This window comes from Hippopotamus amphibius, chromosome 6, assembly GCF_030028045.1.
Source record: "Hippopotamus amphibius kiboko isolate mHipAmp2 chromosome 6, mHipAmp2.hap2, whole genome shotgun sequence".
Classification (NCBI taxonomy): Eukaryota; Metazoa; Chordata; class Mammalia; order Artiodactyla; family Hippopotamidae; genus Hippopotamus; species Hippopotamus amphibius.
Window position 1 is genome coordinate 170,683,541 of NC_080191.1, and position 53,436 is coordinate 170,736,976.

A 53,436-nucleotide genomic window follows, 5' to 3' on the forward strand; every position below is an offset into this window, starting at 1 on the left:
CAAACCCAATCAAAAAATGGGCAGAAGACCTAAATAGACATTTCTCCAAAGAGGACATACAGATGGTCAAAAGGCACACAAAAAGATGCTTGACACTAATTATTAGAGAAATGCAAATCAGAACTACGAGGTATCACTTCACACCAGTCAGAATGGCCATCATCAAAAAGTCTACAAACAATAAATAAATGCTGGAGAAGGTGTGGAGAAAAGGGAACCCTCCTACACGGTTGGTAGCAATGTAAACTGGTGCAGCCACTATGGAGAACAGTATGGAGGTTCCTTAACAAACTAAAAATAGAACTACTGTATGATCCAGCAATTCTTCTCCTGGGCATATATCCAGAGAAAACCATAATCCAAAATGATACATGCACCCCAATGTTCACTGCAGCACTATTTACAACAACCAGGACAGGGAACCTAAATGTCCATCGATAGATGAATGGATAAAGAAGTGATACATATATACAATGGAGTATTACTCAGCCATAAAAAAGAATGAAATAATGCCATTTGCAGCAACCTAAACAGACCTGGAGATGATCATACTAAGTAAAGTAAGTCAGACAGAGAAAGACAAATGCCATAGGATATCACTTATATGTGGAATCTAAAATATGTGATACAAATGAACTTATTTACCAAACAGAAACAGAATCATAGGTGTAGAAAACCAACTCATGGTTACCAAAGGGGAAAGGTGAGGGGGAGGGGTAAATCAGGAGTTTGGAACTGACAGATAGAAACTACTATACATAAAATAGATAAACCACAAGGACCTACTGTATAGCACGGAGAACTATATTCAATATCTTGTAATAAACTATAATGGAAAAGAATGTGAAAAATACACACGTGTATAAGTGAATCACTTTGCTATACACCAGAAACACAGCAGTATAAATCAACTATACTTCAATTTAAAGAAATAAATTATAAACTTTCTGAGGCAAAAACAACAACTAAAAATCCCAAACGAACTGATAAAGAAGCTGGGATGTATGCACACACACCACAGGAATACTTCATAAGAACAAAAAAATCTTGCCACGTGCAGCGCCCTGGGTGGACTCGGAGGGCTTTATACTAAGTGACATGGCAGACAGAGAAAGACGAATGCTGTGTGATATCACATATGTGGAATCTAGAAAATACAACAACCAGCGAATAGAACAAAAAAAAGCAGAGCTGCAGATTCAGAGAAGAAACTAATGACTGGGGGGGCGGGGTGCAGGGGTGGGAGAGCGGGAGGTCCACACGGTGGGCGCACGGCGGGTTGAAGGATGTACTGCACAACACGGGGAGTACGGCCAACGTGCTGTACCAGCTGGAAATGGAAAGTCACCTTTCAAACCTGTATAAAAAGTTTTAAAGAAATACCCACCCCCCAAAAAAATAAATAAATATTAAAAAAAAAAAAAAAAAAGAAATACCCAAGGGTGCCTGCACGCAGGCAGCCGTTCGCTGGTTCCCAGCGTCAGCCCCGGGGGCGGCCAGCAGGCGGCGCCGCGCGCAGGAGCGCCTTCGGGACCCCTCCCCTCCCCCCTCCCTTCCTCCCCTCCCCCTCCCCCCTCCCCCGAAGGGGCGCGGCCGCCGCCGAGCCGTCTCCTCCCCGCGCCGTGCGGTCGCGGGCCCGGAGCCCGGCGCTGACCCGCTGACCCCTCGACCCCGCAGGCCGCGCGCTCGCCGAGCCGCCTTCCGAGGCCGCGCCCCGCCGCGGAGCGTCGGCTGCCTGTGCCGGGGCCCCGCGGCGGGGCTTTCGGAGGCCGGCCCCGGAGGCGCAGGTCCCTGATGGCCCCCGGGGGAGGCCTTGAAAGCCAGGCTGAGCGAGGGGCTCGTGGAGCGCACGGTCAGCTCGTGGACGCGCTGCTGGCCGGCTGGTGGTGCGGCGACAGGGCATCAACATCACCCGCCTCCTGGTCCCAAGTGGTCTGAGCTCAGCGTGCTTGTGGGCCGCATGAGGTTAACTTCTCCCACCTGCTGGGGGTTTCAGTCTCTGCCAGACAGCTCACAGGATGTGGCGCAGGGTACTACTACCTGTAGCCCTTGAGCAGGAACGAAAGGTCCTTGCCTTTAATGGCTAAACTATCATCTTCTCTTGCTCAGCTGTTTTCCTTTCTTTCCGCATTGTCTTACTTCTTTGATTAAATTTACTCTTTGGAACTTGGGGAAGGACTAGGAGGCTAAAGGTTTTCGACAAAGAGGCAGGCAGAGGACACGGGGTGGGGGGTGGGGTCTGTCCTGGGAAGGCCCGGGAGGGTCCTGCTCGGTTATACTGTGATGCACTCTTATCCATGCAATAGATCCTGCCGGCACCCACTGTGTACTCGGCATTGTTCTAGGTGCCTGTGCCACTCTGTTCCCAGACAAAAGTTCCTGTTATTGTGGAGTTTATGTTGGGGTGGGGGAAGCCGGGAAGGGTTGTCAGAAAGTTAAAAATAAATCATGAATATGAAGGACGTGCTCAAAGATTAATATAATAAAGTTACTTTTAAAACTTACATTTGGGGGGACGTCCAGATCCTGATTATTGTGTTCCTTGATCTCAGTGCTGGGTATATTTGCTTTGTAAAATGCCCAAGTATTTGCACTTCTCTGGATGCATGTTATACGTCAATGAAAAGTTCAAAAAATTATATTCTGATATTTTCTATTATTGTCCTCTTTCATTAAAAAAAAAGCCACTTAAAACTCACTAAATTCAGCTCACCTCCTACTAATAGGCTGCAACAGTAGTTTGAAAACTATTGCTCTATTTTTAAAAACAAAACAGAACCAAAAAAACCTTCAGCGCACTCCCTCTGCAGCATCCACCCCTCTTGGCTGAGCACCTGCTTACAGGTAGGATCCGGGCTGCTTTCACTACCCGCAGCGGCCTTCCTTGCCCTCCCGCGTGGCCCACGCCTGCAACCGGCTCACAGTGGAGATTCTTCGGGGCACTGTCACAAGCCTCCTTTGAGCAGCTTGCGCTGCCTCTGCTTAGAACTAGACCTGACAAGCCTTTCTCCCTGCAGAGCCACTCTGCTGTGGGCAGCTCTCTTCAGATGCCAGATCTGGGAGGAGACTGGCACAGGCATGTTGGAGGGTTGGGGTCATCCCCACAGCCTCCTGAATCTCCTCAGCCTTGTGCTTCTAGTCTGTGTCTCCTTTCCTCCACTATGCTATCAGTCCTCTTGCGGGAGTTCTCCCCGGCTACCAGTACCAGAGTCACACACAATGCAGAGAAGGAGACATCCTCCCAGACAACTTGCATCACAGCCCCAGTGCTCAGTGTGGTGGTGGGGACAGGCCAGGTGTTGGGACTAGGCAGGATGGGGGAAGGGAGCAGGAGACCTCTTTTCTGTGAGCCTGAAGTCCAGATAACCCTGCACTAGGCATATCAGCGACATGGGTCTGGCTCTTGAGAGCAACTGGAGGGGAGATGAGAGAATGGGAAGCTGGGCTCCCCTAAGAGAATCACCCAGCAGGACCAACCAGCATGCAGGTGCTGTGACCCCTTGCCTTGTTTGATTTAGAGCTTGATTTACCAGCAGACAAACTTGCTCCAAATCAGTTGTTTGCATCTATTGATTGGGGGCAAATCTAGTCAGACTGATGCCAAAATCCTTGACTCTCTGTGCATCAATGCCAAAAAGAAATATGGTGACAAGAGTTTTGTAGGAAGGAGAAAAACGGCTTTAATCTCTGCCTGGCAAAGGGGAAAACACAGCAGGCTAGCACCTCAAGAACTGTGCCCCCCTCTTCCCGGGGAATTAGAGATTTTATAGGTGGGGCTCGCAGTGGGGGGGGGGTATATGATAAGGATCAAAGTCGTGCAGGTCTTGCATTATTTCAGAACAGTCACAGCTGGCCCAGTAATTGGGCCCATTTGCCTCTGGTTTATTGGCCTAGGACCTTCTTTCTGAAATGCAAAAAGCTTTTTCATCAAGGGGTGATGTGTTACAAGGGAGTGCAGGGAGCATAAACACCAGGTGCAGGATGTAATTTACATAGAATTAGGGGGTGACAGGTGCAGGATGAAACTCACAAGGCGTCAGGGAGTGACAAGTTAGCTTTGTGAAGCACAAATCTAGTTATAGAGGCTATAGATGAGTAACAGTTAAAATAAAGCTAGGCGTGATTAACCCTTTCAGGCTCCTTTAAGTTTCTTCTCTAGCCTGTTCACTATTCCCTTCACTTTCCTTGCTCTCAGGAAAGGAAAAGCTTCATTTCTATTTTTGCTGCAACAAATTCCCCACTGCTAGTTCACTCCCTCCACATCAATGGAAGAAGGGAGATGGGCATCGTTCTTGTCTGCCTGAGGACAAACATTCAGTTTTGCTCCGCCTGCCCATCACCAGCTGTCTGGCCCAGGGCCCCATCTGTCTCTTTTAAGAGCGGATGCTTCCCAAAGCTCCTGGGTTTGCTACTGCTTTGTTGTGCCTTAGTGGTTCAGAGCAAACCTGGGAGTCAGAGCACTGGATCTGAATCCTGGCTTCACCACTACCGGCTGTCACGTACCTGTGTAGAGCCTCAGTTCTATCACCTGTGCAGTCCTGCCTGCCCTAGACCCTGTCTCGGCCCAGGTGGGATGCTTCCAGCTTCCTGCTCAGCGGCCCTGGCTCCATGGTGAAGGGCAACCCTTACACACACTGATCGAATGCCTTAGGAGAAAGCTGCCCTGCTCACCTCACGGGGCAAGACGCTGTGACTGAAATCCACCCAGTTCAGCGCCCCCACAGCTGTCTAGAACCCACGCCCTTCTCTTGCCCTGCTGTCCTCAGGCCAGAGGCCTTCGGCCCAGTGCTGGAGAGCAGGAGCGCAGGAGTCACCCTTACACGGTTCTCTGAGGCCTGGTCCTTGGGGCAGTTCTGTCTGGGGTTGTTACATTATTCTAAACTTTACAGATGAAGTAGTCAGAAACAGGGCCAGCTTGCCAGAAGCCTTTGGGTTCCAAGCTTCGTGGCCCAAGGCTGCCTCCAGCTGTGCTAGGATCTGGGTCTGCAGGCTTCATTATCGCCGGGAGAAGGAGCTCTGAGTTTTCTCCTCTTTTCGGGGTACAGGCCCAAGAGGGCCCGGTGCAGGAGGGGGGAAGGCTCCCTTTGCCTGGGGTTCTCTCTGCTGGCATTCCCAACAGGAAGCGTGCCAGGCCTGAGCCCGGCTTTCCCTTGGCCCCAGGGAAAGGGTGGAGGCAGGCCAGGTTCGCAGGGGTCTGGGCTGCTGCCGAGCGATTAGGACTAGAGTCCCTCTCGGCGGTCAGACGCTCACTGCATCGGGACCTTGGAGACCTTCCGACCCACGCTCTTCATTTCAGAAGCGAAGCAACGGAGGCCAGAGGCAAGCGACTTTCTGACACTCACGTGGTAAGTCAGGAGCAGCCGAACCGCTCCTCAGACCTCGAGGCTCCTCCTTCAGTGCTCCTTCACTGGGCCCCGCGGACGACACCGCCTCGGGTGACCTCCCTGCCTTCTGCTCCGCCTCTTCCCCCTTCGGCTCCACAGGCAAGCGCAAGGAGGGCCTCGGGTGCGATGGAGAAGCGGGAGCGCCGGGGCCCTGCGGGAAGGAGGGGAGGGAGGCGTAAGCGCGGCCTGGCCCCTTAAGGGGGCGGGGCAACGCCGTCGGGCTCCGCCCCCCGGGCGGCGCAGGCGCAGGCTCGGGCGGGCTCCAGGAACTCCAGCGGGCCGGCCGGCCGGCGGGCGCTCCGGGCTCTCGGGGCCGCGGCAGCTGCGGGGACCGGCGCGGGCGCGGCGCCCGGCGGGCGGACGTCGGCGGCCGGGAGCGAGGGCGGGGAGCCGGGCGCCGGCCGTCGGGGCGGAGCGGGGGAGGGGCGCGACCCCGCCGCGCTCGCCGCGCGCCGGGCGGAAGGCGCGGGGGGCGGGGGCGCGCGCGCGCGCAGGCGGCACCATCTGGAGGGGCGGGAGCGCGCGGCCGCTGGGGGGCGGGGGCGGGGCGGAGCCGCCGGGGGGCCCCGCGTGGGGGGCGCGCGAGGGGCGCGGCCGGCCGGGCCCCGCGCCGCCCGAGCCGCGGCCGCCACGCGTGGGCGCGTTCCGCCGGGGCCCGCAGGCGCTGCGCGGGCTGCCGCTCGGCGTGGAGGAGCGCGGCGGCGTGGGTGCGGCGGTGCAGGAGCGCGGCGGGCTGGGCGCGGGCGTGCAGGAGCGCGGCGGCCGCGAGCCGGGGCGGGGGCCGGGGGGCGCGCCGCCGTGGACGGGCCCCGCGGGCGGGCCGGTGGCGCAGGAGCAGGGCCTGGGGCCGCGGCAGGAGCGCGGCGGCGGCGGCCGGGCCGTGCAGGAGCGCGGGGAGGCCCGCGCCGGCGTGCAGGAGCGGGCGGGGCGCGGCCCCCGCGGGCGGCGGCGGCCCGAGGGGCCCGGGGAGCGGTCCTGGGAGAGCTGCGGGCGCCGCGGGCGGGAGGCGGCGGTCCTGGGCGGGAGCCCGGCGCGGCGCGGGAGCCCGGAGCTGGGGGGCCGGGCGCGGCCGGTGGGGCCCCGGGGGCCCGAGGGCGAGGGCCGCCTGGGGGTGCAGGAGGCGAATTGGCTGCCCGGGGTGCAGGAGGGCCAGGCGGTGCGGGCGGTGCAGGAGACGTGCCTGGACGGGAAGGCGTCCCGGGAGGGAGAGGGGCCCCCCGAGGGCCGCAGGGCCCGGAGGCGGCGGCGGCGGCGGCGGCGGTGGTGACCCCCGGGCCGGCGGCTCAGCGCTGCGGGCCCGCGGGGGGCGGCGGGCGGCGGGCTGCGCCCCGCCGGGCCCTGCGTGGCCGCCGCGGCCGGGACGTCGCGGGAGCCGTGTCTGCGGAGAGCCCGCGGGAGGCAGCAGGTGAGGACGCCCCGCTCCGCCGGCGGCCGCGGCTGTGTTTGGGGGGCGGGGGCCGCAGGCCGCCTCTCCCGCTCGCTCGCGCTTACACCCGCACGGGCGGGAAGGGCGCCGTGTCCGCAGCCAGGCGCGACCCCTGCCGCAGCGCGGCGTGTGCCGACCGCAGCCACGGGCCGTCTGCTTAGCGTCTGGACCCGCGCGGAGGCTGCCTGGGTGGCGGCCGGGCCCGGGCAGGAGCAGGAGAGGGGCGGCCCCAGGCCGGGGTGGCGGAGGAAGTGCGCAGCGCTGCGCCCGTCCGCCGGCGGAGGCGGGGTGCCTCCGTGCCGCAGCGCGGGTGCTGCAGTCAGCGCAGGCTGCTCACGTCCTCGAGCACTTTCCAAAAGAGGGAAGGGGCAGCCTTGCGTGAACAGGTCCGTATCTTGTCACCCTCTTGCTCACGTGAGCTGAGACGTGAGTGTGGCAGCCAGGAACCTGGGCACGAGCCTGGCCGGCTCCCGCCACACCTTCTTGTCACGTTTGATTGGTACTGAGGGCCCAGAGCCAAGGATGAATAGTGGGCAGAAGGGTGGAGAGGTACTGCTGAGGGTTCTGTCTCCGTGTGGGCTCTCAGGACCCCAGCCTGAAAGTGGGGGAGAGGAGAGGGTCTCTGCACTGCTGGACTCTGGGCCTCCTCCGTGGCCCAGACCTCAGCCCCACCCCGTGGAGGTGGACGGATGGGCCGCATCTGGGTTCTGGGTGGCATCGTGGGTTCTGTACCAGCCAGGGCCAGTTCCCAGCCCAGCTAGGAGGTGGGGCTTGCAGAGGTGGGGGTGGATCTGACTTCCTTTTGACTCCCTCGTGGCCAGGAGGCCAAGCCTATTCATTCCTGCCCCATAGGGGCTTGGTTGGCCGCTTGTTGGCCTCATCCTGCTAGGGATGTTCATCTCTTACCTGGCACTGTTTGGGTTCTTGCTTCTCTAGCCTGTGGGGATGGGTGCAGAGTTGCTGCCTGTCTCAGGGCCTTAGCCAAGACCCATCTCTGCCTCAGCCCAAGGAGTGGCTCTGAGTCAGACGGCCCCCAGACCCCTGTCCCAACCGGACTGGGTGGAGATAGTGCTTTCCTGTCGGGGCGCAGGGAGTGGTGGTTGCGTCCTAGGCAGGCAGCTGCGGGGACTCTGCTGGGGGAGCCGGTTAGCCTGCTCCCCGTGCAAACCCAGACCTGACTGTCAGCTTCGTCCCACGCCTGCCTGTCATCCTGCCACTCCAGACACTCAGGCACCGGAAGTTCAGCTGCTGCGTCCAAGGTGTCTGGTTCTTCTGGGATGGCCAGGCTGGTGTTTGCTCTCTGGCTTCAATGGAGAGAATTGTTCTAAACACATGCACATAAGCACATGCCTTTGCCCTGTTTCAGGTGGATTACTGAATTTGTGGTCGATGAAGAGAGGAAGAACTCTGGCAGATCTGGGTTTCAGCTGCTTACTAGCTGTGTCACTTCCGGAGGCAACAAGATAACATCTCTGGGCTTCAGTTTCCTCATCTGTGAGGTGGGCCCTGGTTTTCCCCACGTGTCCTGAGTGCAGAGGGCTCAGACCCTTCTTTGCCAGCCTAGGGTTCACCTTTCCAGGAGTCGTGGCCAGTGGACGTTAGGGAGGAGGGGTCAGTGCTCCCAGACCTTTTCTTCTGGGCGCTAAGCCCACTGTTGTCCGCCTACCCTGTGCTTTATCCTGGAAGATGAAGTGTTTTTTTAAATAACAGCTTTATTGAAGTATAATGACGTATGGTACATGGGACATATTTAAAACATAATTTAATACGTTTTAACATACGTACATACCTGTGAAACCACCACCGCAGCGAAGATAAGGAACACAGCCATTATTCCCAAGCCCCCCGAAAGTTCTCTGTGCCGCTTCGTAATCCCTCTATCCCACCCCTCCTTTGCCATCCCGCTTCCCCAGGTAGCAATGGTCTGCTTTCTGTCACTATACATTAGTTTGCATTACCTAAAATTCACGTAAATGGGGTCATACAGTATGTGCTCCTTTTTTTTGCCTGTGGTTTTTCACGCAACATAATTATTTTGAGATTGATCTATGTTTTTGTGTGTGACAATGGCTTATTCCTTTTCATTGCTGAGTAGTATTCCATTGTATACCACAGTCTGTTTATCCATTCACCTCCTGATGGGCTGTTTTCAGTTTTTGGTTATTACAAGTAAAACTACTGTGAACATGTGTGTAAGTCTTTGTATGGACATAGGCTTTTATTTCTCTTGGGTAAATCCTTAGGACTGAAATAGTTGGGTCATGTGATAGGTGTACGTTTAATTTTTAACAAACTGCCAGGCTGTTTTCCATAGTGGTTGCATCATTTTATGTACCCACCAGCTGTGTATAAATGTTCTAGTTTGTTCACTACGTTGTCAGCACTTGGTGTGATCAGTCTCTTTAAATTTAGACATACTGATAGGTCTGTGATGGTATCTCATTTTGGTTTTAGTTTGCATTTCTCTAATGACTAATGTTGAGCATCTTTTCATGTGCTTATTTGCCATCTGTGTATCTTTGTTGATGTATCTGTTCAGATTGTTTACCCATTTTTTAATTGTGTTGGGTTTTTTTTCATACTAAGTTTTGGGAGTTCTTTTATATTCTGGATACAAGCCTTTTATGGGATATGTGATTTGCAGATATTTTCTTCCAGGTCTCTGGCTTGCATTTGATTCTCCTAACACTGTCTTTTGAAGAGCAGAAGTTTTAAATTTTAATGAACTCCAGTTTACCAACTTGTTATTTTATGTCTTATGTTTTTGGTGTTTAAGAATGTTCTGCCCAACCCAAAGCGTGATGGTTTTCTCCTATAACTTTTATACTTAGGGTGTTATATTTAGGCCTACAATCTATTTTGGGTTAATTCTCAGGTTAGTATAAGGTGCAAGCCATGACTGGAAGTTCAGTTTTTTTGCATCTGGAGATCCAGTTGTTCAGCAGAATTTTCTGAACAGTTGTTCAAACATTGTTCTCCATTGTTTCTCCATGGAGTTGCATTTGTACCTTTATTGAAAATCAGTTGTTTGTATATGTGTAGATCTAATTGTGGACTTTGTTTTCTTCCATTGATCTAACTTGTCTGTCTTTATCCCAGGACCACATTATCTTGATCACTGTAGATTTTATTTTTTTACTTATTGGCTGAGTTGGGTCTTCATTGCTGCACAAAGGCTTTCTGTAGTTGCGGCAAGCGGACGCTACTCTTTGTTGCAGTGCACAGGCTTCTCATTGCAGTGACTTCTCTTGTTGCGGAGCATGGGCTCTAGGTATGTGGGCTTCAGTAGTTGTGGCGCACGGGCTCAGTTGCTCTGCAGCATGTGGGATCTTCCCAGCCCAGGGCTGAAACCCGTGTCCCCTGCATTGGCAGGTGGATTCTTAACCGCTGCGCCATCAGGGAAGCCCAATCACTGTCAGTTTTATAGTAAGCCTTGAAACCAAGGAAAGATCTTGAAGTTTCTTCTTCCTTTTCAAAATTACTTTAGTTATCCTAGGTTTGTTGCACTTCCATATGCATTTTAGAACAATTTGTTAATTTCTACAAAATAGCCTGCTGGGATTACATTGAATTTACAGATCAGTTTGGGGAGAACTGATATTTTAGCTGTATTGAATCTGACCCATGAACAATGTATATCTCTGTATTTATTTAGATTTTTAAGAATTTCACCAATGTTTTGTAGTTTACAATGTACAGATCTTTTAAATCTTTTGTCAGATATATCCTTAAGAGTTGCGTATTTTTGATGCTATTGTAAATGGTATTTTTAATGGAATTCAGTTTTCTTCTTAAAAAAAGTTTTGCTTACCATAATTGTGGTTAAAATATACACAACAAAAAATTTACCATTTTAACCATTTTCAAGTGTGTAGTTCAGTAGAGTCAGGTATATCCACGTTATTGCACAACCATCACTATCATTCATCTCCAGGACTTTTTTTATCTTGCAAAACTGAAACTGTACTTATTAAACAGTCTCTGTATTCCCCCTCCTACCGCCGCCCCTGGCAATCACATGCTCCTTTCTGTCCCTGTGAATATGACTGCTCTACCTCAGGGGCGTAGAGTCATACAGTGTTTGTCCTTTTGTGACTGGCTTTTTTCTCTTACTGTAATGTAGTCAAGGCTCATCCATGTTGTAGCATGTGTCACAATTTCCTTCTTTTTTCTGAGGCTGAATAGTATCCATTGTATGAATATACCACATTTTGTTTATTCATCCATTGATGGTTGCTGCTACCTTTTTGTTGTTGCCAATAATGTTGCTATAAGATGGTGTTGTTTCTTAAATTTCAATTTCCAATTGTTTGTTTTTAGTATACATAAGTAAAATTGACTTCTGTATGTTATCCTTCCACCTTGCTAAACAGACGTGTTCCAGTAGCTTTTTTTGTAGCTTCCTTTGGATTTTATACATAGACTGTCATGTCATCTGCTAATATAGACAATTTTACTTATTCCTTTCTGATCTTTATGTCTGTTATTTCTTTTTCTTGCCTGATTGCAGTGGCTTATCCTCTGGTATAATGTTGAATAGAAGATTAGATATCTGGTTCCTGATCTTCAGGGGAAACCATTCAGTATTTCAGCATTATGCATGATTTAGCTGTAAGTTTTTCATATATGATCTTTATCAGGTTGAAGAAGCTCCCTTCTGTTCGTATTTTACTGAGATTTTTAATGGAAATGGATGTTGGATTTTGTCAGGTTTTTTTCTGTGTTTATCAAAATGATGATGGGGTTTTCTTTTTTCGTTAATGTGTTGAATTACATTGGTTTCAAATGCTAAATCAACCTCACATTCCTGAGACAAGCTCCATTGGCTCACGATTATTATTCTTTATATACATTGTTGGATTCTGTTTGCTAAAGAATTTGTTAAGAATTTTTGCATCTGTGTTTATGAGGATATTTTTCTTGTAAGGTCTACAGGATTCATGATATACATCTTTAATTTATCGTAGTCTGCCTTCCAGTGGTGGAAGAACCTGAAGATAGTATATTTTTATTTTTCCCTTCCTTTATGCAATTATTATCAAAATTGTACGTTATATACCCAACACTGCATTGGTACAATTTTTATTTAAACAGTCAGTATCTTTTAAAGTAAGAAATATTTGTTAACTCCCCATGTGGATGCCATTTCCAGTGCTGTTCATGTCTTTGCATAGATCCATATTTCTATATGCTATTATTTTTCTTTTGTCTGAAGGACTTCCTTTAAGATTTATTATAATGCAGGTCTGCTGGTGTTGATTTCTTTCAGCTTTTGTATATTTAAAAAGTTTATTTAGCCTTTACTTTTATTTTAAGCTCTTTATTGGAATATAATTGCTTTACACTCTTGTACCAGCTCATGAGGTACACCAAAGTCAATCAGCTGTATTTCTACACATATCCCCATGTCCCCTCCCTCCCGGGACTCCCCCCCACCCTCCCCGTCCCAGCCCTCTAAGGTATCAACCATCATCGAGTTGATCTCCCTTTGTTATACAGCAACTTCCCACTGGTTATCTGTTTTACAGTTGGTAGTATATATATGTCTATGCTACTCTCTCACTTCGTCCCAGCTTCCCCTTCGCCCCCCGCCCCCCCAACCCTGTGTCCTCCAGTCCATTCTCTGCATCCTTATTCTTGTCCTATCACTGGGTTCATCAGTACCCTTTTTTTTTTTTTTGAATAGATTCCGTGTATATGAGTTAGCGTACAATATTTGTTTTTCTCTTTCTGGCTTACTTCACTCTGTATGACAGATTCAAGTTCTATCCATCTCATTACATATAGCTCCATTTCGTTCCTTTTTATAGCTGAGTAATATTCCATTGTATATATGTGCCACATCTTCTTTATCCATTCATCGGTTGATGGGCATTTAGGTTGCTTCCATGTCCTGTTGTAAATAGTGCTGCAATGAACATTATGGTATGTGTTTCTTTTTGGATGATGGTTTTCTCTGGATATATGCCCAGTAGTGGGATTGCTGGATCATATGGTAGTTCTATTTTTAGTTTTGTAAGGAACCTCCAAACTGTTTTCCGTAGTGGCTGTACCCATTTACATTCCCACCAACAGTGCAGGAGAGCTCCCTTTTCTCCACACCCTCTCCAGCATTTGTTGTTTCCAGATTTTTTGATGATGGCCATTCTGACCGGTGTGAGGTGATACCTCATTGTGGCTTTGACCTGCATTTCTCTGATGATGAGTGATGTTGAGCATCTTTTCATGTGTTTGTTGGTCATCTGTATGTTTTCTTTGGAGAGATGTCTATTTAGGTCTTCCGCCCATTTGTGGATTGGGTTATTTGCTTTTTTGGTATGAAGCTTCATGAGCTGTTTGTATATTTTGGAGGTTAATCCTTTGTCCATTGCTTCGTTGGCAAGTATTTTCTCCCATTCTGAGGGTTGTCTTCTTGTCTTGTTTATGGTTTCTTTCTCTGTGCAAAAGCCTTTAAGTTTCATTAGGTCCCATTTGTTTATTCTTGATTTTATTTCCATTATCCTAGGAGGTGGGTCAAAAAGGATCTTGCTTTGATGTATGTCATAGAGTGTTCTGCCTATGTTTCCCTCTAGGAGTTTTATAGTGTCTGGCCTTACATGTAGGTCTTTAATCCATTTTGAGTTTATTTTTATGTGTGGTGTTAGGAATTGTTCTAATTTCATTTTTTTACATGTTGCTGTCCAATTTTCCCAGCACCACTTATTGAAGAGGCTGTCTTTTTTCCATTGTATATTCATGCCTCCTTTGTCAAAGATAAGGTGCCCATATGTGCTTGGGCTTACCTCTGAGTTCTCTGTTCTGTTCCATTGATCTTCCTTTCTATTTTTGTGCCAGTACCATCCTGTCTTGATCACTATGGCCTTGTAGTATAGTTTGAAGTCAGGAAGCCTAATTCCACCAACGCCATCTTTCCTTCTCAAGATTGCTTTGGCTATTCAGGGTCTTTTGCGTTTCCATACAAATCGTAAGATTTCTTGTTCTAGTTCTGTGAAAAATGCCATTGGTAATTTGATCGGGATTGCATTGAATCTGTAAATTGCTTTGGGTAGTACAGTCATTTTCACTATGTTGATTCTTCCAATCCAGGAACATGGTATGTCCCTCCATCTGTTTGTGTCGTCTGTGATTTCTTTCATCAGTGTCTTAAAGTTTTCTGCAAACAGATCTTTTGCCTCCTTAGGCAGGTTTTTTCCTAGGTATTTTATTCTTTTTGTTGCAATGGTGAATGGGAGAGTTTCCTTAATTTCTCTTTCTGCTCTTCCATTGTTAGTGTATAGGAATGCAAGAGATTTCTGTGCATTAATTTTGTATCCTGCTACTTTACTGAACTCATCAATTAGTGCTAGCAGTTTTCTGGTAGAGTCTTTAGGGTTTTCTATGTATAATATCATGTCATCTGCAGAGAGTGACAATTTTAGTTCTTCTTCTTCAATTTGGATTCCTTTTATTTCTTTTTCTTCCCTGATTGCTGTGGCTAAAACTTCCAAAACTACGTTGAATAATAATGGTGAGAGCAGACACCCTTGTCTTGTTCCTGTCCTTAGAGGTAATTCTTTCAGTTTTTCACCATTTAGAACGATGCTGGCTTTTGGTTTGTCATATATGGCTTTTATTATGTTGAGGTAATTTCCTTCTGTGCCTATTTTCTGGAGAGTTTATCATAAATGGATGTTGAATTTTGTCAGAAGCTTTTTCTGCATCTATTGAGGTTATCATATGGCTTTTATCCTTCAATTTGTTAGTATGATATATCACATTGATTGTTTTGTGTATATTGAAGAATCCTTGCATCCCAGGGATACACCCCACTTGATCATGGTGTATGATCTTTTTAATGTGCTGTTGGAATCTGTTAGCGAGTATTTTGTTGAGGATTTTTGCATCTATATTCATCAGTGATATTGGCCTGTAATTTTCTTTTTTTGTGACATTTTTGCCTGGTTTTGGTATCTGGGTGATGGTGACCTCGTAGAATGAGTTTGGGAGTGTTCCTCCTTCTGCTATATTTTGGAAGAGTTTGAGAAGGATAGGTGTTAGCTCTTCTCGAAATGTTTGATAGAATTCGCCCATGAAGCCATCTGGCCCTGGGCTTTTGTTTTTTGGGAGATTTTTAATCACAGTCTCAATTTCCGTACTTGTGATTGGTCTGTTCGTATTTTCTATTTCTTCCTGGTTCAGTCTTGGAAGATTGTATTTTTCTAAGAATGTATCCATTTCTTCCAGGTTATCCCATTTATTGGCATATAGTTGCTTGTAGTAGTCTGTCATGATCTTTTGTATTTCTGTGGTGTCAGTGGTTACTTCTCCTTTTTCATTTCTAATTCTGTTGATTTGTGTCTTCTCCCTTTTTTTCCTCATGAGTCTGGCTAATGGTTTATCAATTTTGTTTATCTTCTCAAAGAACCAGCTTTTAGTTTCAATGATCTTTGCTATTGTTTCCTTCCTTTCTTTTTCATTTATTTCTGATCTGATCTTTATGATTTCTTTCCTTCTGCTCACTTTGGGGTTTCTTTGTTCTTCTTTCTCTCCTTGTTTTAGGTGTAAGGTTAGGTTGTTTATTTGATATTTTTCTTGTTTCTTAAGGTAGGACTGTATTGCTGTAAACTTCCCTCTTAGAGCTGCTTTTGCTGCGTCCCATAGGTTTTGGGTTGTAGTGTTTTCATTGTCATTTGTTTCTAGATATTTTTTGATTTCCTCTTTGATTTCTTTAATGAGTTCTTGGTTGTTTAATAGCGTATTGTTTAGCCTCCATGTGTTTGTATTTTTTACAGTTTTTTTCCTGTAATTGATATCTAGTCTCATGGCATTGTGGTCTGAGAAGATGCTTGATATGATTTCAGTTTTCTTGAATTTATCGAGGCTTGATTTGTGACCCAAGATGTGATCTATCCTGGAAAATGTTCTTTGTGCACTTGAGAAAGAAGTATATTCTGTAGTTTTTGGATGGAATGTCCTATAAATATCAATTAAGTCGAGATGGTCTAATGTGTCATTTAAAGCTTGTGTTTCCTTATTTATTTTCTTTTTGGATGATCTGTCCATTGATGTAAGTGGGGTGTTAAAGTCTCCTACTATTATTGTGTTACTGTCGATGTCCCCTTTTATGGCTGTTAGCGTTTGCCTTATGTATTGAGGTGCTCCTATGTTGGGTACATAGATGTTTACAATCGTTATATCTTCTTCTTGGATGGATCCCTTGATCATTATGTAGTGACCTTCCTTGTCTCTTGTAATAGTCTTAAAGTCTAATTTGTGTGATATGAGTATTGCTACTCCAGCTTTCTTTTGACTTCCATTTGCATGGAATATCTTTTTCCATCCCTTTACTTTCAGTCTACATGTATCCCTTGGTCTGAAGTGGGTTTCTTGTAGGCAGCATATGTAAGGGTCTTGCTTTTGTATCCATTAAACCAGTCTGTGTCTTTTGGTTGGAGCATTTAATCCATTTACATTTAAGGTGATTATTGACATGTATGTTCCTGTTACCATTTTCTTAATTGTTTTGCTTTTGTTTTTGTAGGGCTTTTCCTTCTCTTGTGTTTCCTACTTAGAAAAGTTCCTTTAGCAATATGTTGTAAGGCTGGTTTGGTGGTGCTGAATTCTCTTAACTTTTGCTTGTCTGTAAAGCTTTTGATTTCTCCATTGAATCTGAATGAGATTCTTGCTGGGTAGAATATTCTTGGCTGTAGGTTTTTCTCTTTCAGGGCTTTCAGTATATCCTGCCACTCCCTTCTGGCCTGCAGAGTTTCTGCAGAAAGATCAGCTGTTATCCTTATGGGTTTTCCCTTATATGTTATTTGTTGCTTTTCTTTTGCTGCTTTTAATATTTTTTCTTTGTGTTTCATTTTCATTAGTTTGATTAATATGTGCCTTGGTGTATTTCTCCTTGGGTTTATTCTGTATGGGACTCTGTGCTTCTTGGACTTGGTTAATTATTTCCTTTCTCATGTTGGGGAAGTTTTCCACTATAACCTCTTGAAATATTTTCTCAGATGCTTTCTTTTTTTCTTCTTCTTCTGGGATGCGTATGATTCGAATGTTGCTTCGCTTAATGTTGTCACCAAGTTCTCTGAGACTGTCTTCCATTCTTTTTATTCTTTTTTCTGTTTTGTGGCAGTTATTTTCCCCATTCTATCTTACAACTCACTTATTCGTCCTTCTGCCTCAGTTATTCTGCTGTTTATACTATCTAGAGTATTTTTCATTTCAGTTATTTTGTTGTCTGTTACTGTTTGTTTGTTCTTTAGTTTTTCTGAGTCCTTATTAACTGTTTCTTGTATTTTCTGTATTTTGTTATCAAGATTTTGTATCATCTTTACTATTAGTACTCTGAATTCTTTTTCAGGCAATTTTCCTATTTCCTCTTCATTTATTTGGCCTTGGGGTTTTTTTTCCTGCTCCTTTGCCTGCATGGTGTTTCTTTGTTTTCTCATAGTAGTCCAAACTTCAGAGGCTGCTTGTCCCAGTTATGTCGGAATCTTTGCAGTCCTTTCTGGTGTCCGAGGTTGTTTGCTGGTGTTCCGCTGGTTCTCTGTGGGCGTTGCTGTGTCTTTTGGTGTGTTCCTGATGCATCTGTGGCGAGGGATGCACTCCACGTCCTTCTATTTCGCCACCATCTTTCGCCTCCTAGCCTTTATTTTAAAAAGGCATTTCCATTGGAATAGAATTCTAAGTCATCAGTTTTAATGATTTTGTGCCACCGTCCTCTCGTTTCCATTGTTTCTGCAAGAGATCTGTTGTCATCTTTGTACCCTGTATGTAACATGTCTCCCTTGCCCTCCCCAGCTACTTTTTGAGATGTTATCACTGGTTTTGAGCAATTTGATTGTGATGTGCGATGTTGTAGTTTTCTTCACGTGTCTTGTGTTTGGATTCATTGAGCTTCTTGAATCTGTGGGCTTTTAGTTTTTGTCAAATTTGGGAAAATTTCAGTCATTATTTCTTCATATGTTTTTTCTGTTCCCAACTCCTTTACTTAGGAACTCTAATTACACATATGTTAGGCCACTTGAAATTGTCCTACTGCACACTGATGCTTTGTTCATTTAAATAGGAATCTTTTTTCCTCTGTGTTTCATTTTGGATAGTCTAATATTTCTATAGTAATAGAGCGGTTACTGTGTCTTCAGTTTCACCCTCTTTTTATTCTGTACTCTCTAATCGGACTTAAATTCCATTCAGTTTATTTTTTTCATTTCACAGTGTAGTTTTTATTCTAAAAGTTCATCAATAGTCTTTTAAAAACACAGTTTTAATAATTGTTTTAGTGTCTTTGTCTACTAATTCTAACGTCTGTGTTAGTTCTGGGTTGGTTTTGAGTGATTGCTTTTTTTCCTCATTATGGATCATAGTTTCTTGCTTTTTACCTTTTTTTTTTTTTTTTTTCCATGCCTAGTAATTTTTTATTGGATGCCAGACCAACCCATTTTTTACTTTGTTGGTTGCTGGGTATTTTTGTATTCCTGTAAATATTCTTGAGCTTTGTTCTGAAATGCAGCTAAGTGACTTGGAAATAGTTTGATCCTTTTGAATTCCGTTTTTAAGATTTGTTAGGGGAGAGCAGAGCTGTGCTCAGTCTGGGGCTAATCATTCTTCATTGCTGAGGCAAGGACCCGCCTGTGTGTTCTGCCCAGTGCCCAGCGTTCCCAGTCTGGCTGGCGGGAACAGGCACGTCTCCCAGCTGCGCGAGCACCAGTCACTGTGGCGTCTAACCCCTCTGGGTGGTTCGTTTCCCCAGCCGAGGCTAGTTTCCCCCATTCACGGGATGAGCAGTATTCAGCTGACCTTTTACAGACTTCTGTGCTGACTTCTCTGCTCTGATGCTCTGTTCTGTGAATTCTGCCACCTGAGTTTCCCCAAAGTCTCAGCTCCATCTCTTCAACTCAGAGAGTCTTTTGGGATGCAGCTGGTTCCCTTCCCTGTTCTGTAGCCTGGAAACTCAACCATGGGGCTGACCTCTTTTATTTCCTGTCTCCTAGGTATCACTGGCCTTTGTGTCTTGATGTCTGGTGTCTTCAAAACCGTTTAGTATATTTTGTCCATATTTCTGTTTCAGTCCAGGAGGGTAGGTCTGATCTGGGCTATTCCATCTTGGCCAGAGATGAGGATTTTACTTTATTTCCCACATTCCGGCCCTTCTCCTCCTCCCGTCTTCCAGTCCATCCACTCTGGATGTATCTCATTTTTTTCTTCAGTCTACTGTTTGTTGTTTACATTGTTATGGTGTAGTAAACTGTGACTTTTCCTTTCCTGCGCACTTTTCTGTGCTTCCTGGAGTTGCTTTTTTTGTTTGCTTAGTTTTCTGTGTACCTTTCAATTAGTCACACTCTCCATTAGCTGTCTAAAATTCTCAGGATGTCAGTTCCATAGGCATGCTATCAAACTCACCTTTCTGAAGAAGCCTTTCTGAGAGCCTTGCGCCCTCACACGGTGTGGACTAGTTGCTCTCTGTCACTGGTGCTTAGCTATCCTCCTGGGATCTCCATTTCACCATCCTGGGCATTTCCTTCACTGCCTTTCTGTGTTGCACCTCTGCTTCCTGCCTTCCCCTTTGTTGGTTTATGCTCTGGTTTGGTAGAGCACATCCTTTAGTAGCTTCCTGAGAGAGGAGGGTGAAAGAGTGGTAGAGTATTTTGAGGCCTTGCCAGTCTGATCCTCAGTCACTTAATTAGCTGAACATAGAGAGCTAGGCTGGAAATTGCTCTCCTTCAGAATCTTAAGGATATTGCTCTTAACAATCAGAGTTAATGTTGATGTCTAAAATCATTCCCAATCCTTTGTGTGGAACTTGTACCCTTGTCCAGGAGTTTGTAGCATTTTTTCTTTGTCTCCAGTATTCCTTTTTTTTCCTCATAAATTTATTTATTTTATTTTTGGCTGTGTTGGGTCTTTGTTGCTGCTCCAGTATTCTTTAATGATGTAGCTTGGTGTGGGCTTTTGCTCTCCATTATGGAAGATTCCCTGTACTTTACCCTCCATCTCTTTTGTGATTTTAGCAATGTTAATAGCAGTAAACGTATGCTGATATTATTTTATCCTGTGGCATGGATGAGGTAGACACAGAACTACTAAGTTTAACTTAAGTTTTAACAGAAACATTGGAAGAATGGATTCGGATGTTTGGCTAGGGAAATACCCACATTTCACTTTTAAAAAATCCTTTGCTAAATCCTTTGGTAAAATCCTTGCTGAAGTTTTAAGGTCCAGATTTTTTTTTTTTTTTAATGAGAAAAATTAAGATACGTGTGTGACTGTGGTAAGGAAAAAATTCTCAGAATGTATGTCTTGGAACTTCAGTGGGACGCGTCCTCCATCTGCTGATGTGAGTGGGGCTGCGCCCTGGAAGTCATCAGCTGTGCAGTACACGGTCCCGCACGCCGGTGCCCGTGGCCGAGGTGGGGAGGGCCTTCTGAAAGGGGGGCCCGTGTCAGCAGCGGGAGAGAGTGTTGAAGACAGGCCTGTTCGGCCGCGACCAGCGGTTGGCACAAGCACAGCTTCCTCCAGGGCAGCAGCCCTCAGCCCCCGTCTGGATTCGTCCGCGGAGACGTCGCGATCTGATGCCGGAGTGTCACCGGGCCAAGCGGGGTAGCATCTCGGTGGGTGGGGCCCGCACACGGACGCGTGCCCGCCTCCCGGGTGGTTTCCGTGCACGGCCGCTGCGACGGTGAGCTGCGACGGTGAGCGGAGACCACGGCTTCTCAGAGTGTGGTCTCAGGGCCAGCACATGTGTCACCGGGAGCGTGTTAGAAATGTAGCACGCAGGCCCTGGCCCGTATCTGTGGGATCTGAACATGCGTTTTAACAAGATTCCCCCGGGTGGTCTGTGTGCGTTAAAGCTCGGGACACGCTGCCTGGTTCACCCACTCAGCAGGTGTTTATGAGCCCCGCAGTGCGCCAGGCTTTGCTGGTGGCGGGGGGACGGGCCTGCTGAATTTTCTTCTGTCTCCTGTCATGTGTGTCATTTTTTATTCCCCTTATTAAAAATAATAGTATTCTCTTCTTGTTTTGTAAATACAACATCTTGTCTCTCTCAGGATATTAATGAGCATTTTCTGTCGGGAATTTTCTTCTCCTGCATGGTCTGTTTTTTCTCAGTTGCTTTCTTCTAAGTGTTTTATTCTCTTTCTTCCATGTTAGAGGCTTTCCTTGAGTGTCCAGTAATTTTTTGTCACCTGCACTTGTCTGCAAGCCCTGGGTGGCCTTGTTGACCGAGCTTCTTTGTATGGTGAGCTGGCCGTGCGGGTTAGTGGAGAACTCCCAGTGTTGGTCTTTTTGTGTCTTTCCTGGCCGGATCACAGTCCCCAGAAAGGACATGCTTGTCTCTTGCAGGAGGTGGAGGCCTGGCTGCATGTTCCCGGAGGGAGTTGAGGAGGGGACTGGGGTCTCCACGTCTGCGCTTTCCTTGTTGGGTCCATGGCACCCGTTGTCAGCCAGGCCTGCTGCGCCGGTGCCGAGACCTGCACTTTACCCCTGAAGGGAGTCCCAGTTTTGCCGGGTGGTACTGGGGAGGGAGTCCAGAGGGGTCTTACAGCTTCTTAAACAGCTCTTAACTAATGCTCTGTATTTTTAGCACTTCCCTCTGTCACCTGTTTTTCTTCTAGAGGTTTCTGGGGCTGCTAGTTCCCAGGCTTTTGAGGATTCTGTGGGGTCAGTCAGGTACTTTTCATCTTGGGATTGGGATTTTCTCAGGTCTGCTCTCTGTAGTCACTAGCCCATCTGCTTTCCAGCTTCCAAAGCTTTCTTGTGGTTTTCTCCTCTACTCTTCTCCCCGTCCTTAGGGACTTGTGCCATTCAGAAAATTTCTCTTTTGATAATTGTAGCTTTGGTGGGGTTTTGGGCAGGAGTGAGATTACGTGCATGTGTGTAATCTATCTTTTCCTGGAACCTCTGTTCCCTCTTTAAACTTCCTCTCAGAATCCATGAATCCTTTCAGTATCTAGGGTGTATTTAACAAATAAGACTCCAGCTCTGCCCTGCATGAGCCCAGATCCTTGAACTAAGCAGTTTCATGTCCAGTTGTATATTGACTGAGTTCTGGTTCGCTTGTTACTCTCTAGGTGACCCTGGTCACCTCTCCAGAGCCTCAGTTTCCTCATCTGTAAAACGGGGATAATGTGGGGTAGTGGTGGAGGGTTCATCAGGCAGCGAAAGGTAGAGCTTCTAGTAAAGAACTTGCACACTGTCTTTCTGAGGACCTGAGTCGTGACTTCTTCTCCTTCATGTTCCCCAAATCTAGCACAGGGTGAGCACAGGGTTGGTACGCGGTGAGTGACTGAAGGGGGGTGGGGCAAAAGGTTTGGCCTGGGCCCTCCTTCAGCAGCTGTAGGTCCTGGGAGCCAAGGGCTCTGCTGGCTGTGAGCATGCTGGGTCCTGCCTGTCCCTGCGGAGGCGAGTTCTCCTCTCGGGCCCCTGAGCTGTACTGGTCCCTGACCTTGGCGGGGCCGCCCCTCTGTGGCCACAAGGGAGTCACCGTTGCTCTGAACCGTTCACCTCCCCACTGCTAGGGACCCTTTCCCTGTGACAGCTTCTTAGGTGCCTCAGACCGGGCATGTCCCGCCCGGTCAGGGTCTCAGTGTCTTTGCCGCTAAAATGTGTGGATTTCAGGTATCTTACGTATCCTTCAGTCCCTGCCAGCTCTCTCGCTCCCAGGCCCAGACCCGTGCTCCCCCTGGCCGAACAGCCACCCTGCGCTGGGGGTTCCCCGCTGCTGGGGTTCTGGGGTGCACGCGGTCCCCAGGGCACGAGCAGCCCCTCCCGCAGAGTAAATGCTCTGCAGTGCGCAGCTCTGGCTTCCTTCCCCACCTCCAGGGCCCAACAATAGGCCCCTTCAGCTCCAGGCTCTTGCCGAGGGGTGGGGCTGGGGCGAGGGTGACCCGCTGGGCGGCCTCTGCCCAGCCCTGGAAGAGCTCTGGGAGTGGCTGGCTGCCGGGAGCCAGACCGCGTCCTTTCTCTCTTCCCGGGAGCCTCTGCTGCTGGCCGTGGGGCCGTGACGATGTTTGGTCCAGAGGACGGTGCGAGGCAGCTCTCTGCAGAGCCGTGCATCCCAGCCCTGGCCCTCGGGCATGGGCGCTGTGCGTGTGCAGGGGACTCTTGGACGGCTGCAGGAGCTGCCCCGCTGTCGCACGCGAGCGGTGTCTGTGTGCAGGGGAGGGGTGCTCCAGGAGCTGGAGCGTGAGACAGCTGCAGGATACTTGCAAGACCAAGTTGGTACATACAGGGAGCTGTTGGGTTCAGCGAGAGTCTGCACTGTGGTGCTTCGTCAGGTTCTTTCCTCTCCTCTCTGGAAGTGACACCTCCTTCTCTGTTGAAGGGGAAGGCGCTGAGGCGTAGGAGGGGCCCTGTGTCTGGTGTGTCTGCCCCTGCTTCTGCTCCCTGCCTTCGCACCCTCTCGCTCCCCTGCTCCCCCGCGAGGCTGGGATGCCTGACAGACCAGACCTCCCGCCCATCCACCAGCCCTGTGGTTTCCTGTACCCCAGCTCTCCCTCCACAGTCTGACGAGAAGGCAGCCTTCAGTCAGAGCTCTCCCTCTACCTTGAGGGACTGCTGTGTTGTCCCCGGGGCTGAAATAGCTTTGTGGGAACAAAGGATCTTGGTGGTTCTGGGACGGGCGTAGCGGTAATGAGACTGGCCGGCCCTCCTCCCGTGAAGGTGCTCGCTTCTCTGGATTAGAAATAATGGGGGGAAGCAAAGCCAGGGCCGCGAAGGCAGCCAGGCTCATTCCTGCCGTTCGCTGGACGTGAGGAGGCACGAGCTCACTGGGACAGAGACAGCCCCCCTTTCCCCAGTGTCCGTCACAAAGGCTTGAAGCCCCTTTCAGCAAACTCTCTTGACCAAATGCCTTGCCAGATTCTTCTTTCAAGGTGACAGATATAAACAGATGGTTATTTTACAGTGTACAAAGCACTCGCGAGGTGTGTACGTAGGGTTCCGTCAATAGAATTATGTAGTAACATAGAGTGCTACAGAAATAGTGACCCTTTAAGGATCAGAGCATGATGGATAATTAAGTGTTTTCATTCTTTTGGCTATTTTCCACATGTAGTGTTATGTGTTTATACCACTCTTATTTTCAAACATGTGTTAACAAGGTAACATGGGAAGCATGGCAAAAAGAACCATTTGGGGATAGGAAATGGGAATTTACGGAGATGACATTCTGTTTGGGTCTTGAGGGGTGTGTAGGAGTTCATGTAGACAAAGAGAAAGTATCCCAAAGAATAGCTCAAAGATGTTAAAGTTAACGGAGATGGTGTGTCTAGGGAAGGGCGAGTATTTGACTTGGTTGGTATGTGGAGACGTGTGAAGGAAGTGAGAACAGGTGGAGTTGGACAGATAGGCAAGGGGTGGGGTGGGTCCTGAGGGCCTTGTGTTTGGCTCAGTGAGGAGTTACAGAAGGATGTCACAGGAGAGGAACTTCGGATCTGTGTTCAGGTGACAGTGTAACACTAGGGAGCCAGGTGCCAGATGCTGTGCTAAGTGTGCTGTTATCCGTGACCTCATTGCATTTGCACTTGCTGAAGGAGGTGCTGTTTATTCCCATCTTGCAGATAAGGAAATTGAGGCATAGAGGTTGTCATTTGCCCAAAAGTCATCTGACTAGAGAGTGATGCTGCCGAGATTTCAGCCCAGGTCTGTCTGGCTCTTGCCCTGACGGTGTGGATGGGAGGAATGATGAAGAGGCAGAAATAACAAGCTTTTGTGGCCTGCCTAGTGGGGAAAGTAGGGAGTCGTGGTCGGGGAGCCCAGGGTGAGATGTCTAGCCTAGGTGGCTGGTGTTGGCTGGTGAGGTTTCCAGTCAGGATACAGGAGCACACGTGAGCAGGTGTGAGCTGGGGGATGAGGAGCTCAGTGTGGACATGCGGAACGTACGTACCTGGGCGTCCTCCTGGTGGAGCTGGCTGTAAGTGTCTGGAAACATGGGGCTAGCTCCCGGAGCTCGGGAGTGGAGACAGACAGCATGTGGTGGTGACTGGAGCCCTGGGCGGAAAAGAGGCGACCCCCAGGGAGGGGAGAGAAGGAAGGGCAAGTTCCAAAGTCTTAGGGAGTGTCAGAAGTTAAGGAGAAGGGTGATGAGCCTTCAGGGTTAGACTCGGGGCCGGTGGGCTCAGCACTGCTGGTAGGTATGCCCCAGCCTTGACTGTCCTCAGGACCTCAGCGGCCAGGCTCCCCTGGCAGGCAGTGGGCCGCTGTGTCCTGGAGATGGAGAGGGTGTGGACAGCCACGGTGTGTGTCTGAATCACCCTTCTCTCCCTTGGCTGTGGCCAGCCTCCTCCGATGACCCGAAGGTGTGGGCTTGCCTGGGGCAGTTCTTGCTGGGACGAGGTCCCGAGGGGAACCAGCCTGGCTCTGGCCCAGAAGCGTGGGCCCCGCACACAGAGGGGTGAGTTGAGGTTGACTGGGCTTGGCAGGGCTGGCGTGTGGAGGCAAGATAACCCCCTGCTTGGGAGAGGAGCCACAAGCCCCCGTCCGTCCGCCTCCTCCCCGATGTGTGGTTTTCCCTCCGGGGCCTGGGGAAGAGGGAGGGCGGAGGTGGGAGAGGGCTGGCCTGGAGCGGGGGTTGGCGTGTATTCCCAAGAATACAGTAGATTGTTTTGGAAAAATCCTCTTGGCCGGAAATGACATGTCACGCCTGCTCCTCAGTGTGGATTTGTCGCTTCACTGATGCTGTTGCAGAGCCTGGGGGACGGGCGTGGCCAGCGGGGCAGGCCGGTTCCTGGGCCACTACCCGCTCCCTTTAGAGAGAAGGGGGCAGGTGGCAGACCAGAGGGTGTCCATGGAGGGTGGAGTCCCCAGATCCTAGAGGCAGCTTGGATCTTGTGGATGACGTGGAACAGGATGGAATTCGGAGGCAGGGGGCTTATGGAGGGAGGGGGTAGCCAGAAAGCAGGAAGGGGAAATGGTTTAGAGCAGACCCTTTACGCAGCCAGGGGAAGGAGGGATGGGTGGGCCTGGCATTTTCAGCCTCCCTTTCTCCACAGCCTCCTGAGTGTGGCTTCCTGCAGCTGCTCCCAAAACCAGCTTCTGCCGCAGCTGCAGTGAGATGCAGGGGAGCTGCTGCCCGAGGGAGCGCCCTGCCTGGCAGGTCGGCCCTGCGCCAGCCAGCGCAGTGCGGAAGGCGCGTCGGGAGAGCTCACGCAGCGCCCGCTGGGGTCTCTCTTCTCAGCCTTGAGGTGGAGTGTGTTGGGGTGCGGAGGGGGCGGGTGTCCCAGCACGTCCCTCCTCTGCTCCACGCCCCAGAGGGGTGAGGGTGCCCGGAGCTCAGCCCTGAACACCTGGCCCCGAGTCAGGATGCTTCAGATGCCACCGCAGTGAGAGCGTGTGCGCGTGGCCCCGGGGGGCCGGGGGGAGAGGGAGGGCCGCTGCGGTGGGACCTCCTCCCCGAGCAGCGCCGTCCGCCCGACGCCGGGTGGCCGCCCCGCGTGGACACGTGTTAGGGCAGCTTCTCCAGGAGGCCGGAGAGGTCGGCCCCGGCGCTGAGCGCCCGCGGGCGGGGGGCGGGGGTCCCCGGCGGAGCCGGGCAGGTGGGCGCCTCGCCCCCTCGGAGCCGGGTGGGAGCTGGGCCGGCGCGGGGAGCGGCGTCGGGCCCCAGCGCCTCGAGGGAGGGTCTCAGGCCGAGGCAGGATGGGGGCTTCCCGGCGTGCGCCTCTTGGGTGGACCCTCTCGTCGTGGAGTGCGCGGGCCCTTGCGTCCCCAGGGCCCGGTCGCCGGCTGTGCACCCCGGGATCCCGGGGGCGGCCAGGGGAGGGCGGCGGGCGCGCTGCGCTGCGGGGCGGGCGCCTCGGCCTGGGGGCTGTGCCGGGGGCGGGGGCCCGCGCGCTCGGCCCCTGCGCGGCGGGCGGGCTGTGGGGGCCTGCGGGCCGGGGAGCGGGCGGCCCTCGTCCTGGAGGATGCTCGGGGCCGGCCCCTCCCCCTCCCTCCCCCTCCCCCGCCCTGAGGCCCGCCTGCGGTTCCCTGGGGAGCGAGCTGCGCCCGGGGCCGCGGAGGGCCGGCAGGTAACGGGGAGGCCCGGGGGCAGCCTGCGCTCCCGGCCGCAGGACAGACCGCGGGCCGGGCGGCCGGGGTGGCGAGGCTCGTGGGCGGCGTGGCGGCGGGTTCCCGCTGCGGCCTCTGCCCGGTGCCTCGGAGCCCTCGCAGGCAGGGACGCTGCCCGTTGGGCTTGCTTCGGGGCCGCCGGGAGGTGGGGCCCGGCCCTGGCGGACGCGGAGCGCCCGTGCCCTGGGCCTCCGCTCTCGCTGGCCTTGGGAGCGTGCGCGTGAGGCCGACGTCCCTGCTGGCCCCGGGGGATGTGCGCCTGGCGGCCCCGGCGGCTCCTCGGGGGTCCGCACTTTCCCGCGGGGCCGGCAGAGGCCGCTCGCGGGCCGGGCGCAGCGGGCGCGGAGGGCCGGCCGTCCCCCGGGGCTGGGAGGGGGTCCGCGCCTCGTGTCCCCGTGGCCTCCGGCGGCTGGACGGCTGAGCGAGCCGCCGAGGCGTGTTCCTGGCTGTCGCGCGAGGGCAGAGCCAGGCACGGGGTCCTGGTGGATTGGGGGGGCACCTCTTTCGGGGGTGGCTTTGACGTTCAGTCTGACCGTTCCTGTCCAGCAGTCTCCCAGCTCGCGGTGGAGGGGAGAATCCTGCGGAAACGGGCCCCCGCAGTCAGGCCCCGGGGTCTCCTCCAGAGTGCTGCTTGGGGGGAAGAGGCAGGAGGCTTCTCTGTGCTGTGGGCGTGGTGTGTGCCAGGCTTGGGGCGAGGTCAGCTCCAGTGTGACCTCGACCTGACTCCATCTTGTCCATTAGCTCCCATGTGGTTCTCAGGCCGGTGACTCACGGGGGCCGGGGGGGGGGGGGGCTGCACCCGGCCGGCCTTACAGGGTTGGGCGGCGGTGGACGACGGGGACGGGATGGCTGTCCCTTCAGGCACCTCCCTACCCGGGAGGTCAGGCTCTGAGAGAGGCCCTGGGAAGAGCCTGGGGTGCTGACTCCCCAGAACCCACCCCAGCTGCCTGGTGCACCAGCCAGCTGGGCCTCCCAGAGCTGGAGACCAGCTGGATGGGGACAAGAGAGCCGTGTGCAAGGAACAGGGGCTCCCTGGGCATGGCCGGGAGCGGTGCTGAGGGAGCCTGAGAGGACTTCCTGCAGCTGTCAGGTGTGTCTGGGGCTGTAGCGAGGGGGGTGTGAGAGCAGCTGGTGCCCTTGAGGAGGGCCACGGGGATCAACTGTCAGCTCGAGGAACGTGGGGGGCCCCCGGGGGCTCGGTGGAGTGACTGCGCTTCCCTGTAGCTGGGCTGTGGTCTGGGTGTAGGTGCTGTTCAGGAGACATCCCGTCGCCTGGAGCCCTGTAGCTTTGGGGTGGGCTCGTCGCAGGGTGCAGGCGCGTATTTGTTTGTTTTGAGGGGGCTTTGGGTCCTGGTCAGCTGGCCTGAGGAGAAGGCGCCCTGGGCACTGTGAGCAGCAGACAAGGCAACCCCAGGGGAGCGGTGCAGACCCCCCCTCGCTCTTGGCTGGACTGCCCCGCTCTGGCAGGCTGCCAGACTCCTATTTCCGTCGGGTACCAGGGTAACAGGGCCACATGAGGGCCTGAGCCAGGAGACGCCCAGCCAAGGCTGGGACTGGGAGATGGGGGAGGGTCTGCATGCAAGGTCCGGGAGCGACTCTGGTGTCCAGGCTCTCAGCTCAGGCTGTGTATGAGCCCCCAGACAGGCACGGGGGGCCTCTTTGTGCATTGCTGTTTGGTTACACAGCCTCCCCCCTGAAGTCCCAGGAGTTGCCTGCAACCGTGGGGGGTGGAAGCCGGAGACAGGGGGCCTTGTGTATGGGGAGGGGGGAGGGGGCAGCGCGGGCGGCTGGGAGGAAGAGTCCCCCCATTCCCGCCGCCCTCTTGGCAGTGATTCAGAAAGGTCCTTTTTCAGCCAGTGTCAGAGCTGCTCCGCTGGGGAGGGCGGGCGGGCGGGCGGGCAGTCGGGCGGGGGAGCCAGGGAGCAGGGCTGGCGCTGTGACCACTGCACTGGAGAGAAGACAGCAACGGGACGGAGGGCCCGGGCTGCAGCCACCGAGAGAAGAGCTAACGCGCTCCTGCCGGGCGAGCCAGCTGTGGAGAGAGCTCTGGCGTAGAGGAAAGGGGACCACCCTGTCTTCTGCTCTGTCTCCCACCCCTGGTGTGGGATTTGGGGGACCTCTGGGGCAGACCTGTGGCCAGCTTCCCTCCTGGGCAGGACCTGAGGTTCAGGAGCCGAGGCCACTATCCCCCCTTCTCGGGCCAGAGCCCCGGCGACCTGGTCAGGGGTCCAGCTCCGCGGAGATGCCGGCGGCGCGGCGGCTCCCTGGCCTGGAGCTCTCCTTCCCTCTTCTGGCCAGACTCCGGCGGAGGCTGTACACAGTGAGTGGGGGCCGGGGGCGGGAGCCGGACGGACTGGGCTGCGGCGGCTCCTCAGGCAGCCCTGCCCCCAGGCCGGAGAGCGAGACGGCCCCGCGCCTGCGTTCTTGGTGGCGAGTGTGTCAGGAACGCGTGTGCGGGATGTGTGCGTGCCAGCCACGAGAGCCACACGTGTCAGACGCAGGTGTGTGGACGGGACGGCTGGGGGAAGCCTCAGCAGTGCTCTCTGCTTCCGCAGCAGAGACGTGAGCTGGGGCGGGCGCTTGTCCGGGGTCACCCTGGGCTGGGTGGTAGAGACGGGCCAGGGACCCTGGCTGCTGTCTTCTCGCCGGGATCGCAGTGTTCTCTGCCGTCTCCCGCGTGTGCACCGCACGCAGGGCAGCCCTGCTCCTGGCTTGGGGAGCAGGGCGAGGAGGGCCCAGGTAGGCGCTGAGACTGGTTAGCTGGCGTTTCAGGGACAGACGGTGCTTTCTAAGCAGCTTCGTCAGGGGAGGGGCCTTTGGGCCTCCCCCAGCCCTGACCACGTAGGGCAGGGCTTGGAGCTGTTCTCAGGAGCTGGCTGCCTCCTGCCCCCAGGAGGGTGAGGGGGGGGGCCTGGAGCCCTGGGACTGGGAGACTGGGGAGGAAGCGGGCGGAGGTCTTCAGACCGCTTGCCCTGGTGGCCAGCCTCTTTTTGGGGCTGAGCCTTGTTGGGGGTGGGCTCCCTTTGTCCCGGGGAGGGAATAGTGATGGTGGACGTGCTGGCTGGCCCCGCCTGGTCACGCCACGGATAGGCGCTGCCTAGGTGAGTGATTGTCACAGGGCGCTCGTGCGGCCGTCTTCTGGGAAACGGTGGTGCCCTGCCCTCGGTGGTGCCCTGCCCTCGTAAGTCCACATCCCCTTGTTTGCAATGGATGGCTTTGCTGAGGATAAGTGAGTTAATGCAGCTAAGGGCTTAGAACTGTGCCCAGCATGTGGTTAACTGCAGTTGAAGGGTTAGAGTTACTTTTATTTTTCCTAAGTTCATAGCAATACACCCTGTGTACTCTGCGTGTGTGTGTAGCCTGTCAGCATCACGCCTCCTGTAACATGAGGGAGAACTACAAGGAGAGCCATCGTCACGTTGCGTCTATTCTGACGCGTCAGTGCCGTCTGACGTCAGGAAGCAGATGCTAGGATCTCAGGTAGAACCCCCACAGAGGCGACAGGTGCTGGCGGAGAGGAGAGTTCTGGAATGATAAGGGTGGGCTGCGTTCAGTGACGTTTTTCTGTGTGGCGGACAACTTACGCTACGTTCCACACAGAGCAGAAGGCCCGGTTTCCCTCCGTTTGCCCAGCGGTTCCCTTCCAGGGCAGTTCAGTCTGTGTGAAACGTGTAGAAACACTTGCTTGTTCACATGTAAAGTGGAATTCGATTTATCATCAGATGATTGTAAACAGGTGTGTCACCGACGTGAACTACGGTGTACGGGATTTGGGACATTGCGCCACCCGCTCGGTGCCCCTAGGGGCGCCCCGACATTGTGACGGCCAGACGTGCCCCCGCGGGGCTGTGCGGCCCCTGGGAGAAGCATGTGGGTGAAGGGTTGGGGCTTGAGGCTTGGGAACCGCCGCCCGGCGTGGCGCGTTGCTGGAGGCGCGGGTTCGCACGCAGGGCTTCTCCTGCCCGTCTGCGGCTCGTGGCGCAGCCCCGAGCTGCCTGGGAAGGGCTGGGCTCCTGGCGCCGGGCCCGGGCGGGGGGCGCCTGCTCTCCCGGGGCGACCTGTGGCGAGAGCTGGGGGACGAGGCCCCCTCCGGGCCGGGAGCGGGGCCGCGGGGCAGCTGGCTCTTGCCCTCGTCCCTGCCTTCTTGGCGGGGGGGGGGGGTTGTTGAACACGGGTCGGGCGGGCCAAGCCCTCGGCTCCGAGGGGTCTTCCTCGGACGAGGATCGGTGCGGCGTCAGGCGAGCCAGGCCGCCTGGCTCTGAGGGTGCCCTGGCCTCTGTGTGCGGGCCCCAGAGGGCGGGGCGGGGCAGCGCGCGCTCGCGGGGGGCCCCTTGGCGGATGGCGGCCGGCGCGGCGGCGCGCGCGCTCGCGGGTACGCACGTCACGCGGGGATGAGCTGACACAGGTCAGGAGCCGGGAGAGAGCGCTGACGTCCCACGGGAACAGGGAGCAGAACGGTGGGGTGGTGGCTGCGTGTGTGTGTGGGGGGAGAACACAGCTGGAAGAGTGCGTGAGCGAGGCGCGCGGCGGCCGCCTGGGGGGACGGGGCGGGCGGCCGTGCGGTCGGGGAGGGACGAGGCTTTCTGGCCCCTGGGCCACGTGTGCATTCTTTACGTGTGCGTGTGTCAGCCTTTCGAAGAAAAGTTAATGGTGAGATTCCACACATAGCTTCAGATGTCCGGCATGTCTGGCGGACACCGAACGCTTTGCCGACGCCGGGCGCGCCGCAGCCTGCGGGGGGAGGCCCCTCCTCCGCGTGGGGTCCGGCGGGTCTGGGGGGCGCGTGGATGCGTGTCCGGGGACACGGCACCCCCAAATGTCTGTCGTTAAGACGTCATGAATGAGACGGCGTGTACCTCCCCGGAGACGCGGTCGATGGTTTTCCTAGATGCTCCAAGGCCTCGGGGCACCAGCAGACGTCAGCAGCCAGGGAGAGCAGGGTCTGGTCCCTGGTCCCGCGGCCCGGATGGCAGATCCGGGGCGTAGGCCCCAGCTCCGGGGCCTGGGCTGTATCCCAGCTGCCCTCGCTGTACCCCCGTCGCCGTGGGCAGCGGGACAGGTGGCTGCGGGCTCTCCTGCACTGCTGTTTCGGGAGCAAGAAGGCGGTCCGAGGCCTTCCCCGCGGCACGCAGCAGGGTGTGGGCGCGCGGGGCAGAGGCGGCTCGCCTGCACGCCCCTGCAGCCCGTGGTCCCTGAGCCGTTCTTCTCGCCCCCCAGAGGCTGGGCGGCAGCAGCATGCAGCCGGAGGAGGGCACAGGCTGGCTGCTGGAGCTGCTGTCCGAGGTGCAGCTGCAGCAGTACTTCCTGCGGCTCCGAGACGACCTCAACGTCACCCGCCTGTCCCACTTTGAGTATGTCAGGAGCGAGGACCTGGAGAAGATCGGCATGGGCCGGCCTGGTAGGTGGGGGCGCCGGCCGCGTCCTTCCTCGCCCCTGGGACCGCGGGCCGCCTCTGTGCTCGGGACCGCCGGCCGCACGGAGGAGCCCTCCGCCCTTTATTCCGTGGGCTGGCGGAGCTGAGCACGCTCCCTGCCCGTCCAGGAGCCCCCGCGGCGGGGCCCCGGGCCGGCGGTAGGTGCCGCACAGCCAGGGCACGGGAGCCGTCTGCAGTTTTGCAGGTGAACTGGAGTTTGAGGAGCCTCACTGACGCTGCTGGCCGCTCGGGAGCAGCTACGCTCTGGGCAGACGTGTTGTAGGGTGTATTTCTTTCATCTCCTCCTCCTCTGTAAATGTAGAATTGAGTCTGTTCTGAACAGCAGGGGGGTTCGTGTCCAGAGGTCTGTGGAGAAGGGAGGATAAAACCTGCAGATGCTTTGCTGATTTTCTCTTAATCTCTCCATTTCTCTGTCTCTCCTACAAAGATCTGTTCTATGAGTCAAACTTATTTTTTTCTGTGTTTATCCTAAAAGTAGTGGCTGTAGCTTCTAGAAATCATGGTGCTCCTCATAGAATATTAGAAACTTTTTAGTGCATTCAGCCTAAAACAGCTAAATAAATAATAATGTGCTCATTTAGACACTGACTTAGGCTGCTTTTAGCCTAGAGAGTTGATGCCTGATGCCCGTAACGTAATAGAATTTTATGGGAGAGAAACTCAAAATGGGGGAAATTCTCTTCATTAGGTTGATGTACTTATTTTTTCTTGAGCGTTGGCATAAGAGCACTCCTGTTCAATTTTGGCGGTTAAACACCTCCATCCAGTGCGAGAACTGCCCAGACGCGGAGTGCCGTGGCCGTCTGGTGGATGGCAGCCCTGGCTGGTGGGGATGCGTGTGGCCTTGGTGTCGTGGTGCCAGGCAGTGTCTGGTGGCGGAGCCCCCGGGTGACCCAGCAAGCCTGCGAGGGGCCGCGGCCTCCATGGCACAGGTTCCCCTTCCTCCCTGCAGGCCAGCGGCGGCTCTGGGAGGCCGTGAAGAGGAGGAAGGCCGTGTGCAAACGCAAGTCCTGGATGAGCAAGGTGGGTGCGCGGGGAGGGAGGGGGGAGGGGCGGCCCGTCGGGGGCCCCCTCTGGTGTCGTCCTGGGAGCCGTCCCCCACTGCCCGCAGGATCGTCTCGCGCTTTGTACACACCTCCCTCCTCCGGGGTCTTATCGGCAGGGGACTTGGAGAGCTGCCTGGCCGCGCGTCTGTCTCCGCTGGAGACAGCGCTGAGTGGCCTGTGCGCGGCCTTGGCTTCGTGTCCCGTCCCGCTGGGCGGTGGTGCTGGGCACGCAGCAGGCGCTTGGCGACACGTGCAGTGTAACTTGAGCCCTCGCCCTGTCTGAGGACTGGGGCCGCTGTCCGGTGTGGGGCAGCGGGGCTGTCTGGGCCCGGGATGTCTTCGCCTCCCTCCTGCCCGCCCGCCCCAGGCTGTGGAGGGCTCCTCTGGCCGGCCGCCCGCTGACAGCTTCTGTCCCCAAGGCCTCCCCCAGCCCGCGTGCCCTAACCTGGGCCTGTGAGGTGGTGAGCCCCAGGTCTGACTCCGTGGCGCTTTGCCCGTTGTCGGGAAGACGATGTGAGAGGCCGTGAGCCCGCCGGGCCTCCCCCCTGCCCACGTCTGGCCCCAGGGCTGCTGGGGGAGGGGGGCCGTGGGAGCAGCTGGACCCGGGCTCGGGCAGCGGAGGTTTCCTGGCTGTGATCCGGCAGAGGGGCTGTCTCTTGGGATCCTGTGGCCTCTTCTGGGGACACTGTCCCGGTCCCTTGCCCAGGTTTTAGGGAAGGATGAGGGTGTGGGGGCGGGTGAAGGCCGGAGGGAAGCGCTGTGCGGCGTGCAGGATTCGTGGGGTCTCGGATCTCCCTCGGACGCACAGGAGGTCCCTGGGCCCGTTGCTTGACCTCTGCGGACGTGAGGCAGGTGGTCCGTAAGACAGTGGCAGCCGCGCTCGCCCAGCTCGCCTCATAAGGCCGGGGGGAGGGTCCCTGGAGAAGAAGGCTGTAAAAACGCTGCTTGCAAGTGGAAGGGACGCCAGTTGCTGGGATGAAGGACGGAGCAGTAGCAGAAGAGGCCCGCGGTGCGGAGGCCCCTTCACCCCATGCAGGCGAGGCTCTGGCAGCCTTGGGGGCAGGGGCCAGCGGGGCAGAGCGCGCCAGGAGACGCCGAGGCTTTGCACGCCCTGGTAGGGTGGCCAGCTCGAACTGACAGGGCCACTGGGGCACTCAGGGCTTCCCTCCTGTCCCCTGGCCTCTGGCCCCTTCCCTCTCCAGCCCAGGCCGCAGCGTCTTGTGCAGCCTGCCTTCTCTCTGAGCCCGGCTCTGGGCCTTCCTCCAGAAGCCCAGCTGTCTTCCCAGGCCTTCCCCAGCAAGGCCTTGCTTCATCTGCACCCCCCACACACTCACGGTCCAACCTCAGGCTCAAATTATCCTCTCCCCTGGCAGGATGGAGGGCAGCCGACTCCCTGGGGAGGGTGGAGACAGACAGCGCCAAGTGGGCAACCCAGGGCCGGGGCTAAAAACGGACAGGAGGTGCTGCCGGGGCCCCTCAGGCTCCTGCCCATCTGCTCGGGTGAGGGGCTGGAGTCTGTGTCGGGCGGGGGCTCCGGAGAGGGACGGGTGGGGCAGAAGGGGGTGCCCACAGTGGCCCGGGGCTGGCCCCGGCCCCACCGTTGGGTTTGGGGCCACAGCAGCCGCAGGGACCTGCCTGGCAGTCCATCTCTGGCGCAGACCCCGAGGCCCCACGGAGCCCTGGATTTCCGTCTGGAGTGTGGTCAGGAGGGAGCGTGGGCCTCCAGCCGGGCTGCCCCCCAGAAGCTTGGCCACGCCAGGACCTGTCTGGCGGCCTCGCCGAGGACCCAGTGGGGCAGGACTGAGCGACCGGCTCTGGGGCCTCAGGGTTCCATCTGGCCCCTGGCTGCCTTCACACAGGTGTTCAGTGGAAAGCGGCTGGAGACTGAGTTCCCCCCTCATCACTCTCAGAGCACCTTCCGGAAGACCTCTCCCACCCCGGGGGGCCCAGCAGGGGAGGGGTCCCTGCAGAGCCTCACCTGCCTCATTGGGGAGAAGGACTTGCGTCTCTTCGAGAAGCTGGGAGACGGCTCCTTTGGCGTGGTGCGCAGGGGCGAGTGGGACGGCCCCTCGGGGAAGACGGTGAGCTCTCTGGGCCCTGTGGGGCGTGGCGGGGCGCAGGCTCCCGGGGGACTCCAGCAGGGGCCCCGCGCTGTCCTCTGAGGTGGCTCCGTCCCCTCTGCAGGGATGTGAAGGGGGCTGGGCATAGGTCCAGAGTGGCTCGCTCTGGAGTCCATGCTCAGTGTTAACTGGATACATGTTTCTTTTTTCAATTATAAAACTAATTTACTTATAAAAGTTTGGAAACGCCTAAAAAAAAAAAAATGCGTGTCATCCCACCACTCAGAGGAAGCAGAGTTAGCATTTCTACCTTTTCCCCCTCCAGTCTTTTGTTGGATTTCTTTAAGATACACATTTTAGATGCAGCTTTTTAACTCTTGCCCTCTCGTCTTGGTGTTGTGTTTAAAACGTTTTCCCCAGAGGGGGAGGTGGCACGTGTGCGGGAAAGCACGCCGTCCCTGAGGGCGCAGCACAGCGAGCTTTCACGCGTGCCTGGGCCGGTGTGCCCGCTGCCCTGGTCGTGACGTAGGCCCCCTCCAGCGCCTCGGGGGGCCCCGCTTCCTTCACGGGGAGCCGCTGTTCGAGCTTCTTTGTCACCACAGCTTCGTTTTATGGCGTTACATGCAACGCGTTTTCCTTCTACACCAAAAACGTTTTTTATTATAACGTGTTACTGTTCCGTCCTCGTGCCGGTCAGGTCTCCCCTTGTGGTTGCCACGTCCCCTGGGCGTTCCCGTGGGACGGGGAGGCCCAGCTCGTGGCCGCTGGGGGCCCGCCCGCTGCCCTCCCCAGCCAGGCCCCGGGACGCGCTCACCCCCCCGCGGGAGCAGCTCTGAGGCTGGGGAGCGGAGCAGGCTGGCCCGGGCTGTCGGGGCTGGGCCTCCTGACTCCTTGCAATGCCGCTCTGGCCAGGTGAGCGTGGCCGTGAAGTGCCTGAAGCCCGACGTGCTGAGCCAGCCGGAGGCCATGGACGACTTCATCCGGGAGGTCAACGCCATGCACTCGCTTGACCACCGGAACCTCATTCGCCTCTACGGGGTGGTGCTCACACCACCCATGAAGATGGTGAGCGCGGTCGGCCGGGGCGGGGCGGGGCCTGTGGTCTTGGGCCCCCGGTCCACCTCGCCTGCTGCCTGTGCTGCGGCTGCGTCTCCGTCCGGACGGAGGTCAGGGGTCCTCCAGATCTTGCTCTGGTCCCCAGCCCGGGGCGGCGCAGGGCCTCGCACGCCTAGCCTGGAGCTGGCGGTGTGCGCCGCAGCGTGCTCCGGTCTGGGTTGTGCTGGCGGGGTTGCACCCACGGGAGGGGCTGGCCTCAGGGATCCGTTTCCGGCATCTCGGACCTGAGCCTTTTCAGCTTGCTCCTCGGGGCCTCCCTCTCCCCCATTCCCTGGAAGGAGAGGCTTGGGAAGCCGGAGCACACCTGGAGGTCCCTGCCAGGAAGGAGCAGGGCGCGTGGCTCCGGCAGGCCTCGGGGCGGTGCTGAGCCAGGGGCAGGGCTCAGCCGTGTCATCCCTCCCTCCTCCCCCGTGGCCTCAGGTGACAGAGCTGGCACCTCTGGGATCCCTGTTGGACCGGCTGCGCAAGCACCAGGGCCACTTCCTCCTGGGGACCCTGAGCCGCTACGCCGTGCAGGTGGCCGAGGGCATGGGCTACCTGGAGTCCAAGCGCTTCATCCACCGTGACCTGGCCGCCCGCAACCTGCTGCTGGCCGCGCGTGACCTGGTCAAGATCGGGGACTTCGGGCTGATGCGGGCGCTGCCCCAGAACGACGACCACTACGTCATGCAGGAGCATCGCAAGGTGCCCTTCGCCTGGTGAGGGGCAGGCGCTGCCGGCTCCCAGGCCCAGACCCCACCCTGCCCCACGCGGGTCCCCGCACACCCAGGCCTCGGAGCCCCCGGGGCCTTCAGACACCCACCAGCCCTGGTCTCTTCCGGGCCCAGGCTGCCCTTCTTGTGTGCCCTCCGTTCACGCACCCACCCAGGAATCCTCCCGGGCCCCGTGCCAGGTGCTGGAACGCACAGGGATAGGGCTGTGAGGAGACACGAGGCTTCCTGGAGGACCTGGTGTCAAGCTCCGGAGATACCAGGAGACGTCAGCCAGGCAGAGGCCGGCTGGGGGCAGGCAGGGCCGTGTAGAGGGATGAGAGATGCTCCCCTGCACACTGGGGTGTACCAGGGCCTGCCCTGGCCCCAGTGTGAGCTTATCCTCAGCTGAGACCCTCGTGGTCCCCTGCTGTCAGAGGCGCCTGGGGGAGTGTCGTCTCCTTGCTTTGGGGTGGGAGGAGTCGGCCCGGTTCCGCTTGCCAGAAGAGCCTTCTCATCCAGGAGGTACGGTCATCCTCATCCATTACTGACTCTGTATCCAGGATGATCGCACCTCCTGGATCATGCCTGGTGTCCTGGAGTAATTAATAGCGCCTCTTTTCATACCCAAGCATCCTAGTTTGAATGGTGAATTATAAGGTCACCTTTTCTTATGCAGCGCTCTTAAAACAGCCGTGTGAAGTGAGCAGATTATTGTTGTTCCCGTTTCACAGAGAGGAGCATGGGGCTGAGAGAGCACGGGTGACCTTCCCTGGGTCGCACCCCCTTTGAGTGGCAGGGCCAGCTCTCCATTCCCACGGGGTATCTGATTCTCCGTTGCGGGCGGCCTGCTCCTCACCCTCCCTGCCGTGAATACCCTTTGCCTTCTTCCCTGCGGTTTTCCTTCCGCGCCCTAGAGGAGGCCCCAGAGGGCGTGTGTGAGTGCCTGAGGAAAGCCACTGTGACTTCTGTTTTGGTTCTTCCCCAGGCCCTATCCAAATTTCCCACCCACGGCTTCCTGCTGAAACGACCTAAGTCCTAGGATCCCGCCCCAAATCTGGACATTGTCATCCTCCCCCCACAATTAGAAACGGCCTGAGAGCGTATCCCACCCCCTGTACTCCTCCCCTTCTGGAGCTGCTGCTCTTTTTCCTTTACCCGACCTGGGAACATCCCCCTCTGCCCACCCGAGGCTGAGTGTGGACAAAAGACCAGAGCAGAGGTGATGCTGTCCAAGTCCACGAACCCCGTGGCTCAGAAGCTCTGCCCTGTCCAGCTCACACGGTGCCCCCAGTGCCTGCTGTGAGCCTGGGCACGCGGGACAGCTGCACGCGTGTGCGGGAACACCTTGGGTGCCCTGGGGCTGTTGCCAGGGGGCTGCTCTGAGCGGCCTTCTGCTGAAGCCCTGCTTCTGCCAGGTGTGCCCCCGAGAGCCTGAAGACGCGCACCTTCTCCCACGCCAGCGACACCTGGATGTTCGGGGTCACCCTGTGGGAGATGTTCACCTACGGCCAGGAGCCCTGGGTCGGCCTCAACGGCAGTCAGGTGAGGGGCTGGGCGGTGCTCTGCACGGGGCGACCGGGGGTTGACGCGATCCCTGGCCTCCAGCCTGGCCCTGTTGGAGTCCCTGTGTCCTGTGCCCCTGTCAGCCTGCACCCGTGAGGTTGCTGAGCGAAGACCAGGCCTCCAGTGGTTAGGAGTGGTCCCGCCTGGGCTTGCTCTCGGTCCTCCTTTGCCACGGCCCCCGTTTGGAGGCCCCAGACCTGGGGGTGAGGGTCAGAGGCCCGGGGCGCGGGCAGGGCTCGTCTTTGGGCTGCAGGCACGGTGGCCTGCTGCGGCCGCTGTCCCGCGGGCTGGGGGGAGGATGGGGCGTGAAGAGCCGGTGCTCTGCTTGTCCTCAAACGGCACCTCCCGCTGCCAGATCTTGCATAAGATCGACAAGGAGGGGGAGCGCCTGCCCCGGCCCGAGGACTGCCCCCAGGACGTCTACAACGTCATGGTCCAGTGCTGGGCTCACAAGCCAGAGGACAGACCCACCTTTGTGGCCCTGAGGGACTTCCTGCTGGAGGTGAGGGCAGCTCTGCCCGCGGGGGCGGGGGGCATCCGAGCGGGGGTCGGCCCGAGGCGGTCCGCGACCTGTCTCTGCCTCCAGGCGCAGCCCACGGACATGCGGGCCCTTCAGGACTTCGAGGAAGCGGACAAGCTGCACATCCACGTGAACGACGTCATCACCGTCATCGAGGGGAGGTAGGGGCGAGGGCCGCGCCTGCACGTCCCGCCTGCACTGTCCTGAAGGACGCGGAGCCGACGGCCCGGGGCCGAGAGCCGTCTGGCCTCTCAGATCCCCACGGAGCCCGGGCTCCTGCAGCGGGCGGCGAGGGCGCCCGGGGTCAGGTGTGCAGGGGCCGCGGCACAGGGGGTTTGCGCTGCCCGGTGTCTCCTCCGTCGCCCTCTTCCCACCGGGCTCCGGCTCCGGCTCTGGGCGTCGGGGCCGCTCTGCGTTCCTGCGCGTGTCCTGCCCCTCCTCCCCCCCCCCCCAGGATGCGGACGCCGCATTCCACCTGGATGCCCCCAGCAGCCCAGCGCAGCCCGCCGCCCCCTGGCAGCCTCTGCTCCCCGCCAGGGCTCTCGTCCATCCGCTGCCGGGCCTCCCACCTGGCCGCTTGGTCCTCGGGCGGCCCTCGAAGGGCCCCTGTTCCTTACGCCTGAGCCCTCGCACCCCTCGCCCCGGCGACGCCCGTCTGCCTGCAGGCAGCCTCACGGCCCCTGCCCGCAGCCCCGCAGTTCAAGCCCTCCTGCTGCGGAGGCCGCCCGCCGCCGCCCTCTGTTATCTGCCCCCCAGGACGTCCGAGGACCTGGTTGGGACGGGCGGGCTAGGGGTGCCTTTGGGGTAAGGGGCCAGGAAGAGGAGCGAGGCCGAGGACGTGCCCTGCGCTCCCAGCTCTCCTGACTCGGAGCCGGCAGGCAGGGAGGCCGGAACTGCGCACGGAGCCCTTTCTACCTGGGCTTCAGGTTCGGGGGTCTGGGGCCTTTGGTTAAACCTTGTGCCTCATGGGGGGTTGTTGAGAGAGCGTGCTTCCGGGCCTGCGTGAGACCGATGGAGTGGGCCCTGGAGCCCGGCTGGCCTGGAGGCGCTGTGCCTGCCTCTCCTCCCGGGCGGGGCGCCCCCACCTCCAGCACCAGCACCTGCAAGAATGGGGAGGGGAGGTGTGGTTGGGGAGATGGTGGCCACGGGCAGGAGCAGAAAGCTGCCGGGAGGGAAGCCTGGAGGACGGGAGGGAACACGTGGTCTGGGGTTTGGCGCTGAGGGCCGGGGAAGGCCGGGCCGTGTGCGGAGCGCTCTGGGGGCAGGAGGATGGGGCGGGGACCCTCTCGGAGGCGCAGGCGGGACCTCGGCTAGAGCCCGCGCCCGCAGCCCTGCCCGCCTGCGGGAGCCGGGGCCTGGACCGAGCCCCCGGTCCCCGGCTCTCTCGCGGGGCGCCCGCGTGCCGGGGCCCAGTGTTCCCCGGGGGTGAGGCGGGGGCTTCCTGTGTTTCTGGGGCGGGCGTCTCTGGCGCTGGGTCCCCCGTGGGGCAGGGCAGGCGATGGGGGAGCCGCTCCTCCCGAGAGGCCGCCGTGGGCGTCCCCCGCCCTGGCCTTCCGTCGCGGGCTGAGGCTGGCCCCGCTGCCGCCTCTGCCCGCCCCCGCGGGCTCGCTGGGCTCTCCCTCCAGGGCCACCGGCCCGACGTGGACCGCGGCGCCTGCCCTCGGTCCCGGAGCTGCTCAGGAGGTGGGAGGTGAGGGGCAGGAGGCACGACCGCCACTGAGGTTTTGGGGGTGGGCCTGTGTGTCGGCGGGACCAGCGTTTGGACTGCTCCCTTGTCTCCTTGGTGCCCCGAGTGTGTGTGTTTGGCCGGCCCTGTCTCCCTGTGCCTGGGGCGGGGGTGCTCTCTGTATGTGGCTGTCCCTTTGGGTCTGGGTCTGGGTCTCCGTCCTCCTCTAGCTGCCTGGTTCTCAGCTCTCACATCTGCTCTGCTCTTAGACTGAGGTTCCTGCTTGTGGAAGCTGTCTCCTCACCAGAGTCTGGGAGCACCCTTGCCCCTGGTTCTGACTGGTGCTTTAGACTCAGTGCTTCTTGGGGGACCAGGCAGTGGGCAGAGAGAGGACACCAGGTGTCCTATGAGCCAAGCTTGCGAGGCTCTGTCTAGACTGTGAGGGACAGAGGATGGCCGCTCTTTTCCAGGGGGTCGTCTTTGGAGGCTGGGATGGCTGACGGAACGTTGATGTTCTGTTTCCACAAACCAGAGAGAGGAAGGAGAGATTTTGAAATCCATGTGCAGGTCCTTGGCCTGGTCCCTGGAGCCCTGGCTTCCTGTGGTAGGTGGAGGAGGGGGAAGCGAAGGGTGTGTGTTGTCCTTCAAGGCCAGTGGCTGCCGGGGACCCCCGGGGAGACGTGTGTGGGCTGGCGTTTTGAGCTGAACGTTTGAGCCACGTTTCTCAGCCACCTGTGGGCTTCCTAGGCCAGCCCTGGGATGAGGGGTGGAGGTTTCCAGAGGCTGGTCCCCGCAGAGCTGGGACACCCTGGGGGGTTCTGATCCAGGTCCTGGTTCCAGGTACCGCTTCAACCTGGCTTGTCCCAGGGCGTGCTGCCGGGCCTCCTGCTGGAGGTGTCTGTCTTTGCGGCAGGGACGGTGCCCTCCCCTGGCCGTGGGGACTCTGGGCTGTTCTTGGAGGGGGAGGGAGAGGGGGCCAGGGCAGGCCGGGTGGGAAGGGCTGGCCCGGCCCTCTCTGGGCTGCCGTACCTCCGCCTGGCTGAGCCTTGGCGGGGCCCGGGGGCAGCGGTAGGCTGGCCGCTCATGGAGAGGATGCCGTGTCCGCGCGCGCGGTGCCGTTCCCAGGGCGGTCTGTCTGTCGTACCCGTGCTGAGTCCTCCCGCCGCCCTTACGCCAGCAGCAAGGGCTGTTGTGCCTCCTGCCCCGCACCTCCCACCGCCCTTTCTGAGACGTGACGGCAGGGCTCCGAGCGGCGGCGAAGGGAGCGCTTTCTTCTGGGCCTGGCTCCTGCCTTGGCCGTGCCTGGGGCAAAGGGAGGTAGGCCTGGCTCTGCTCTCGCTCCCAGAAGTGGGTCCGGAGGAGGCTTCCGAGTTCGCGAGAGGAGAGGCGTGAGGGAGTGCCCTCCTGCTTGTGCCCAGGACCCGCCGGGAGGGCGTGGTCGCAGTGTAAACCTGGCCTTGGACGGGAGCCTGCCCTGCTTCTCCGTCTCAGTGAATGAGCCTCTCCGGAGAGGTGTGGAGGGCGGAGTCCCGCGTCCAGCCGCGGGCCCGGTGTCGGAGGCTGTTCTGTGGGGGGGCCCGCGGCTGTCGGGGGAGAGGAGCCTGGGGTCCCACCCTGCCTCCTGGGCCCCAGCCGGCCTGGGGGGGGGGGGCGTGCGTTTCCCTTCCTGGGGGGCCCTCCTGTGTTTGGGTGGGCTTTGGCCCTTCCCGGGTGTTGTCCTCTCTCCTTCCTGCTTTTCCTGCCCCCCCCCGGGGCGGGGGTGGGGATCGCAGGGTGGTTGTGTCTGTGGTGGCCTCCGTGACAAGGAGGCTGGGCGCTCGTCCCTCCCACGCCACGCCTCTCGGCGCCGCAAGGGTCGCTGTGCGCGCGGGGTGCGACGTGGTCTCTGGGCCGGGCTGTGCGAGGGCCGCCCTGGCCCAGTGGCCACATCACTTCACGGAGGAGGGTCCCGTGTTCGGGCCTCACCGCCTCCTTCCAGCCTTCGCCTCCCCCAGTCTCTCCCGTCTGGCTGCAGGTTGCAGGAAACCTTTCTTTAGGTTCCTGGCGTGGACAGGTCCGTACGGGGTGGCTGGCCGTGAGGGGTGCAGCTGGGTGCCACATGCGTCCACCGCGGGCAGCGTGAGGCTGGCCCCACCTCTGCCTCAGCGCAGAGCCCGTGCCCGTCCTCAGGTGCGAGGGGTCCCAGTGGCAGATGCGGGAGCCTCGTGGGCTGTTGGCTTTCTAGCGCTCAGAGCATCCAGGAGGGCACTGCTCTCTCCCACCTGGCCCGGCTCCCACCCCAGGCCCAGGCCCAGGCCCAGACTTAGGCTGCGCCAGCAGAGTCGGTGTCTGAGGTCAGAGCGAGGGCCTGCTGGTCCCCCAGTCCAGCCACACTGGGAGGCTCAGTTCCCTTCTGGACTCCCCGTTCAAGACAAGAGTGGAGCGCTCCTCTGAAGGAGGTGGATGGAGCGAGAGGGGGGTCCCACGGTCCTGGCAGGAGGGGGTGGAGGCACTGGAGATGCGTAGGCTGTGGTGACACGATGGTCAGGCTGCGCCAGGTGCTCCTAAGCGCGTGAAGGACTGCCTGCGGGAGGTGTGGTTGTGGTTGGAGCGCTTGGCCGCAAGCCCGGGGCTAAGGCCGTGGTGCTCCCTTGGGCTCTTGCAGCTCAGAACTCCTGGAACTGGCTTGAAGAGGGAACTGGGTGGCCAGGAGAGGACTGGGGCTTAGGCCTTGCTGGGGGAGGAGGGAGGCGAGGTGGTACTTTGAGAAGGGCGCTGGCTTCACAGGTTGACAACTGGGTTTGAATCCCGGATCTGCTGCACTCTTGCTGGTAATGTAGGCAAGTCATGTCACTTGTTTGAACCCGTTTCCTTATTTGTAAACTGTAGGAAAACCTATCTGACCCACCTAGGTGGCTTAGCGTAAGGCTGTGTGCAAATGCCAGGCCCTCTGCCGGGTGCGCGGCAGGTCCTGGGGGCTGCCGGGAGGAGGCGGGCTGCTGGTAGGCTGCCCTGATCCTGGGGCCTTAGCCCTCCTGCTGCCTTCTGCCTCGGTGGTCAGATGCCACGGCTAAAGAGAGCTTGCTGTGAGAAGGGTCTCAGTCCTTGGGGCCGTCCCAGCACGCCCTGGTCTTCACCACGTCGCCTCTGTTGGGCAGGGCTGAGAATTACTGGTGGCGTGGACAGAACACGCGGACGCTGTGTGTGGGGCCCTTCCCTCGCAACGTGGTGACCTCCGTGGCCGGCCTGTCGGCCCAGGACATCAGCCAGCCCCTGCAGAACAGCTTCATCCACACCGGGCACGGCGACAGCGACCCCCGTCACTGCTGGGGCTTCCCCGACAGGATCGACGAGTGAGTCCCGGCCGAGGGCCGCCTGGGGCGCCAGGGCCAGCGGCCCCTCCCCGGCACGCAGGCCCTCCGGTCCCCCGGGCCCCGGGTGCGGCTGTGGGCCGAGGGCCTCGTCCAGCAGCTTTTCCTTGTAGGCAGAACTGGGGTCGGCGCTTCAGAGGGTGGACTCACTCTTCATTTCGGTGGAAAGGCCTCCGGGGGCCGTACCTTAGCCCCTCCCCGGCAGACTGGCTTTAGGAAAACGGACCTGGGACAGCCTTTGGAAGCAGTGCAGTAGCAAAGCCTCTCGTGCGTTTGGGGACAGTTCCCCTTCTCCTGCCGGGGGCGCCCGCGTCCTGGAGAGGGGAGCGGCGGGCTCGGCCCAGGGGCGCCCGCGCAGGAAGACGCCCTGCGGGGAAGCCTTGGGGACTTCAGGCAGCAGCTCGTGGCTCACTCTCTTCCTAGGACGGGGGTTCCGTCTGCTTTAAGGGAAAGGATGAGGCCATCGGGGGTCACCTGGGGAGGACGCACAGGAGGATCAGTCACTTCCCGGGGGCCCCGCCCAGGGAGCCAAGTGGAGCTCCTCCCGCTGGCGTCCAGGCCTCTGCCGGCCCCGGGGCGTCTGGGCAGCGCCGTCCCCTCTGCTTCTGACAGGCTCCCGCCCCGCGGGGCTTCACCCCGCCCCGCACACCAGCACACTGAGCCCGGGGAGGGTGCCCTCACCTCGTAAGAGCCGGGCGAGGGCCTGAGGGGGGTGGGGCCGAAGACGGCAGACGGCCTCCAGCGGGCAGCCTGGCGCCCTGGGCCCCGCTCCAGGCGGGCCGTGACCAGCCCAGCCCCGTCCCTCCGGGCTTTAATCGGTCTGGTGACTAAGTGCCAGGTCCTGACAGTTGACAGGGGTTGCAGGTGAAGTGAGGATGTGGCCTGGCCTGGACCCTGCCTCCCGGCAGTGGGGTAGAAGGATGCCTCCTGCCCACCCTGACTCGGGCGGTGTGGCCCGTGCTGCAGGGCCTGGCAGGACAGGAGAGCGTGCGCGAGCGCGTGGCTGCTGGGGGTGGGTTGGGGTGCCTTGGGGGTTGCAGAGGGCCAGCTTGCCCTTTTAGGGTGTTCCTGGAGCTCCTGCAGTCCCAGGCTTTTCAGCCTGTGGTCAGGAGGTCTTTCTCTGTCCCCCTCTCCACGGTACCCTCCCCTGGTCACTGCTGCATCTACAGAAGGGAGCTCCTGGGAGTCCAAAGTCCCGTGCCCGGACCCGTGTCTGCACGGGGCTTGGACGAGATGGTTCTGTCCTCGGCCTGACCCCAGGGTGTGGTCACTGCCGCCACCCCAGCCCTTACCCGTCTCTGATCTGCTTCTCTCCGCAGACTCTACCTGGGAAACCCCATGGACCCTCCGGACCTGCTGAGCGTGGAACTGAGCCTCTCCAGACCCACCCAGCACCTGGGCAGGGTGAAAAGTAAGGGCCCCCACGCCCCTGGTCCCCGTGTTCATCCGCCGCCTGGAAGGGGTGCTGTCTCCTCGGGCCACGCGGAGCTGGCTCTTCCTGCCCCGGGGCGGCTGGGCGAGGGCAGGAGGGGGACAGCTGTGGCCCTGGCTCCGGCTCGGCGTGGGGTGGACGGCGAGAGGCAGCTGTATCCGCCGGGGCGGGCGTCCTCAGCCGGCCTGTGCCGGTCTGCCCGCCCAGCTCCCCTCCGCCCTCCTGCTTCCCTCTGTGCTCAGGTCCTGGCCCCCCGCGCTCCCCTAATCCTGCCCTCCTCTCCTGAGCCAGCACCACCCCACGGGCTCCGTCCTGGCCGGGAGCCCCGTCCACCTCCCGGATGCGGGGCCGGCCACTCCGGAACAGTCTTCCCATCCTGCCGCCCCATTGCTTCCCGTGGCTGCTGGGCGTCTACGGCCACTCGCCTCTATTCACATCTCTCCCCCCTCTCTCCACGCTCCGCCCTCCTGTCTGCCTCCGTCTCCCCTCCCGTGTCCCGTCCCTCCTGCTCTGCCCCCTTCTCTCTGCATGGCCTGTCTTGCAGGGGAGCCGCCACCTCGCCCTCCTCAGCCTCCCATCTTCACTCAGAGTAAGTGGGGCTGCGCGTGGTGCTTTGGCCCCCGCTCTCCTCTCTCTCCTCTCCTCCTGGAAGGTACAGGGCCCTGGCCGCCGGCTGGGCAGGGCCATGGGTGTGTGCTGTGAGCTTCTGCTGCGGACGCGGCCCAGCATGCCTGCCTCTCCCCCGCCCCCAGAGGCCTGGGCTTCTGGGACGAGTGTGTGATCCGGCACCCACTCTGCCTCGCTCCACCGTTGCCCGGCCCGGCCTCCCTTCCTTTGGGACCTGCGGAGGCTGCGTCTGGGCTTTCCTGCCCGTTGATCAGGAGCTCCGTGCTCGCTGAGGACAGTGCCCGGCGCGCTCGGCCGTGGGAGAGGGCGCGGCCGCCTGCACTGATGGTGTGCCGGCGTGGGGGAGGGGTGCTAACCGGGGCCCAGGCGCAGGGCTGTGGGGTCTCGTGTATGGGGGGCTGCCGCTTGCTCTAGCTGAGTGCGGGCAGGAGCCCAGCAGGCCCCGTGGAGGGCTGCCGGCCGCCAGAGCGCGTCCCGCCCTCCTGCGTGAACAGGGCCTGTGTGCACGGAGGCTTCCGGCAGCTGAGGGCTGACCTCCGGGGGTGTGGGGAGTCGGTGGGGGATCCTTGGCTGTCTTCTCCACACCCCACCGCTCCCAGCCACCTGCCTGACGCGGTCGCCCTTCCGTCGCAGAACCAACCTACGACCCTGTGAGTGAGGACCAAGACCCCCTGTGCGGCGACTTCAAGAGGCTGGGCCTGCGGAAGCCAGGACTGGCCCGAGGGCTGTGGCTGGCGAGGCCCTCGGCCCGGGGGCCGGGCGCCCGGGCGGGCCGGGGCGGCGGTGAGGTGCCGCTCATCGACTTCGGGGAGGAGCCCGTGGCCCCCGCCTCGCGGCCGAGCGCGCCCTCCCCGGCGCCGCTGGCCGCGGCCGCCTGCTCCTTGCTGGATGAGACGCCGCCCGGGAGCCCCGCGCGGGCCCTGCCCCGGCCCCTGCATCCCACGCCGGTGGTGGACTGGGACGCACGCCCGCTGCCCCCGCCTCCCGCCTACGACGACGTGGCCCAAGACGAGGACGACGTCGAGGTCTGCTCCATCAACAGCACCCTGGTGGGCGCAGGCGTCTCTCTCGGGCCCGGCCAGGGCGAGACCAGGTACGCCTTCGCGCCCGAGCCGGCCCAGCTGCTCCCGCCCCTGGAGGACAACCTGTTCCTGCCGCCCCACGGTGGGGGCCGGCCGCCCAGCCTGGCGCAGACCGCGGAGATCTTCCAGGCGCTGCAGCAGGAGTGCATGCGGCAGCTGCGGGGCCCGGCCGGAGCGCCGGCCCCCTCGCCCGGCCCCGCGGGCGACGACAAGCCCCAGGTGCCCCCCCGGGTGCCCCTCCCCCCGAGGCCCACGCGCCCCTGTGGTGAGCTGTCTCCAGCCCCCCTGGGCGAGGAGGAGACGGGGCGGTGGCCTGGACCTGCCTCCCCTCCCCGGGTGCCGCCCCGGGAGCCCCTGTCCCCGCAAGGCTCCAGGACCCCCAGCCCCTTGGTGCCACGTGGCGGCTCGCCGCTGCCCCCCCGGCTCTCCAGCTCACCCGGGAAGGCCATGCCCACCACCCAGAGCTTTGCCTCGGACCCCAAGTACGCCACGCCGCAGGTGACCCAGGCGCCCGGCGCGCGGGCGGGCCCCTGCATCTTGCCCATCGTCCGCGATGGCAGGAAGCTCAGCAGCACGCACTACTACCTGCTGCCGGAGCGCCCGCCCTACCTGGAGCGCTGCCAGCGCTTCCTGGGCGAGGCCCGGAGCCCCGAGGAGCCGGCGCCCGCGCCCCTGCCGCTGCCTCCCCCCAGCCCAGCCCCCACGGCCACTGTCCGACCGATGCCTCAGGCTGCCCCGGACCCCAGGGCCAACTTCTCCGCCAACAACAGCAACCCAGGGGCCTGGCCGCTGCAGAGGGGCTGCCCCGGGGCCGGGCTGGAGGCCGGACGGCCCGCAGACAAGATCCGGATGGTGAGGGGCGGGCCCGGCTGCGGGGGGGGGGGGGGGGGGGCGGAGGGGCAGGGGCCCCGGGGGAAGGCACTCGGGTGCTGACGGGCGGGCGGGTGTGCTCAGCTGCAGGCCACGGTGCACGGCGTGACCACGGAGGAGTGCCAGGCGGCGCTGCAGGGCCACGGCTGGAGCGTGCAGCGGGCTGCGCAGTATCTGAAGGTACCACCCGCTCCCGCCCCCGCCGGCCTGCAGGGCCCCGGAGACCGGTTCTGCGGTTCTCCCCCGCCCCGCCCCGCCCCGCCCCGCCCCGCCCTCCTGCCCGGCCCCGCCCTCCCGTCCGGCCCCGCCCCGCCCTCTGCCCGCCCCGCCCGGCCCAGCGGGTCCCACGGCGCCACGCTCTGCTCCCCAGGTGGAGCAGCTCTTCGGCTTGGGTCTGCGGCCGCGAGGCGAGTGCCACAAAGTGCTGGAGATGTGCGACTGGGACCTGGAGCAGGCTGGCTGCCACCTGCTGGGCGCCTGCGGCCCCGCCCACCACAAGTGAGCGCCCCTGCGCCCGCCACCTTCCTGTCCCGGGTGTCCCGCAGCAGCCGCTCTGGGAAAAGCCAGCAGCTGGTGGCCCCGCAGGCCAGACCCAGGGCTCCAGCGGGGAGGAGGGCGGGGGGTCCAGATCCCAGGATGCGGGCTGTCCTCGGTGAAAACAGTGTCTCCCGAGCCCCCCTACCTAGACGTCACAGCTGCTTTGTTCGGGTGGGCTCGTGAGTGCGAGGGATGGAAGCCCCTCCGGTTGCAGGCGCCTTGCCTCCTGACCAGGCTCCCGTGACTCAGACAGATACCTCTGGCCTCATCGTTTCCTATTTTAGTTTAAAGGGATGAAGGTTGGGGACTTCCCTGGCGGTCCCGTGGTGGGGACTTCGCCTTCCAATGCAGGGGTGCGGGTCTGATCCCTGCTCGGGGAGCTAAGATCCCATGTGCCTCGCAGCCAGAAAATCAAAACATAAGAAGCAATACTATAGCAGGTTCAATAAAGACTTTAAAAATGGTCTACGTCAAAAAAATATTTTAAAAAATAAAAATTAAAAAGAATTTAGAAAAATAAAGTAATGGAGTTTTAATACCTTTCCTAAGGAATGTCTAATCAGAAAAATCTGTCACTTTCCTGTAAAAAAAACTTACGTATACGTGTATGTAACAAAGCATATCGATGTATAAGTAACATACTTGATGTAGAGTATAAATACATGCAAATGAAAGTTTTATCAAGTCCAAAGGTGAAATCCTTCCCTGGGGGGTGTGGGGTGTCAGGGGTCTCTGGCGGCAGACAGCCTGAGTGCAGCCTCTGCTCACCCGTGGTGTCAGTGTACGCTCCTTTCCTGGCCTCTCAGGCGCCTCACCTGTAAGACGTGTGAACGCGAGTGCCTGCCTCGTAGACGTGGTCAGAAGAATTAATGAGAGACGCACCTGTCACACCCCCCAGCAAGGGTCTGGCCTACGGGACACCGTCACTCAGTGTTAGCTGTTATCTCGTGGTTATCCTTACTCGTTTGCATCTGGTATGCTAATCCACAGCACTGCTGGTCTCTTATTTTTAGTTTATTGAAGAAGTCATCCCAGGATGCTAAATTCTAAAGTTATTGCCTAGAACCACCAGTTTTCGACCAACATGGCTGGCACCGAGAGGCCCTCTCGCACGCACACTGGACATTCCTTGCTCTGTTGCAGTGACCCTTCTTGATGGAAGGGCCTTTGGTGGTTTCCCGTCCCGCAGGCGCTGAGATGTCTGGAGAGCCGGCGGATCTGCCCTGAAGGAATCACTTGAGCCTGTCCGTGTGCCCAGGGTGGGGAGGTGCCCTGCCAGGCCCGGAGGACCTGCTGCTCCCAGTGGCGGAGCGAGGCCAAGGCTGCGGGAGGCTGGGAGTCCCGCCCTGCTGTCCCTCCCTCACCCAGCGCTGTCTCTGCAGCTTCGGAGCCCTCGGTGCCCCCCAGCCGAGGGGCAGACGGGAGCCTCTTGAAGGCAGGCCTGGGGTGCCCGCAGAAGGCCCTGCAGCTGATCTGCCTCTGGCGTCAGTCCCTGGTGGGCCTGTAGCTGAGAGGTGTCACCAGGCCCTGCCAGCGGGGAAGCCAGGCTTGACCCCGGGCAGGGAGGATGTGTTGGCCACGCAGCAAGGTGGACCTGCACCCGGGCGGGGGGGGGGGGGCCCTCCCCAGGGAGCCCCTGGCAGGCAGTTGGGGTGTCGGACAGAACGTGCAGCCTCAGCGTGGGCGTGTTGTGGGACTCGGCTGGTCTTAGGATCTTGTGCCCGGACACAGCCCGAGGTGGCTCAGGGAGCAGAGCTGGGGTGCCACAGGGCTCTCTGGCGGGGACCAGGGCCCAGGGTTGGAAGGAGACCAAGGGGGCAGCTGCCCAGGAGGGCCACCAGTGCCTCCTCTTTGCCTGAGCTCTTCCCCTGTGCTGTTCTGCGTTTCCCCACCAGCCTCTGTCGCCAAAGCTGCTGCCCCAGTTATGAATATCTGCTTCTTCCAGAGAAATAAACTTAGTTTCTATTTTACGTTACTTCTCTGTGTCTGCCTGTTTCTGTGCCTCTTGAGCAGCCCCTGTGGCGCCACCTGTTGGCAGAGGGGGGGAGTGCGGGCCCGGCTGACCCTAAGGGGTCTGCCCTGCTCTGGGCCTGGCGGTGGGCCGAGCCCCACCTGACTCAGTCCCGAGGTTTTCTCTCTAGAGTTCCATGAGGCAGGCTGTACCGCAGGACAGGAGAGGAACTCAGTTCGCTGGAGATAACCCAGAAACGTTCATAAGTGGGAGGACTCGGTATGTATACGTATTTTAATTTTCTTTTCCTTAAGAGCTGCTCGTTCACAGGGTTCAGAATTCGAAAGGTACTGAAGAGTATACAGTGAAATGTCCCACCCTAGCTGCCACCTGCAGAGGCTGCCTTCATCATCAGTTTCCCGTGTGTTTTGTACTTTTTTCACTTACGGTATTTTGAAGAGCTCCACAGCTGCACTGAAAGCTCTTGTTTGGGGTTGCGTGGATGTGCTGGTACCATCATCCCTTTAACCAGGCCCCGTTTGATGGGGGGATATCTGGTTGCTTCCAGTGCTTCGCAAATACAGGTGTCGCAGCAATAGGTGGCAAGTGCTGGTGGTTCCTTACTTGCCGGGCAATCTGAAGGTGAGGTTGCAGAAGCGGTGCCCCTAGGTCAGTGTGGACAGCTCGTGAGGGATCCTGCCTGCTTTCTCCACAGAGGAGGCTCTTCCCGATGTAGCAGCCACCAGTGTGTGACAGCGCTCTGCAAAGTGCCAGGACCCTCTGATGTTTGACAGCCTGACACGTGGGAAATGGTGTGTTTATAGTTGTAATTTGCGTTCCCTGAATCAACACTACTGACAAATACTACTGGCAAACAGTCCCTACCAACACGACCCGCCAGCACGACCGACAAACACAACCGAGAATCAGTACCGAGTATCACTACAGACCAACACTACCAACCAAAGTAGCGATCAACAGAATCGGCCAACACTAGTGACGAACAGCACTGATGAACTCTGCCGAGCAACACGAGCGACCAACACTAAATCAATAGTCCCGACCAGCGCTACCGAGAAACAGTACCAAGTAACAGTACCGAGCAACATACCAACCAACACTACCGACCAACACTACTGACCAACACTACCGACCAAGACTACCTATCAACACTACCGAGCAATAGTATCGACCAACTATACCTATCAACACTCCCAACCAACACTATCTGTCAACACTACTGACCAAGGTTATCAACCAACACTACCTATCAACTCTGCCGACTAACACTACCAACCAATGCTGCCTATCAACGCTATTGGCCAGCACTACCGACCGACACTACCTATCAACACTACCGACCAACAGTATCTACCAACACGACTGACCAACACTACCAGCCAACAGTACTTCTCAACCCTACCTATCAATACTACAGATCAGTACTACCTATCAGTAGCTTTAAGCCACTACACATGAGCTTATCAATCTGTTTCCTCCTGGTTTTAAGGAATTTACTTGAGAAAATTTAGCCTTTTGAGCTTTACCGTATTATCACCTGGATGTGGGAAAAGAGGTAGATCACAAGGATGCCTGCGGGGGCTGAGTTTATTAAACGTGAAGGCCTGCCAGGCTGGGTCTGAGGCGTTCTCCTCAGTGTCTGGGGCTGTGTGGTGGGCCCTGGGGCCTGGGAGGCGTTTTGCCTTGTGTTCCCTTTGTGTTCTGTGAACCCTGTTCACTCAGACAGGAATTAAATTATATTTGGCTGCAATTTTTTAAAAAGTTACTCAAATATGATATCATAGAAGGGAAAAATTTTGTTACCTTTGGGCATTGGTGCTAGACCTGGATTTCATTCTCAGCTGTTGTATCTGGGAAAAGTTTCTTAACCTTTCTGATCCTATAAACTAGGGGAGAATAATTCTCACTGTATAGAATGGCTTTGAGGATTAAACGAGGTCACACAGGTAAAACATTTTGCTAGGTACATGGGCCATGATAAGTACTCGATGAACTGCAATCATAATACATTTTATTTCATGTTCCTGCCTTTCCCTACCAATCAACAGCTGACATTATGCACTGAACAACTCTTAAGTGTACAGTTGTGTTCTTTTCCCATCCCCCCTTTTTGGGAAACAATTTGTTTGTTTTTTGCTACAAAGTCACTGCTATTTACAGATCATGGGCACTTTGGACTCCATTTAAAAATGTCAGTTTTTTGGTAAATCATGGCAGAGCTAATGCATTTTAGAAATATTTTTTAAGTGGGATACCAGAGCATCTGGGGGTTCCTCAGTGGGGCAGGAGAACCAATGTATTGAGTGCTTTTCTTGCCAGACACGCAGTTCCATAAACTCTAGGGTTTCCTGCTGTTTTGGTCACTTCCGATGAGCCTGCCAGCTTCTGCCAGCGTCTCTTGGGTTTATTGAAAAGATCTTTGGAAAGGTATTGCAAACGCTGACGCAGGTTTGTTTGCCAACATGGAGAATCAACAAATCAGTGCTGATTCATTTGGCCACCTTCTCTGTGTCAAGCCCTGAAGAGGGGATACAAAGTGAATAGATGTCGTCCGCGCATAGCACGATGGTGAAGGCCCTCAGCTCATTATGGACCAGATGCCTTGGGATCAGAGGAGATGGCTCCCCA

At 57.6% G+C, this 53,436-nt stretch overlaps 3 protein-coding genes across 16 annotated transcripts; 1 reads left to right on the plus strand and 2 right to left on the minus strand.

Annotated features, from left to right (window-relative positions):
- Positions 1–4,762: 4,762 nt before the first annotated feature.
- On the minus strand, positions 4,763–7,528 carry LOC130855021 (basic proline-rich protein). Its single transcript, XM_057737824.1, has 5 exons — positions 7,483–7,528; positions 7,225–7,312; positions 5,655–7,158; positions 5,343–5,535; positions 4,763–4,788 (listed from the first exon to the last, which is right to left on the minus strand). Exons 1-5 carry the CDS (start codon positions 7,526–7,528, stop codon positions 4,763–4,765), a joined length of 1,857 nt encoding a protein of 618 aa, XP_057593807.1.
- On the plus strand, positions 6,639–50,827 carry TNK2 (tyrosine kinase non receptor 2). 14 transcript variants are annotated; one of them, XM_057737981.1, is made up of 19 exons: positions 7,062–7,196; positions 8,177–8,309; positions 25,075–25,189; positions 25,788–25,979; positions 32,059–32,239; positions 33,228–33,298; positions 35,181–35,402; positions 36,294–36,446; positions 36,918–37,195; positions 38,605–38,731; positions 39,108–39,254; positions 39,339–39,433; positions 44,076–44,270; positions 45,608–45,699; positions 46,265–46,309; positions 46,981–48,281; positions 48,384–48,479; positions 48,670–48,797; positions 49,850–50,826. In XM_057737981.1, exons 5-19 carry the CDS (start codon positions 32,077–32,079, stop codon positions 49,884–49,886), a joined length of 3,150 nt encoding a protein of 1,049 aa, XP_057593964.1. In that variant the 5' UTR covers positions 7,062–7,196; positions 8,177–8,309; positions 25,075–25,189; positions 25,788–25,979; positions 32,059–32,076; the 3' UTR covers positions 49,887–50,826. The 14 variants fall into 14 exon arrangements, with proteins under 14 accessions (XP_057593960.1, XP_057593958.1, XP_057593955.1 ...); XM_057737975.1 differs by lacking the exons at positions 7,062–7,196; positions 25,075–25,189 and adding an exon at positions 6,640–6,789 and having other exon boundaries at positions 35,232–35,402; positions 49,850–50,827; XM_057737972.1 differs by lacking the exons at positions 7,062–7,196; positions 25,075–25,189 and adding an exon at positions 6,641–6,789.
- Positions 26,103–27,881, minus strand: LOC130855022 (proline-rich protein 2-like). Its single transcript, XM_057737825.1, has 2 exons — positions 27,780–27,881; positions 26,103–27,419 (listed from the first exon to the last, which is right to left on the minus strand). The coding sequence occupies exons 1-2, from the start codon at positions 27,879–27,881 to the stop codon at positions 26,103–26,105; spliced, it is 1,419 nt and encodes a 472-aa protein (XP_057593808.1).
- Positions 50,828–53,436: the final 2,609 nt, after the last annotated feature.

Bases quoted from the DNA above. Each gene is read 5' to 3' on its own strand.
- LOC130855021 (XM_057737824.1), bottom strand. From the start codon at position 7,528: ATGCCACCCAGAACCCAGATGCGGCCCATCCGTCCACCTCCACGGG. The intron at 7,159-7,224 runs GTGAGCAAGAGG...TCTTTTGGAAAG, and splicing joins ACACTCACGTCTCAGCTCAC to TGCTCGAGGACGTGAGCAGC. The intron at 5,536-5,654 runs GTTCCTGGAGCC...TCCTTCCCGCAG, and splicing joins CGGCCGGCCGGCCCGCTGGA to GGCCCCGGCGCTCCCGCTTC.
- TNK2 (XM_057737985.1), top strand. From the start codon at position 29,084: ATGCCGGCGGCGCGGCGGCTCCCTGGCCTGGAGCTCTCCTTCCCTCTT. The intron at 36,447-36,917 runs GTGAGCGCGGTC...CCGTGGCCTCAG, and splicing joins TCACACCACCCATGAAGATG to GTGACAGAGCTGGCACCTCT. The intron at 46,310-46,980 runs GTAAGTGGGGCT...CTTCCGTCGCAG, and splicing joins GCCTCCCATCTTCACTCAGA to AACCAACCTACGACCCTGTG.
- LOC130855022 (XM_057737825.1), bottom strand. From the start codon at position 27,881: ATGCCCAGGGAGCCCCTGTTCCTTGCACACGGCTCTCTTGTCCCCATC. The intron at 27,420-27,779 runs GTGGGTTCTGGG...CCGTTTCCGCAG, and splicing joins TGGTGCACCAGGCAGCTGGG to GATTCTCCCCTCCACCGCGA.